Here is a 72,089-nt window from a genome sequence, read left to right on the forward strand (position 1 = left end):
CAGGACAATGCGGAAGTGACGTCCCGGTCATCATGACGACGGCTGGGACACGGGGGCAACATAGGAAGCGAGTCGTGGCGGTGCCCGGAGCCTCCGCGGTTCGTGACAGCACCATTATTATTGAAGAAATATTATTCTAAATTTCCCAAGAAACCTGGTCCTAGGTGATCGGTGACCACCTTTAAAGGGGGAGGTACTGTCAAGCGCCGCTCACCCATGGCTGCCACCCGGTAACCTGAGCAACATTCATTCCTCATACTCTGCTTCTTCACCGGCTGTCAGGCCGGCAACCGACTCTGCACATGCGCAGATAATCATCTCACCTGTGTTCACCTGTCCCGTTCATCCATTGGTTTCCTCTTTTTTAAAGGCTCCTCCCAGCTCCTCTTACTGCTGGTTCCTCTCGTCAGACTCCTGGCCTGGAAGCAGCTCATGCACTCTGCTGCAATCACCTACTACCTGCTCCTCTCATTAGTGGTAACTGCTGCAGATCATCGCTATCATCTCTCTAAGTGTATTGCTGCAACTCACATATTACCTGCTCCACTCATTAGTGGTAACTCCTGCAGATCATTGCTACCATCTCTCAAAGTGTGCTGCTGCAAATCACCTATTACCTGCTCCACTCGTTAGTGGTCACTACTGCAGATCATCGCTATCATCTCTCCAAGTGTGCTGCTGCAAATCATCTATTCGCGCTCTGTGAACTATCGCTGAGCATCACTCAGTACTCCTACTCATTTGTGGCTCTCTAGTGCCTACATTCTTCTCCGTACTCAGTTCTCGATCACTGCTCACTGGGAACTCCCCTAGAGGGCCGCAACCTGCAGGGTGGAAGCTGCCAAGCCCAAATTCCCTTGCGGGAACCTCTGGTGAAAACCTTCCACGTTGTTAGATTCCGTGCCTCTGTGTGAAGTACCGCCAATCCCAGGCAGAACAGAAGGATCCCACTCATCCTAGTGAATCCTGACATAAAGTGATACAAATCACAATAATGCTCCTGGCTGAAATTTGTTACACTTAAACATTAAATACACTTTTGAGAGCTAGTCAACTGTGTGCCATTTAAGGTAACACCATAATTTAGCAAACATGTAAGGTACAACCTGGACTATAACAAATATAAATTAGCTACAGCCCACAATTTACAGCTAAAGGAAACCTCTCCCAAACCATGTCCATGTTATAAACAAACTTAGGTTAGTGGCACACTAGGGTTTTCAGTGGACATCTCTAACAGAGCTTATAAGTGCTTGTGCGCCAAGAACCCAATGTTTACATGTAGAAGAAGGAATAGATAAATCCTGAGATCCTGTGGCTGATGGACGCCAGGTACAAAAAGTGTCAGTGTACCACTACTCTAATGTATATATCTTGTAAAAGTGGAAATATTAGTTTAGATCACATTAAACTGCAGGTGTGCTGATAGATTTTTTTTTTTTCATAAATCTGACCATACCTTTAGTCTGGACTTACTTTCCCTTTAGTAGAACAGATGATCACCGAGTCCATGTGAAGAGACAGACAATATGGGGGATCTGATGAGGCACCTAATGATGATAATACTGGGCCTGATTTATCAAGGAACGGATCTTATCTTTCCTCATTGTAAGTTGCGTTTAGTACTTTAAGTAAAAACGGGAACAGTTAAGATATTTGCAATTCAAAGAAGGAACGCAAAGTCAAAAAACACACCCACCTCCAGTCCTTTACGCAATGGAACATAATATGCAATGAAAATGTATACGTCACGCCAAATGTGGGAGGTCCGACGAGTTTGTTTACAAATGTTCAAACACAATCCAGTGGGTATTTATGCAGGAATGTTAAAAGCTCATTATTCCTTTTCACATTTTGCATGTTTTATAAGCTTTGAACAATAGTTTGGAGTGTTTTTAATGACCTAAATCCACAGACCTTCTGGCTCGGCTACATGAAAGAAAGATTGTATGATGGGTTTGTTTTTGTTTGCATTGAACGGAGCACATGTTGATGCAAATGTATGTAATTCGCTAGCACAAAGATATATGCATAATAAATCTTTCAAATTTTTGTTGCTTTATAATTATGTTCCAACCATTAAAAAATGCCTAGCGTACTCTTCCATAATTGATACATACAACCTCCGCACAGATAAAGGGTGTGAGTCAGGATTAGAACTCATGACTCCATTTTTGGAAGGAGGATTAGGTAACCACTAAGGCAACATTCTTTTTATTAAAAAAAAGTGAGAAGCTCAATAATACAGCATGCATGCAACAGATGAAAGTGCTATTTAATAGTACTCTTAATTATTAATCAAAAATACATGCCAATTACTAGTCTCATAGCTTAGTGGTTAGTACTTTGGTCTCACAAAAGTGGTGACATGAGTTTGAATACCAAGCATGGCTGTAACATCTGTGTGCAGCTTGTGGACTTTATTAATTAATGAAAAAAACACCACAAGAACTTTGCCCAAACCAGCTTGTTTCTTACTTTGTCCTTCAAAAGTCATCAACTACATGCTCGACCACAATGACAAATCGGCCCTCATATTTAACATGTATCTCCCACTCAAATGCAACTTTCTTATGGTAAGTTGCTTTTTTTATGGCTGACAATGTTAATATTTTAACTTTCCAAAAGGATGATGGCCCAGAGGTCACATGCACATTATTATGTGCATGCTGATATTTATTAGTAGGAAAGGCTTAAGAGGGGGGAGTGTTGATTTGGAGGGGACAGGCTCCTTGGAGTTAAATGCCACATTGTCTGGAAACCTTGTTTTTTCGCCAGCTACGGTTTATAGGTTATGTTATGTACTCAGCTTTACCCAAACAGAACGCTGATCACAGTCGAGAAGCATGATCGGTTTAGTCGCTTGCACTTCTGCCTTACAGCACTGAGGCCATGAGTTCAATTCCCAACCATAGACTTATGGAGTTTGTATGTTCTCTTCAATGTTTGCATGGATTTACTCTGATGTTAGAAGTTAACATTTGACTACCACTCCAATGCCACATGATTGTGTGAAGTTTTACATTTTGTACTGTATTTGGCATATACCTCTCTTAATGATTCTGGCCCCCAGGGCACATTATGTGTATGGCATTACTACGAATGGCCTACCTCTTGGAGGGTTGTTGTTTGAGGGCACAGGTTCCTTTTGGTGAAATGCAAATAGCAAATGCAAACCTTTTTTTCCTCATCTACTGCTTGTATGTTATTTACCCATCCTTGTATAGAAAAATACTATAACCAACACAGGGTCAACATGGTGGCTTAGTATCTAGCACCTCAGCCTCCCTGTGCTGGTGTCATGAGTTTGATTCCTGACCATTGCATTATGTGTATAGAGTTAGTGTTCTTCCCATGTTAGTGTGGATTTCCTTCAAAAATCCTACTCCATACTAGTGTATCTTCATTTGCTGCTAACAAATTGACCTGAATCTGTCTGTGTTCCAACTTTTACATTGTAAGCTCTTTTGGGACAGATTGCCTTCTCTGAACACTGAGGATGAATTAGTGGTGCTATATTAATGGTGCAATGATGATGTAGTATTAACAAAACAATCTAGCTTAAATGTTAGCATTGTTTAATTGAAATATCCATTCTTTCTTGTCCTTATACCCACATGTTGTGCAATTGTAATATATTAATAAAGACACACACACCAATGATTCTGTTTAACATCTTTTTAACATTTTCCAAAAAATAGAACTATATACATTAAATTTACAAAAAACACACAAAAAATATTCATACAGAATTTTCCACAAAGTGGTCTGTTTTTTTATTTATTTTTTCGTATATTTTTTTACTTTTTCTGATATTTTTTTTTGATAATTTTGATAATTTTCTATTTTCCCCCTAATTTGGGGCAACAATGGGTGGCGCTGGGCCACATAGAAGAGTCATCAACGTGAGCTGTAAAGGAAAAATTAAAAACAAATAAATCCATGGGCACCTAATTTTGAAAACAGACAGAAGTTAGAAGAGATGTGTACTGTTACATAAATTACTTTAAAATTAGAGCAATGTCTAATGGGATGCCAAATACAGTTGGAGCAAGAGGCCTAAGGCTTTTGTGTGGCAGTTTAATATATATACACAATTCTGTTTTCAAAAAATACTTTTCAGTCCCAGCATGATGGAAACCTGTGACATTTAGGTCAACTTTGATGGAACATATGTGACATCAGGGATTTATTACCAGTACAATGGACATCAATTTTTTTTTAAAATTAGGTAAATGCTATAATGTAAATACTTACTATGTCAGGGTCCGGAGACAGGATAGGAGCCCAGTGGCAGGGAGGAAGGCTGGCTAACAGGAGGTGAGATGATAAGCAAGGTTAAACAAGCTGGGTTCGGTACACAGAGAGGCGAAGAGGTCCAAAGGTTGAGGCAGAGGCGAAGTGGAGGGCAAGCCGAGGTCGGTACATGAGTAGTAGATGCTGGTAATCAGGAACAACAGCAGGAACAGGAGTTAGATCACAGGCACAGAGCACAATAATCAGGCACTGATGACAAGAACTGGCCAGGTTTTTATAGGAAGTCAAGGGTGGAGCTAAGGCATAACGGCAATGAACTGTCCAACAGCCAGAATAGCTCAGTCAGTAGAGCAGCAGTCCACAGAGGCAGAAGCACTGGGTTCGAATTCTGATAGTATTCCCCTCCTTCCAGTACATCCTCTGGACATCTCAGGAGCCGGTTTACTTGGATGTCTCTGGTGAAACAGTCTGGTTAATCTAGAGGCATGGAAATTTTCTGCAGACTCCCACTAATTTTCTTCCGGATCATATCCCCTCCATTTCACCAAGTACAGCAGCCTATTTCTGCGGATTCTGAAGTCCAGGATCTCTTCAACAACAAATTCCTCTTCTCCTTCCACCATGACTGGTGTGTTGTGGGGCCCAAATACGGCCAGGGAAGGGGTTGTCTTGAAAATGGCTTGAGCAGAGAGACATGGAATACCGGATCTTCATAGAGGCGGGGAGTTCTAAGCGGAATGCAACTTGACCAATCTGGGATAGGATTTTAAATGGGCCAATAAACTTTTGACCCAATTTTGGTGAGGGTATCTGCTGTTTAAGGTTCTTAGTGGATAGCCAGACTTTGTCTGCATTAAGAAAATTGGGTCCATCTCTACGGTGTCTGTTGGCAGCTTGCCTGTGATGTTCCTGGGCTTCTCTCAAATTTACAATAAGCCTTCTTTTGAACTTCTTGTAAACTTGTGATTCTATCAGTCACTGTTGGAATTGATGTGGAAACCCGAAGATTTGGAACGAACGTTGGATGTTCACAGTTGGCAAAGAAAGGCGTCTGGGAAATTGAACTGTGTTCAGAGTTATTGTAAGAGAATTCACCAGTCGGTAGAAAATTCATTCAATCATCTTGAAGGTAGCTAATAAAACATCTTAAATATTGTTCAAGTGTCTGATTAGTCCTTTCAGTCTGTCCATTAGACTGTGGGTGAAAAACCAAAGACAGATTCAGTTTTATTCCCAGCGCAGTGCAAAAACTCTTCCAGAGCTTAGAAGTGAACTGAACACCTCGATCGGAGTATGTCATCAGGGATGCCATGAAGCCTGAATATTTCCTGAATCAAAAGCTCTGCAGTCTGTTCCGCAGTGGGTACTCCTTTAACAGGGATAAAATGAGCCATCTTAGTTATATGGTCCACTACCACAAGAATTAATGTCATCCCTTTCGAAGGAGGTAGATCAACTATGAAATCCGTAGAGATAGAGCTCCAGGGACGAGATGGAATGGGAAAAGGTTGTAGCAAACCTAGTGGTGAGGTGCGAGGAGTCTTGTTTCGGGCACATGTCAGACATGATAAAACATATTTTTTAACATCGCTTTTAAAATTTGACCACCAAAAGGAAAGCACCAACAATTCTTGAGTCCTGTATACTCATAAATGTCCAGCGGCTTTGGAATCATGGACTAATTGCAATACTTCAACTCGTACCTACTTGGGTACATAAAGATGATGAAGCCATTATGAAAAGTTCAATTAACATCTGTAGAAGGACTTGTGAGGAAAGGGTCAGCATCATAACCTTTCTTCAAAAGAGAGAGTAAATCTGTAGAAACAGTTGCCCCTAAGAAGTTGTGCTCAGGTAGAATAGTCTTTCCAGAATTTTCTTCTAGATGAGGCTCAGAGAACATTCTTGATAGTGCATCTGCTTTGCCATTTCTGGATCCCAGTCGAAATTATAAAGTTAAAGCGAGAGAAGAATAAAGTCCATCTAGCCTGTCTTGGAGATAATTGTTTAGCAGTGCGTAAAAATTCAAGATTTCTGTGATCAGTAAGAACTGTCACGAGGTGAATAGAACCCTCAAGAAGGTATCTCCATTCTGAAAAAGCACACTTAATGGCCAGTAATTCCTTGTTCCCAATATCATAGTTTTTCTCAGCTGATGTCATCTGGCGAGAAAAATAAGAACATGGATGCAACAACATCTTCTCACTGACATGTTGGGAAAGAAATGCTCCCACTGCAGAATCAGAGGCATCAACTTCGATAATAAAGGGTAATTTAGGATTTGGATGTATCAGGATTGGTGCTGGTGTGAAAAGAGTCTTAAGTTCTGTAAAGGCTTCTTGAGCTTCAGGTGACCATTCAAAAGGAATGCTCTTCTTTGTAAGTTACGTAATAGGAGAAACGATTCCAGAAAAGTTCCTTATGAATTTCTGGTAGAAATTGGTAAAACAAATAAACCGTACTTGCTTTTTGTTCTTAGGTACAGGCCAGTTAATGACTGCATCAATCTTACTGGGATCCATGCTCAGACCATCAGCGGAAATTATGTATCCTAAGAATTGAATCTTGGCTTGTTCAAATTCACACTTTTCCAATTTGATGTACAATTGATTCCTCTGAAGTCTTTCGAGTACAGTACAGACCTGTTTGCGATGTTCCTCTAGATTATTGGAGAATATAAGACTGTCATCCAGATAGGCAAAAACAAATTGATCTAATAAGTCTCTTAAGACATCATTGATGAAATGCTGAAAGGTTGCAGGGGCATTACATAGGCCAAAAAGCATGACAAAAGACTCAAAATGTCCATATCTTGTCCTGAAGGCGGTTTTCCATTCATCCCCGGGTCGAATATGAACAAGATTGTAAGCCCCACGCAAATCAAGCTTTGTAAAGATCTTTGCCTTCTGTAGCCTCTCCAACAATTCAGGAATTAAGGGGAGTGGATAACGATTCTTGACTGTAATATTATTGAGTTCCCTATAATCAATACAGGGGCATAAGGTAGAATCTTTCTTTCAACTGCTGCACCAGCAGGAGAAGTAGAATGGCGAATGAAGCCTTTGTTTAAGTTTTCATCCAGAAATTCCCGAAGGAACTTTTAATCTGGTTCGGATAGAGAATTAAGTCATCCAAAAGGTATGGATGATCCTGGTAACAGCTCAATAGGACAGTCATAAGGGCGATGAGGAGATAATATATCTGCATTTTTTTATCACAGACATCTGAAAATTCAATGTATAGGCAATAGGCAATTTGAAATCTTTAGAAGGTGACCTGCTGGTTAACAGATACCACAGCTCTAGATAGGCAGTGTAGTTTGTAGTGCTCAGAAGGAAAGGATAAAGTGCGAGTATCCCAGTTGACAGAAGGATTATAGGTAGACAGCCAAGAGTTTCCCAATATTATGGGAAATTTAGGTGAAGAAAAACAAATGAAAGCTTATAGCCTCCTGATGCCCAGGTTCGATAGTCATTTGTAGCTGGATTGTTTTGTGAGTTACTGGCCCAGAAGACAAAGGGGATCCATCTATAGTCTCCAAATTTACTGGAGCTTGTTTACTCTTTGTTTCAATGCAGTTTTCCTGTGCAAAGGTGAAATCCATGAAATTGCCACCAGCACCCGAGTCAAGCATATTCAGACTGCAAATTACAAGAGACCCGGATGAAAGCGTTATTGGGAGAACAAAATGTAATTGTTGCGGCAAAGGATCTCCTTTTTCATGAGTCAAGGGATTTAGTGATTGCGAGATGGAAAAGGATTGACTACACTCCTCGGAATCCATTTGCTTAAAGTCAGTCATAGCGATGGTCTGGTGAATCTTATTTGGGCAAGCGACGGCATAATGTCCTTGAGCACCACAATATAAACAAAGATTCTCACCCCGACTTCTCTGTTTCTCATTAAAACTGAGTGGTTTCCTAATTACATCAATTTGCATTGATTCGGGTGAGACGCTAGGATTGTCTGATGGTGCAGCTTTGAACACTGTAGGTCTATTGAACTGATGCAAATTACTACCCACACCAAACGCTCTTAATCTTTAATTTTTTCTCTCACATAGTCTTTGATCAATCCGAATGCACAGTTGGATAAAATCATCCAGATCATCAGGGGTGTCTACTCTGGCCAGTTCATCCTTTACTTACTCAGAAAGGCCGCAAAGGAACTGGCAGACTCATTCCATGTGGTGTCTGCAACCAAGCATTGGAATTCGGCTGTATATTCAGCCACAGAGTGGCTTCCTTGTCGCAGTATATATAGTTTAGCTTCAGCGGTGGCATATCGATTAGGATCATCAAAGATCTGCCCCATAGTAGATGTAAAAGAATAGCACTTTTTTGCTCAATATAAGGAGAGACCCAGGTTAGGGCTTACCCTATCAGGAGATTAATTATGAAAAAGATCTTCATCTCATCACTATTGAATTGTGTAGGTTGCATCCGAAAATAAATGTTGCACTGGTTTAAGAATCCTCTGTATAGGCGACGATCTCCCCTGAATTTTGTAGGCAAAGGTGGACGCGAAATTTGTGCAGCAGTGGTGTCATAATTTTTTAATTCTTTCAGCAATTGAGTTATTTGTTCCTGCTGAGCTTTAACAAGGCTTTCTAGTTCTCTCATCTTGTTCTGAGAAATGCAGGCAAACTCTTGCAACTCCTTTACTTGGTTTTTCAGAGTATTTAGCGCAGCTACTCCCGCGGGATCCATTTTTGGGCCTGATTATTCTGTCATGTCCGGACGCAGGATAGGAGCCCAGTGGCAGGGAGGAAGGCTGGCTAACAGGAGGTGAAATGGTAAGAAAGGTCAAAGAAGCCATGTTCGGTACACAGAGGGGCGAAGAGGTTGAAGCAAAGTGGACGGCAAGCTGAGGTCGGTACACGAGTAGTAGATACTGGTAATCAGGAACAGCAGCAGGAACAGGAGCTAGATCACAGGCACAGAGCACAATAATCAGGCACCGGTGACAGGAACTAGCTATGTTTTTATAGGAAGTCAAGGGGTTGAGCTAAGGCATGCTGGAACATCAGGAGATCACAGGAACTGATCTGGAACACAGAATAACAACAAGGAACTGTCCAGCAGCCAGAATAGCTCACTCAGTAGAGCATCAGTCCACAGAGGCAGAAGCACTGGGTTCTAATCCTGACATACTATCTCCCAAGGCCTCCGCCTTTTGACTGGGTGCCGCCACCTCCACTTGCTCCACTGTCTCGGTGTGCTCCTCCTCATCCTCCACCTCTGCATCCACTGCCACCTCTTCCACCTCCTTGTGAGGCTCCCCATCTGCCTCCGTCTCTTTCCTCCTCCTCGGCTTGGCGTCGTTGCCGACGTCTACGGTCTGTTGGAATAAAACTAACATATAAGTGTATTGTTCAAAGACTAATCTGCTTAACAATTATATAGATGTAGTCCGATAATAATGTGATCAGACATTGTGAAACATTTTTTGGCCACCACAGATAAAGATTAACTTCTCCCAAAGGATATAAACATGACAGACACATAGCACTTCACGTGCTCTATAACAAATGTTTGCTTTTTGCTTAGTGATGTTGACTATCTAAGTTTAAGTCTGTAATTTGGAAATAGTCCTTTTTTGGGGCCGCATCATAATTCAAACAGCCAGATAATGAATGACTGATTAGGTAGTTATAATACAGTTGGTATTTTTGTTTGGCCGGCTAATATGTGAAAATCATCTAAGGGCAACTGTGAGTGGACATGGTTTTCAAAGATGGCCTTCAAATATTTTTTCATTACAAAAAAAATCTGCCACTGTAATAGTATAAATCTTTTTAAGCTAAGGTCACCAAGTTGCCTTAGTAGGTCGCAATTCTGCATTACAGCACTGGGGTCAAGAGTTGAAATCCAAAACCTGCTTTAATGTTCTGGAGTTTGACCCTCAACCCTCCATCATTAATGCAATTAAATGTTCAGCCACAAATTGTTACGGTGCTGGTAGTTACAGGTCTGATAGTCAGAGCAGGCCTGTACACGACCAGATGCTGAGTCTACTAGGTTCAGAATAAAGAGGCAAGACACGATGTAGTTCTTCAATACTTCAATGAAAAACATATATATATATATATAAATATGCAGATGATAAAATGCAGATGTCAATTAGCCACGACGGAGCGTGACAAGGTGGTAAACACAATAGCAGTCTATTCACAGCACAGATGATAATATGCAGGTGTCCAATAGCCACGGCGGAGCGTGACAAGGTGGTAAACACAATAGCAGTCTATTCACAGCACAGATGATAATATGCAGGTGTCCAATAGCCACGGCGGAGCGTGACAAGGTGATAACCACAATAGCAGTCTATTCACAGCACAGATGATAATATGCAGGTGTCCAATAGCCACGGCGGAGCGTGACAAGGATAAACACAATAACAGTCTTGTTATATGCACATGAACAGACTTGCAGCAGGCTGTGAATCAGTAGAGGCACAATAGAGAGAAAACAAAGTCTTGGTAATATGCACAAGATGATACTTGCAGCAGGGAAATCCCAGTAGAAGTGCTCCAGCACTAGGTAGAGAACTGAAACTCATACACAGGAAGACACAGGATACACAGGAGTCCAAGGAAACAGGCTAGCAACAAGTTGCACTGACAGTGAGCAGATGTCAGTGCTGAGTTTAAATAGAGCAGGTAAAGTGACCACGCCCTGAGGGTGAGTCATGTGATGCACAGAAAAACAGAGCAGACAAGGAAAGTAACAAAACCTGGACAGGATTGTTACACAAATATTATGAGGCAGGAGCAAAAGCAGGTGGCATTGGAGGGGGAGTTACCTTTCTAGTGTGAAGGAAGATTGATATGTAGTGGTAGGCCATGTCATGTGCTTTGGGTTAACGTTTTTTGAAGATTATACAAAATAAGTATGTTTATGCTCAAATTTATGCGACTAATAGATAACTCACATCTTCTTATCTCCCCACTGAGCTCACTCAGCAGCTGGGGTTGACGATGGCGGAGGTTGCTCCAGCGCCTCTGAAGCTGGACAACAGACCTGCACTTGTTAAAACGCAGGCACAGGTATCTGCGGATTCTTTCGTAGGCCCGAAATCTCACTTCATTTGAAATGTACCTGCCCGAGGACATGCTGTCCCTACCCTCGGTCAGAACCCGCAATTCTGTTCTGGACTGCAGACCTCATTTTGGAATCCAAAAAACTACTCTGCAATACTCTGCGCTCTGATTGGGTATCTGAGCACGTATGGGCAAACTCACATTGCACGTGGATCTTTCCTACACCTGTGATTAAAATAGCTGCCTGTCAAACCAAAAAGATGGAGAATGGAGCGATGAGACGAGTACTCTGTGCTTTGCAATGAGGATGACACTCATGTACACCTGGCCTAGTAATTAAATCTGGATTTAAACACACCTGGCCTATTCCTTCACTCCTGCTCATTTGCGATGTTTGTGATTTCTCAAACATTATTACAGTAAGTACTATTTTATGTGATATGTTTCAATAGATACAACATGTTTGCTTCAGAATAGGAACCAAACTTGTAAGGCATAAAGCAATGTTACTGTGCTAGCAACTTTCAAAAAGTGTGCTTTGGCTCTAAATGCACAGTAAAAGTGTCAAATATATAGCAACACTCTGCTACTGGGTTTCCCAAACAAAACCCAAGAGTATAGCATTGTTGGTCTGATTCATTGAAATGTATCTAGGCACTATTTTTGGTATCCAAAAAGCATGTATGTACAATATTGTCTACACTCTCAATTATCCTTATCTCTCTTCTCTCTTTCTCTCTCTCTTTTGTCCTCTCCTTAGATTTGAAACCAAATTGTTTTGGTAAAATCACTCTGCTCAGGAATCTGACTTTGAGATTGATGAGTTCTCTGTGCTTCAAACACTGCAGACTACTTAGTGATAAGAATGGAAACTGACCATTTTTAAAAGTATTTGCTTTCAAAACCTAGTGGGGGAACAGCAATGTAATCAAGTAAAACTGAGTACTGGAAGTATTTTGCAAATGATGATTCTGTGACTTTACATAACCCCCTTTTTAACCAGTTTTATAAGTTACAGGTGTATATTTAGAAAGCACAAGCATTTATATATTAAGGTGCATGTACTTGCAAACTATGTAGGAGTCTGGGGAATGCATTGTTTAGTTTAAGCATGCAATAAAGTCGATTAAGGGTGGGGTTTTAAAATTAGCAAAGTTTAACATGACTGATTTGTCAATGATCACACTCCATTTCGATTCTAGATAACAATGTCTGACGCAGGGCCAATCACGGCCCCCGGGACGGTAGAGAAAACTCGTCGAAGACTAAACTTTTCAGACCGCAAATTGAATATTCTAGTTGAAGAAGTGGTTCAACAACTGTATTCCACCAACAGATTGCTGTCCGCCGTCGATAAATATACAATATGGGAGGATATTACAAACAAAATCAATGCGATTGCTCCCTGTCGGCGTCTCATGCATGAAGTTCAGAAATGGTACAATGAAAATGCTTGTTATAAACCACAATTTCAGTTTGATGCCTCAAAACATAGTACAAGTCTGACGACTGTGAGCTAGACACATATTGTGTCCGTATAAGTTATTTGTCTGTGAAGGCCTTTTTTTAAACTAGGAAATGGCCATGGTTGCCTCCAAGTGTACTTATACAATTTTAAAGGTCACGTTTGGTCCTTTATACACCCTTGAAAAGCCACACACATTTTACAGTGTAGTTGTAGTGTGAATTTATGTGTAAATAGTAAATGGACACTATTATGTTGCATGTTTTTGACTATCAAACCATTTAAAGGCATATTTTTTCCCCACTTTCGACAGATGGGCAGACTATAAACAAAGGCTTAAAAAAAAATAGCAGATGCAAGGAGGCACGCTCAAGCAACTGGCGGGGGGCCTCCACAGGATCTCCAGCTAACCGCCCTAGAGGAGTGTGCAAGCGTTGCGATATCTGAGGTGTCTATTGTTGGAGTGAGCTGCATTGATACAGGCTGTGACCCACCCCTAACACGGGCGTTATCTCCCCTAGGTAAAACATTTATGTTGTGTTTAGGAACATGTGGCACCTCTATAAGTATGTGCCCTAATGCAACATTTCCAGTCATACTCTGTTTGTGCACCACATTATAGGGAATGAAATGTCCACATTGATTTTAAAATATGTAAATCTTTTGTGCCAATCCATTTCAAAACCTAAATATGTATCGTTGGTAATGTCCAAACCACATTTACTTAATAGGAATAATTAATTTAGGAATATCAAGTCATGTTTGTGGCTAAATTCCCTGTATTCATCCTCTTCAAAATGGATGCATCACACTTTGCAGAAATAATATTTGGTCAATGTTTTTTCTTTTAGGTTGCTTAGTTTAGAAGGTAAATTTTGTTATTTTCTTTTTCTTTATATACAGAACGTGAGAGGGAGGCAGGACATGAGGCAGAGGAGGGTGCTGTTGCCAGTCCAGAAGTGGGGGTGCCTGCCCATGATGTGGATGTCAGTCAGATGGAGGATGCCCGACTTTTGAGGCAGCAGTCACTGTCGCACATTAGGCAACATTTTGAGTCCGCCACTTAAGCACAAGATATACATGTGTTAAGAGCTTACCTGATCCCCGTTCCACTGTGCTGTCAGCGTGGTCTGACAGCGGTATCTGATCCGTGCAGCGCTTCTCCTGATGGCGCCGCCGCACTTCCGGGTTCTTCCTGCTGCCGATCATGTGACTCCTGGGCGGGGAATTCAAACTCCTATATCGTCTCTGCTCTGACACGCTGCCTGTGTCAGAGCAATGTGTTTCCTGTTCCTGGCTACAGTTTCTGTGTTCCTGACTCCTGTGAACCTGCTCCCTGTGTATCCCTCTATTCCTCCTACTCCTGTGTACCAACCTGGCTGTGACCTGACTATTCTTTGGCTTATCCCTGGCACCACGAACTGGACTATCTCCTGTGTACCGACTCGGCTGTGTTACCAACTATTCTCTGGATCTCCCTCTGGCACCGTATACCTGATACCTCCTGTGTACCGACTCGGCTGTGTTACCAACTTTTCTCTGGATCTCCCTCTGGCACCGTATATCTGATATCACCTGTGTACCGACCCGGTCGTGTCTCTGGACCCATATCCTGCCACGCACCCATTGGCTCCGTGCATCTACCGGTTACTGTTCCAGACCTACAACGCCTGGAATTAACGGTTAGTGCCTGTACTTGCACCGCTTTGTCTTATTGCTTGTCTGCCTGCCATCACTTAGAACTTTCTCCCTTACGTCAGTAGGCTAATCTGGGGGCCGCGACCTGCGGTTCTTCGGCAGCAAAGTCCACACTACCTTGCGGTGGTTCTTGGTGAAGACCGGAAGGCCGTTAGACTCCGCGCCCTAGGTAAGCCTGTGCTAATACTGACTAAGGCATCAAAATCGTAACAACATGTAGCAGAAATTTCAAACACCCTCACCCGTATGGAGCAAAAATTTGACCACCAACTTACCACTTTAAATAATACAATCACCAATTTTGGCACCCAACCGACAACTTTAAATACTACACTAACAAATATTGGCACCCTTTTGGAAAAAAAATTTCACGACCACTCCCAACACCCTCCACCAACTGTCACTTCTTCACACATTTCAACCCCACAGACCACCAGCTCGCTCATCATATTTCGCCTATTTCAACCTCTCCAGCTCCTGCCCCTTCTGTGTCTGCTGCCCCTTCTGTGTCTGCAGCCCCTGCCTATTCCCCTACCTATCCCCATGGCTGTCCCCCTGGCTATCCCCCTGGTCCTTCGTCATGCCGTCGGTCACAACCTGCTGACCAAAAGAGTTTGGATGCTTTCTCTGAGCCCTCCACATCACAGGTTACTCGAACCCAGGCACAAGTTTTAAGGTCACAGCGAGGCCCAAACGCAAAAAAAAATGTGTTTTATTTTGTTATTTGTAATTTTTAACAAATTTAAAAGTAGTGTAATGAAAAATAAATTACATTTACATTTATAACTGTTTGTTTGTTGGTATTGTAGACATATTAGTCTTTCTGGACAAATTTATACATATTTGCGATTGTCAGTACATTGTTACATCAGAACACTAAGTCTACATCCCTTAAAGCACTCATTTCAAAAATGTCTTACAATACATTTCAGTTCGAAATGGCCCTGCAAAGTGTTTGCAAACTCTAATCCTATGTCTTATTTGGGCAAAGTTTGGGTGGGGTGAAATAATACACATACCCAAGCATTCACCCACAACAAGACAATATCCCCAAACTCCAAGGTACCTAGTAAACTATGAGCCATATTTTAGGACACTCAAATAGTTTGATCCAGATAGACAAGTGTGTAACGTCAGAGTACACTACAACATTTAAAAGTGAGTATCATGGCTGCTTAATTTATGCATTTCAGACCTATCTCTAAACATTTAGAGCTATCTGTCCCTTATTGCGTGGTCCAGAGATGTGTGTACTTCTTAAATATAGTGCAAGTTAAGGTTTCATTTTCCTGTGCTCTGTGTTGCATATACATGTTTAGTTTCGACCCTTAGGTCCATAATTTAGTACTTTGAAAAATAATCCATTAGTCAATTAGGCCTAAAACGTTTGCCTTGTAGGGCCCGATTCATTAAGGAACTTAGACAAGAAATTTCTTACTTAAGTCTCCTGGACAAAACCATGTTAAGATGCAAAGGGTGAAAATTAGTTTTTTGTGGGCTACATGAAAAAACAGCCAGGATTTAACTTATGTGCAAAATAGAAAACTAGTTTTCACCCTTTGTATTTTAACATGGTTTTGTCCAGGAGACTTAAGAAATTTCTTGCCTAAGTTCCTTAATGAATCAGGCCCGTAGTGTGCTTTAATTGTAAATTGTGTTTTGTGATATCCAGAGAGTTTTAGTGGATTGTGGTTAAACTGTCATACTGTAACTTAGCTTCTAAATAGAGACATAATTTCCAGCAGTTGCAGTGTCTCATGGTTTGTGTGAGGGAACGGTGTCAGCCAAAGACTGAACAGCCTACAGTGTTTCTCGGGTACATGTGGAAATACTTTCACCATCCTACTTTCGCAATGGTATATTTATAATTAATGAAACCCCAACATGCTCAAAAACAACATATGGTTCAGGAATATCAATTCCAGGTATGCACAATGGACACGAGAGTCGTACCTACAATACAATGCTGGTCCTTTTATGGGCATCTTTGAAAATCCAAGTAAAGGCTTACACTTTCCTGGTAGTGCGAAGCCCCAGTGCCTGCAAGCAGGCCACTGTTCTGCCTTCACTTTCACCATGCTTTTTGCAAGCACACTGAATCACCAGACATGGGGTAATTTTAGCCCAAGGAATAGGAACAAGGGTCATCTTCTTCCAATCTTCATCCTCCGTCAGCTAGACAAAACCATTACCTCCTACAGCAGCCATATATTTCTGAGACGAGCCTCAGGCTGTAGGGGTGTATGGACTGTCTGCTGTGTCTCCGGATATTAAGGCCTAAGAATACAAGACACATTTCATAATTAAGATGATTACATCAGACACAGAACAACACCCTGTTGTGCTTGTAAATACACGCCAAAACATTATCTAGTTAGCCTAGTGATGTATGTCCAAGTACAATATTCAAACATAACTTGCCTAGCCTGTAATATGTTAATATTAAGCAATGTTAATAGCATGGATAAATTAACACAATCTATATAAATGGTTCAAGCATTATGTAATATTGACTATTCATTCCATTGTGTTTGAAACAGAACACTTGCATGACTAGATTTTAACAGAGGCCAGGTCATTAACCATAGCCTGATCTCCTGTTGTTTATGTAAACAAAGCTAGGTATTGTTAAGCCAAAATGATCCAAACACGAAAATAGAACGATTGTTGTATGTTTCTCCAGATTAAGAATACACATACACTTACCCATTTGCCATAAGTGAACAATAGGAAGCCTCATACTAACATGAATACATTACCGACAGTGTATTAGATAATGTTACTGTGTCATATCTGACCAATCTTAAGGCACATATCCAACCACAGTATGGTGCTGAGCACAGACATGCTCTAGCAATGAACACAGACATAATGAATTCCAAGGGCTAATGTGTGCTAGGGCAGACACTCTAAGGGGACATGGGGATACAAAAGGTATAGGGTCAGTTTGGCCCTTGAGTAAACTTGTATTAAAATATATGAGCCAAATCCTTAGGGAATGGGTTAAAGATTTATAGTAGGGTTAGGGTTTTTCCAAGTCTAACACATTTTGGTGGAGTGCTTTGGCTGGTCAATGTGGTTTTGTTTGTAATATTTGTTAAATTTTGAAATTACATTTTTTGAGGACTCCTTCGCTTTGTGACATAGTTGTGCACAGTTAACATTAGCCATATTTGTAGTGCTTTCCTTTCCTTTATAACACAGTCCATCTAGGTCCCAGGATGGCCATGCAGCCATGATATATTCCTTGCCTAGTAGCTACTTAGGCACACAAAACTATGCTTAGTGAATGAAGCTAATTTTACATGCAACTTGGTGTAAACTCCTATGTTTGGGGTGGGGTTATGGCAAAAAGGATCCCAACATATTAATTACACACATACTTACAGATCCTATTTGCAAAAATCCCCATCCTGATTCTGGCTTAAGGGTAATGTTTGTTTATTTCCGGAACCATTCACAATGTGAATGCTTTTGCTAATTAATGTTAAAATCAGACACCAAGATCCGATATGAACATTTGAGTTTAGATCAATACTGCTTGTCTCCCAGATTTTACATATATGCTAGGTGTGTGCAGGATCACCATCTGTGTCTTCACCAACAATTTAGCATGTTTAGAAGAGTGTATATGTGTGTGTGTGGCTGGAAAGGAACATTGCATGCTTGTACAAAAAACAATATAATTGCTGTGTAGCATGTCAAAACTAGCTTAGGGAGTCGAACAGAACTGAAAAGGGTGGATAGTGTCATTGTTTAACTGCTGGACAAAACAGAATTTAAAGGGAATGTTGATAAGGACTCCAACAGATGCTGAACTTGCGTATGGCACCAAGGCATTGGACTTGATTTTTTGGACTTTGTGTTTTGCATTTGTCTGTGGCCACGATTCCAAGTGGTGATTGTGTCTGGAGCTTATATTTGGCTTTGTGGTTTGAACATATCCTAGTCTAGGAAGTGTTGTTGGCAACAAATTTAACATGTAAGGACCCTGCTTGGACAACATTTACAACAGTTACCAAAAAATAACAAAAATTACGTTCACATAACATGTTGAACTTGACCAATACAAAATCATAACACAAGGACCAAGAAAAGAGAGCAGACATAGTAAACACACAAATATATCTAATCATATAAAGTTCAAAAGCACAAAATAGAGAGTGTGATTTAAGGGGAAGGGCTGTATGTGGCTAATGTGAAAATAAGCAAGGATTGCTACAATAGATGGTACATGTATACATGTACCTAAATGTGCCACAAAGGACTATAGAGTGAATGATGTGTATGACAAGAGGAAGAACAGCAGGGTAGTAAGCAGCAGATACTTCTTTATGACAGATTGCTGACACTATTGCAGGGTCAGATTTATTATTAACAGACATTATTAAATATTTGCAGCACAATACATAGCAAGTAAGACAGTGGTCTTTGAGAGAAAGTTCCTTGGATGAAGAGTAAACAATCAGGGCCATTTGAAGAAACACATAGACAGGGTTACAGCCAGGGGCAAGCTGGGCTGGGGGGCAGGGGGGCATCCTCCCCCCCGGGCCTGTTCCATAATGGGCTTTCTTGGGCTGGGTCACTGGGCCACCTGCATGTTTTTCCATTAAAATCGGCTGCTAAGTCGAGTCTTGCCCCCGGGCTGAAATTTGCCAGCCCTCCCCTGGTTGAAGCATTATTAAATGCATGTCATCTTTGGCTGTTTCACCAATTCCACAAATACATAGCAAGTAAGTCAGTGGTCTTTGAGAGAAAGTTCCTTGGATGAAGAGTAAACAATCAGGGCCAAGTGAAGAAACACATAGCCAGGGTTGTACCATTGGATAAATACTTCAACATGTAAGAAGACACGTAATTCAGAACTATTAAATGCATGTCATCTTTGTCTGTTGAAGGTAAATAAAAAAATTAATACACCAATATTAGCTCACATCTAACTTTAATGCATGTACTTAGTTTCTGCCTTGTTGCACAAGAAGGTGGCCACTGTAACCTAACATGCAAAGTGTCTTGTAAGGCTCAACACTGTACTCTCTGTAATAGTGGCTTGTGGGTTTAAGCTATATCTTGGATTTGAAGTGTGGTTTGTGGTGGTTTGGTATTGAAAGTACCCAAAAAAACATCAGCTATTAAAAATGTGGATTACCTAACGTGGCCTAGGCAGACACACAAATCTCCATCACAATTCCAGTTGTATTATAGCAATATTGTATGCAGCACACACACTTTAGAATAATATTGAATGTTATTTATCAGAACACTATAGATACTTACATTCTTCAACTGGCTAAGTGTTGTGGGCCCTTAGCCCTGGCAGCACCTAGATGGCGTGGCATGTTGGTGACACAGCCTGTGGTTACAAAAGGAAAAACATTAATTGTTGTAAAAATGTGGCATTTTCTTCAGTCTAATGCGGCGGTTCCCAAACTGTGCGCCGCGGCTCCCAGGGGTGCCGCGGCGCTGTCATTGGGGTGCCGCGGGCCAAGCATTGAAAAAAAGAAAAAGCACAGGAACTTACCAATCCGCCGGGCGCCGGGACCCAGAAGACTCCTCTCTCCCGCAGCTGTCACTGAATATCGACGTCAGTAACAAGCTGCTGCGGGAGAGAGGAGGCTGCTGGGTCCCGGCGCCCGGAGGATTGGTAAGTTTCTGTGCTTTTTCTTTTTTTTCTATGGCTGGCGCACGGCAGAGGAGAGAGGGAGCGTGACAGCTGGGGCAGAGAGGGTGACAGCTGGGGCAGAGAGGGTGACAGCGGGGAAGAGAGGGTGACAGCGGGGAAGAGAAGGTGACAGCTGAGGAAGAGAGGGTGACAGCTGGGCCAGAGAGGGTGACAGCTGGGGCAGAGAGGGTGACAGCGGGGAAGAGAGGGTGACAGCGGGGAAGAGAAGGTGACAGCTGGGGAAGAGAGGGTGACATCTGGGGCAGAGAGGGTGACAGCTGGGGCAGAGAGGGTGACAGCGGGGAAGAGAAGGTGACAGCTGGGGCAGAGAGGGTGACAGCTGGGGCAGAGTGGGTGACAGCGGGGAAGAGAGGGTGACAGCGGGGAAGAGAAGATGACAGCTGGGGAAGAGAGGGTGACAGCTGGGGCAGAGAGGGTGACAGCTGGGGCAGAGAGGGTGACGCTGGGGCAGAGAGCGTGACAGCTGGGGCAGAGAGTGTGACAGCGGGGAAGAGAGGGTGACAGCTGGGGCAGAGAGCGTGACAGCGGGGAAGAGAAGGTGACAGCTGGGGCAGAGAGGGTGACAGCGGGGAACAGAGGGTGACAGCTGGGGAAGAGAGGGTGACAGCTGGGGAAGAGAGGGTGACAGTTGGGGCAGAGAGGGTGACAGCGGGGAAGAGAGGGTGACAGCGGGGAAGAGAAGGTGACAGCTGGGGAAGAGAGGGTGACAGCTGGGGCAGAGATGGTGACAGCGGGGAAGAGAGGGTGACAGCTGGGGCAGAGAGGGTGACAGCGGGGAAGAGAGGGTGACAGCGGGGAAGAGAAGGTGACAGCTGGGGAAGAGAGGGTGACAGCTGGGGCAGAGAGGGTGACAGCGGGGAAGAGAAGGTGACAGCTGGGGAAGAGAGGGTGACAGCTGGGGCAGAGAGGGTGACAGCGGGGAAGAGAGAGTGACAGCTGGGGAAGAGAGGAGGCTGCTGGGTCCCGGCGCCCGGAAGATTGGTAAGTTTCTGTGCTTTTTCTTTTTTTTCTATGGCTGGCGCGCGGCAGAGGAGAGAGGGAGCGTGACAGCTGGGGCAGAGAGGGTGACAGCGGGGAAGAGAGGGTGACAGCGGGGAAGAGAGGGTAACAGCGGTGAAGAGAAGGGGACAGCTGGGGAATAGAGGGTGACAGCTGGGGCAGAGAGGGTGACAGCTGGGGCAGAGAGGGTGACAGCGGGGAAGAGAGGGTGACAGTGGGGAAGAGAAGGTGACAGCTGGGGAAGAGAGGGTGACAGCTGGGGCAGAGATGGTGACAGCAGGGAAGAGAGGGTGACAGCTGGGGCAGAGAGGGTGACAGCGGGGAAGAGAGGGTGACAGCGGGGAAGAGAAGGTGACATCTGGGGAAGAGAGGGTGACAGCTGGGGCAGAGAGGGTGACAGCTGGGGCAGAGAGGGTGACAGCGGGGAAGAGAGGGTGACAGCGGGGAAGAGAAGGTGACAGCTGGGGAAGAGAGGGTGACAGCTGGGGCAGAGATGGTGACAGCGGGGAAGAGAGGGTGACAGCTGGGGCAGAGAGGGTGACAGCGGGGAAGAGAGGGTGACAGCGGGGAAGAGAAGGTGACATCTGGGGAAGAGAGGGTGACAGCTGGGGCAGAGAGGGTGACAGCTGGGGCAGAGAGGGTGACAGCGGGGAAGAGAGGGTGACAGCTGGGGCAGAGAGGGTGACAGCGGGGAAGAGAAGGTGACAGCTGGGGCAGAGAGGGTGACAGCGGGGAAGAGAGGGTGACAGTGGGGAAGAGAAGGTGACAGCTGGGGAAGAGAGGGTGACAGCTGGGGCAGAGAGGGTGACAGCTGGGGCAGAGTGGGTGACAGCGGGGAAGAGAGGGTGACAGCGGGGAAGAGAAGATGACAGCTGGGGAAGAGAGGGTGACAGCTGGGGCAGAGAGGGTGACAGCTGGGGAAGAGAGGGTGACAGCTGGGGCAGAGAGGGTGACAGCGGGGAAGAGAAGGTGACAGCTGGGGCAGAGAGGGTGACAGCGGGGAAGAGAGGGTGACAGCGGGGAAGAGAGGGTGACAGCGGTGAAGAGAAGGGGACAGCTGGGGAATAGAGGGTGACAGCTGGGGCAGAGAGGGTGACAGCTGGGGCAGAGAGGGTGACAGCGGGGAAGAGAGGGTGACAGTGGGGAAGAGAAGGTGACAGCTGGGGAAGAGAGGGTGACAGCTGGGGCAGAGATGGTGACAGCGGGGAAGAGAGGGTGACAGCTGGGGCAGAGAGGGTGACAGCGGGGAAGAGAGGGTGACAGCGGGGAAGAGAAGGTGACATCTGGGGAAGAGAGGGTGACAGCTGGGGCAGAGAGGGTGACAGCTGGGGCAGAGAGGGTGACAGCGGGGAAGAGAGGGTGACAGCGGGGAAGAGAAGGTTACAGCTGGGGAAGAGAGGGTGACAGCTGGGGCAGAGATGGTGACAGCGGGGAAGAGAGGGTGACAGCTGGGGCAGAGAGGGTGACAGCGGGGAAGAGAGGGTGACAGCGGGGAAGAGAAGGTGACATCTGGGGAAGAGAGGGTGACAGCTGGGGCAGAGAGGGTGACAGCTGGGGCAGAGAGGGTGACAGCGGGGAAGAGAGGGTGACAGCGGGGAAGAGAAGGTGACATCTGGGGAAGAGAGGGTGACAGCTGGGGCAGAGAGGGTGACAGCTGGGGCAGAGAGGGTGACAGCGGGGAAGAGAGGGTGACAGCGGGGAAGAGAAGGTGACAGCTGAGGAAGAGAGGGTGACAGCTGGGGCAGAGAGGGTGACAGCTGGGGCAGAGAGGGTGACAGCTGGGGCAGAGAGGGTGACAGCGGGGAAGAGAGGGTGACAGCGGGGAAGAGAAGGTGACAGCTGGGGAAGAGAGGGTGACAGCTGGGGCAGAGAGGGTGACAGCGGGGAAGAGAAGGTAACAGCTGGGGAAGAGAGGGTGACAGCTGGGGCAGAGAGGGTGACAGCGGGGAAGAGAGAGTGACAGCTGGGGAAGAGAGGAGGCTGCTGGGTCCCGGCGCCCGGAAGATTGGTAAGTTTCTGTGCTTTTTCTTTTTTTTCTATGGCTGGCGCGCGGCAGAGGAGAGAGGGAGCGTGACAGCTGGGGCAGAGAGGGTGACAGCGGGGAAGAGAGGGTGACAGCGGTGAAGAGAAGGTGACAGCTGGGGAATAGAGGGTGACAGCTGGGGCAGAGAGGGTGACAGCTGGGGCAGAGAGGGTGACAGCGGGGAAGAGAGGGTGACAGTGGGGAAGAGAAGGTGACAGCTGGGGAAGAGAGGGTGACAGCTGGGGCAGAGATGGTGACAGCGGGGAAGAGAGGGTGACAGCTGGGGCAGAGAGGGTGACAACGGGGAAGAGAGGGTGACAGCGGGGAAGAGAAGGTGACATCTGGGGAAGAGAGGGTGACAGCTGGGGCAGAGAGGGTGACAGCGGGGAAGAGAAGGTGACAGCTGGGGAAGAGAGGGTGACAGCTGGGGCAGAGAGGGTGACAGCGGGGAAGAGAGGGTGACAGCGGGGAAGAGAGGGTGACAGCTGGGGAAGAAAGGGTGACAGCTGGGGCAGAGAGTGTGACAGCGGGGAAGAGAGGGTGACAGCTGGGGCAGAGAGGGTGACAGCTGGGGCAGAGAGGGTGACAGCAGGGAAGAGAGGGTGACAGCTGGGGAAGAGAGGGTGACAGCTGGGGCAGAGAGGGTGACAGCGGGGAAGAGAGGGTGACAGCAGGGAAGAGAGGGTGACAGCTGGGGCAGAGAGGGTGACAGCGGGGAAGAGAGGGTGACAGCTGGGGCAGAGAGGGTGACAGCTGGGGAAGAGAGGGTGACAGCTGGGGCAGAGAGGGTGACGCTGGGGCAGAGAGTGTGACAGCGGGGAAGAGAGGGTGACAGCTGGGGCAGAGAGTGTGACAGCGGGGAAGAGAAGGTGACAGCTGGGGCAGAGAGGGTGACAGCGGGGAAGAGAGGGTGACAGCTGGGGAAGAGAGGGTGACAGCTGGGGAAGAGAGGGTGACAGTTGGGGCAGAGAGGGTGACAGCGGGGAAGAGAGGGTGACAGCTGGGGCAGAGAGGGTGACAGCGGGGCAGAGAGGGTGACAGCGGGGCAGAGAGGGTGACAGCTGGGGCACAACGGGGCAGAAGAGTGTAACAGGGGCAGAGAGGGTGACAGCTGGGGCACAATGGGGCAGAGGAGTGTAACAGGGGCAGAGAGGGTGACAGCTGGGGCACAACGGGGCAGAGGAGTGTAACAGGGGCAGAGAGGGTGACAGCTGGGGCACAACGGGACAGAAGAGTGTCACAGGGGCAGAGGAGAGTAACAGGGGGCAGAGGAGGGTAACAGCTGGGGCACAACGGGGCAGAGGAGTGTAACAGGGGCAGAGGAGGGGGACAGTGTGAGAGAGGGCAGAGGAAGGGGACAGCGTGAGAGAGGGCAGAGGAGGGGGAACATCGTTAGAGAGGGCAGAGGAGGGGGGACATTGTGAGAGAGGGCAGAGGAGGGGGACATCGTGACAGAGGGCAGAGGGGGCAGTGTGAGAGAGGGCAGTGTGTCTGGATGCAGAGGGGGCAGTGTGTCTGGATGCAGAGGAGGCAGTGTATCTGGATGCAGAGGGGACAGAGTGCCTGAGGGCAGAGTGTCTGGATGTAGAGGGGGCATTTTTGCATACAACTAAATAAGTATTTCTGTCCTGACCTAAATACTTATTACAATTTTTTGACCCAACTACTTCTAAAACAGGACTGCTCAATAATTATTTTGGAGGGGTGCCTTGAAAAAATTTGGAGACTCTAAGGGTGCCGCGAACTGCAAAAGTTTGGGAACCACTGGTCTAATGCCTACAAATTAGATTATATACTTTAGATTACTTGATGAACACTGTTAATCTCGGTTTTTAATAACAATGTTAGGCAATCATATTTGAAAGGTAATTGACATTGCCTTACCAAACCATTAGGTCATTTAATCAATGATATTATTCAAATAGCATATGGGTCATATTAGGACAGTTCAAAGTTAACTCTTAATTTCAACCCAAGCACGTTGATGTTTGCACATTAGCCAGTAGTTTCACTCCAAAACATTTTGGGGAGTGGATGACAAATGATTGGTCCAAAACTTACATGTATTTAAGTAGAATTCCAAAAACTTTTTCAAGTACACTTAGAGGTTGGCCAAGATTTTAAAAGCAGGTCAAATGGAAAGCATTTCATTAGTACAACACCACATGTATATTTGGAAAGCAATTTCTTTGGTTCAAATGTAACTTTGCAGATAATTTTAGTTTGCTCATTATTAAATCAGATAGCACTGGTGTATTTGACATTGGACCTTAAAAGGAAACTGTACTGATAAATGTGATTTACCTAAAAGTATGTCTCAAGGACATACTGCCTGAAGTTGGCCCCCTCATCTGATTCCCGCTGTCTGGCTTCTGGCTCCCCCACCTCGTCCATCCCAGCAACCTCATCCACCACCCTTGGAGTCCCACTACTGATGACAATATTGTGAAACACCACACACAGAGCTATGATGTCATATACTTTACTCGGCCCATACATTAGAGACCCCCCCAGACCAATCCAGACACCTTAAGTGTGCCTTTAACAGGCCAAATGGTCTTTCAATGACTGCATGAACCAAGTTGTATGCAACCTCACGCTCTGTGTGTGGGCTCAAGATCGGAGTGAGGAGCCAAGGGCATAAGGGATAAGTACTGTCTCCTAAGTAAGATGAGAGGAAAGACATAAGAAGCAAACAATAATACACTTTAACACAAACAAATGACCAACGTCAAAATGCTACCAGTCTCAAATATGTCTAGTACATTATATCAAAGGCAAATTGACAGCTAAGTGAGGAATATTACCTTAAATAAACCAAACATTGTAAACTAATCACATTTTGGAAGACACAAACCATAGGAGCCTGAAGGATTTTTAAAATGTGTCTTTTGTAGGGATGCCAGGGCAAATATCTATCTTACATGTAGTGAATACTTTTAAACTAACCACCTCTTTAAAAATTTAAGCCAAGCAAATATCATGTACCATTTTCAAAATACACATTTCAAAACAACCTGACTTATGCATATGGCCTTGTAGAGTTTATTTACTTACACTTTCAAAACACCATGTAATCTGAAATGTTATGTCTGTTTAAGAAAGCTGCCTATATTGCCAGAAGCATTTAGGAACGTGGTCAATTTGAAAAAAAAATACATTTTGTAACAACTATAAAGAAATGGCACATGCACTATATGACACACTGTGGAAACATAACATCTGAGGACAAAGTAAACATTTAGAGTACAGTAACTTTGAAGTTTATGATTGTCGAAACAAGCATAGCAATACATTGAGTAAATACATTAGTCCAATTACCAAGAAGCCACGCGTCTCCATGTGGCCTGGCACCCCTTTGCCTCTATTCCAATCTGTGCCACATCCCTGATAGCCTAAACGCAAAGGAGTCATGGGGGATTTGGCAACCAGGATACGAATTTGGAGACACGGGTCACATATGGCCTGTACGCTTATCGAGTGAAATGCTTCCTGTTCAAATACACAGAAGCATGCCCACTTGACGGCACCAAGGCCACATGCGTCCCATCTACTACCCCTATGACGTGTGGAAAGCCAGCAATGGTGGCAAACTGCTGCTTAATCCGCACAAGGGACTCCTCATCGATTGGCAGATGTATAAACTGGGAGAGCCGCAACAGGAATGCAATGAGCACAACCTTCAGCACACGATTGGTGGCCTAGGACATACCTGCCGTGACCCCCACTGTGGTCTGGAATGATCCAGTCGCACAGAAGTGCAGTACCGCCAACAGTTTAGTCAAAGGCGGTACAGCTTGCCTCAAGGTCCCTCTGCAAAATGAGCAGGGTGTCCAAGTTAACATGAGGAGTAAGCCGATAGCGCCGGACAACATCCTAAAGAGGCTGACATGTGACTTGAAGACACGCTCCCTAGGACAGCGATGTTGTACCAGTTGCTGGTTTGGACGTTGTGGAGGATCAGCCTCCTCGAGAACCAGACTCTCGTCCAACTCCAGGCTCGCCTGTATGTGTGACAAAAGCCTGAGTTTACAAACTAAAACATTAGGTGAGGCCTTTACAACTTTGCATTTTCACTGCAAACATGAAAGTTATACTTACAACAAAATCACGATTCATCTTCTATCTTGGTACTTGCAAGTTCAGTCAGTAATTACTGAAATTTAAAAAAAAAAAATTGGCGTCAATACTCGAGCCCTATTGAATGAGCAAAGACACCACATCAGAGACCATCTCACTATAAAGATACAGAACTAGAAACCCAATAGACATAAGAGTGTGTGTCACTGGATACTTGCTACGCCAAAACACAAAAGGCACATTGTGCAAATCCATAACATTTCAATAAAGTTTGTAACAAAAAAACAGTTAGGAAGGGGGAGCAGGTAATAAAGAGAGACAAGAAAAGTGTGAATTAAAATTTTTACCAAAAGCAACTTGCATCAATACTCAAGTCATAGTGAAAGAGCAAAGATACCACATCACAGACCACCTCACCATAAAGAGACAAAAATAAACAATACAGACATAAGAGTGGGTGCCACTCGATACTTACCACATAAAAGCAGCCAAGGCAGCTTAGTCAAGGCAACAAAATATCCACTTTGTCTCCTTTAATCTGTTAGGGAGGGGGAGCTGGTAACAAATAAAAACCAGAAAAGGGGCCACCAAAGTAGAGAAGCTTATAGTTACCTTATCGTTGGGGTTTCAAACAATAAAACATATTGCAATGTTTTTTAAACTAATAAAACATACTTCAGTTTGTGAAAAGTACTGCTCTAAATACCTCTAAACAGCATTTTCCCGTCTGTCTTATACTCACCACAACCACTGAACTCCCATCCACACTTAAGTGTAGCAAATGTATTTTTTAAATGGAAGGCTAATTAAAGAATTATCTGCAGATGCATACGTTGTCGCTGTTCGGATGACATCAGACACAGGTGCATTTAGAAGCCACCATGCATATTTTTAAATTGATTTAAAAATAATGTCAGTGTATGTGTTTCATTTTATTACATATTTTGCACATATACTTAGGTGTTCCTTCCTAGGTGTTCCTTCGGTGTAAAAATTCTGATTTCTCGATTGAAGATATGTTGCCTGATCTTTTCAGTGTAATCTATACAACATATGGGGGCATATTCAATTAGCCACGATACTCGCAAAAGTAACGCAGCGTTAAAAGTATTACCATTATTGCGGTAATTATAACCTGGATTTCAGCTCGCAGTTCCCTAAGCTGCAAGCAGAAAGCCGGAGTTAAAGGTACCGGTAATAATGGTAAAACGGTAATTACACGCACTATTACCTTAATAATGGTAATAGTGCGTAAGCCACGTAACAGTAACGCGCCCAATTGACTATGCCCTGTACTGTTTAGTCTAGACGGTAGTGTGGTGGTTAGCCATTCCAGCTGGCAATAGTAAGGTCATGAGTTTGAAACCCCCAGTAGTCCTATATCTGTACTGACTTTGTATATCACCATATTTCTGAGCATTTTCTCCAATGTATCGCTTATAGAAGAGTACGCTAGTATATGAGTTTCTGTTTAATATGTTCATTGTCCTGTATCTTAATTAGTGCGAATTGTTAGCCGTTACATCCGTGTCCACGTTTATTTACATGTATAAATTTCCTATGACACTTTTTTCGTGTTTGAAAACTAGAAAATGTGTGTATATTACTTTATTACTTTATCCTTAAACCTTCATGTTGGCAGTAATGCATATTTTGTGCTGGGAGTTTCCATATCCAAACATTTAAACTGTGCATGTAACAAAGATTGAGGGCTAGAATATTTCAATGTTTGTTAAAAAAAAGTTGATGCTACACTTTTCCTTCTAGTCTATTTCATGCACATACTGTTTCAACTTGCACATTAGAGTAGTATTTAAAAATCCACTTTCCAGCAGTGGGTTCATGACTTTCATTCCTGCGACATTTTGTGTAATATGGCTAAATGGCATGTTGCAAATTGTGTGCTGCTACAACACAGAGAAGCAGATGTTCCAAATGACTTGATTGCAAAGACACAGGAAATATCCACAGATGAAAGGCCAAAAAACCTAAGTGCCCCAAAAAAAACAATAAAAAGACAATCTCTTTGAAGTACAAATCTTAATTGTAGCATTTTTATTATTATTAGTATACGTGACTGAATTTCCATATCCAAATATATTAACTGTGCATGTACCAATGCTTTCTGTCTATAATATTTCAAAATATTGACATTAAAAATAATAAAGGAAATACTGTTTTCACCACTTGCACATTGGCGTAGCAGTTAGACAATCCACCTTGGATCAATTGAAACCTGAGTTTGAATCCTCGCCAACATTTTTGTCTCTGTGGGATCAAGAATATCCTTCCGATATATGTGTTGAGGTCCAAAGTGTCCCTGTTGTAAAAGTATGTTTGGTTTAAGTTCGCACAAATCATCCGTTAAATACTCATAACTTATTTTTGAATATTAGTGTCATATTGTTTTTGTTACACACTAGCAATGAACTATTGATACATTAGCCAATTTACATTGCGATTTATTATAATGGTGGCTCTTATGATTAAAAAGATTTTTTTAAAAAAAAAAAACAACAACAAATGTTTATTGTTTGAGCTACACATAAAATATCTATTCTTTTAATCAGGCTGCTGGAATGGTTCTGCCAGTACCTTAGCCATCCATTCCAGCAGCCGGAATGGATGGGGAATGCACTCAGCGCTCCAATCCGGCAGCCGGAATGGATGGTTAGGGTATTCTAAACCCCATTCCAGCAGCTTGAATGGATGGTTAGGGTATTCTAAACCCCATTCCGGCTGTCGGAATGGATGGGGAATGCACTCAGCAATCCATTCCGGTTGCCGGAATGGATGGTTAGGGTATTCTAAGAACCATTCCGGCTGCCGGAATGGATGGTTAGGGTATTCTAAAACCCATTACGGCTGCCGGAATGGGTGGGAAATGCACTCAGCAATACATTCCAGCGGCTGAAATGGATGGAGAATGCAGTCAGCGCTCCATTCCACCATACATTAAGGCAGGTAGAACGGATATAGTTGTTCCACATATTCCAGAGAACATATCTGTGTAGCAGAACAAAATGTACTATACAGGCATAGAAAACACAGCACTAGCTTTACTCAAGACACCAAGCAGCAGAGGGAGCTATTGTAAGCTGACTCTTTCTAGCGTTCTAGCATTCAGGCAGTTCCGGGTTTAACCTAATCCCCAAATATTAACCTAACTGTTGACACATCAACCACTTTACATTGCAATTTATTACAATTATGGTTGTAATTAAAAAGAGGTTGTTTTTAAAAAAAATGTACACAATGTTTAATGTTTGATATAAATCTAAAATAAATTTACCAGCCAAAAAAAAAAAAAAATATGTGAAGTGTATTAAGATGTATGTTGAGCATATTTAGTTGTGAGTGTTTTAAACAAACAATGCTTTTCAAACAGTTTATTTTTTGTTGCTATTTAACTAGCTGCTTTGGATTTAAACATGACCCTTTGCTTTCTTAACTTTCAGCAATGATTTGAAATAAAATTCAACTTAACTATCCAACACGGACAGAGGTAACGCCTACTCTTCTCAACTTATTTAAGATCTCTGCCCATTCCACTCTTATTCCCCACCCTTTTTTTTCAAGTGGTCAGACAACTTCGTAAATGCAGTTGCGATGGAGTTTCACTTAAATTTGAGAGACTCGTCACTTACGCAACAGTTTATATCAGCTTGCGCAACGGATTGCAACGAGTTTCACTTCTTATCCCCCTTTCTGGGCATGCGCAGAGACGATTATCGTATTATCCGCAAAAATCAACAGGTCTGTTCCTTGATGAATCAGACCCACTATTATTAGTAAAGGTCAATCCCTGCATTATAGCTAGCGTGAAGTTATAAAGAGGGTACAGACATCTAAAATATTCCGCATGGAATATAACCTTTGGATTACAGAGTATAAATCCAATCAAAGTAAAAAAGTAAATAATATTTGACTTCAGGTAAAAAACATCTGCATAAAATAATAACATTAAACTCACTTCATGCTCAATTGGGTAAGTTTAATGTTAAGCTTTCAAACACGGGCCACAATCTCTACTAGAAAACATGTTGAAATGAAAAACCTTACAAAATCCCAAATATTATAAAAAAAATAATTGAAACTCCTATAGGCACAAAAGCAGAGAGTTATGAAATTTGGTTGCCATTACAAAATAGCAGATACCATCTAAGGTTTTTACAAATTGTATGTTATTATTAGTTCCAACAAATATTTGCTTGAATATGTATTGCTTTCTGAAAAATAAATACAAATTTAGATTAAAAAAACATGACCATATATATTGGAATACATGTTAATGCATTTTTAAAGAGATTATGGGACCTATTTACTAAACCTCATTTTCATGTCAATTCCCCGAAAACAGCCCTTTTCAGGGAACAGACGCCAATTAAAGTATTTCTGTAATCTATCAACAGTGCATCGCAGCAGATAGATATCTGCTGCTTTGTACTTTTCTTCGTAATACATAGCAGTCCCCATAGATGTCTATGAGGACTGCTATGTACCGCAATTTAGGAAAGAATGAAAATCCTTTTACACATACAGTGATGTACGCCAGCTCAGGCTGACGTACATTACCGTTTCTGCTATTTTTCAGCAATGTTCAGCTCTGCTCCGAAGAGCAGAGTTTTATAGCGCATGTGTGGAGGGATCACATGATCCCTCCCTGTCACACTGCGCTCTTTGCATCACTGAAGTGCAGAGAAGTTTTCAGAGGAAGCATGCGCAGAAGGCTTCTTCGGACCGGACCGCAGCTTCGGGAACGAAGAGGCGGTGAAAAGGTAAGTTTTTAACTTCATAGGAACAGCAGTTTTTATTCGTGACTGCTGTCTCTGTGGAGATTTTTTAATAAATTTGAGAAATAGTTCAATCCTTATCCATGTGATAAGGATTGATAACTATTTTTCATTTTTGATGAATAGGAGGGAATGTATGATACATGGTGTGATACATAGGACACTAGTTTTTGAATCAACAATAATAATCATTATCTTAAAAGCATTCAATTACATGTGGATTTAGCAATAGGAGCTCTCACAAAATCTTGACTGTAACATTCACAGAAGCTGGCATTGTTCTGATGAATTTATATCAGGCAGCTATTAGTCTATGATGCTTTGCTAATATATTGCAGTTAGTTCATTGTATATTTCAATGAAAAACATATAATCTGTATTATATTATGTATTGTGATGGATTTCTCTTCTATCCTCTACGGTATGAGCCAGTCCGCATATTATCCAGCCAGAAATCAATGTTTTGTTGCTATAAAAAAAAAAGAAAATGAATTGTTCCTTTATATTACGTAAACTGTAAAAACACTGTCACAGACTATCATCTATGTTCTTCAGAAAGAGAAACCTAAGTCTGTCCTGGTAGTGTGCAGTCAGTAGGTTACCCTATATTACTGTAGCATTACTGTGGTTTGGAAAGGTATTTTAGAAGCTCTGTGGCTGTTGGAGCTGATTTGCTAGGTCTAGCAGGGTTGGATCAATATACTGCCAGGGGAGAAGCTTTTACTCGACCACTGCGGTACTTGTTCCTCCATTGATCCGTCCACTCTGCTTCTATCTGAAATCCATCTCTTTTCTCGCGGGCTGTGGTTGCCAGGCAACAGCGGAGGGTGTGGGGAGGGGAAGAAGTAGGTGTAATGAATTGTGATTGGTTCCCATCTACTGTGTCCAGCCAAGTGGTCAGCTGGCTGGAGAGCGATGTGTCCTCGGACACCGGCTTTAGGGTCTCCTTCGCTTAAAACCAAGAAATCAATGTAATCTTTAGGTTGACCTTTATCAGAATATTGAGCTGCTTTCTTATCGTGCTTGGCCACTGCTCTCTCTCATGAGATTGGGAAGGGAATTGGAACATTTTGAACGCTGTGGAGAAAGGTTGCTGAAAATGAAAGCAGCGTAAATAGTGTGATGTAAAGACATTCAGCACGAACTGTCTGTTTCACAGACAGGAATATGCAAGGTCTGATCGTAATTTCAATGACAGAGCTTTGTACGCCAATAACATATACAGCTGCAGGCACAATGTAAATAGTGGCTGTACAATGTGCTGGGTCAGACGACCAGAGATAAGAGATCCCCTTCACGTTACTTAAAATCTGCAGTAAATCATTTTTTGACACAAACATTTTTGACAGTTATTAATTCAGTACTGCAAAAAAACCCCATAAATTTCAGGTCATTGCTGTATCACTGTGTTAAATCGCTGGAAAAGTTTAATTTGGCCAATTGTTTGTCGAAAATATTTCCTGTGTATTAAAGAAGTGTTTTCCATATTAAAAGACTCAAATTACAAATATTCCGCAAAGCTTCGGATAAAAATTATTAGAGTAAATCATCATTGTTTAATCCATGGGTCTGTTCCACAGGGTAAATTACATTTTTATTTATTGGCTGTGGATTTAATTGTAGAATGTAAGGTCCAAAGGGCAGGTTGGGAATGATTACATATTGTCTATACAGTAATACAATTGGCACTATATAAATAAACAATAAATTATATGTACATTTTGACTTCATATAACTATATTATGAAGCTGACATCATTCCTTATTAAAACCACTACAGATTGATCTAGTATTAACCTGCACTCCCATAGAGCTCAAAACAACTGATTTAAATTCAAAGCAAGTTATTTAAATTATGTTCATTACAAATAAATTGGTTGTATGGTATCACAAATCTGAAAAAGGAGCTTTGGTAAAATATTAGTACCATATCAGTGGACACATTTAGAGAAACAGAAATTGTTAAATGTAGTGCATTTACAGTTTCATGGGATCTTTACACTCAGAGATTGCAAATCCCAATTAATTAAAAAAATAACTTTTATTGCTCATTGTTAAAATATGCTCTTAATATCAGCAAAATAATAACAAGTTGTGAAGATAGTGAATTATTGGGATATTTTAAAATACTGAGCATACTGTAAATCCCTTTATTATTATTATTATTATATAGTTCCCACTATAAAAGGCAAAGGTTAGGTAGTAACTAGACCTACTTAGGCATTTATAGATTTATTATATTGCTTGCAGCGCTGTCTATGTTGTTTAGTAGCACTGATTCAATATTATCCTCTGGTTTTCATAATATTTATGAAAATGGATACAATTGTTGCTATCCATGAAGTTTGCTCTTTAAAACTGAGCAAAATATTTAGGGTGAATGCTGTCAGTTTTCTCCTGCTGTTTTATATTGGTTGTAGCAGGTGTTAGTTAACTATAGGTAGTTTAGCTATTGTTACTTTGTATGTATCACTGATATCTCCGTTTAGGATATTTATGGCATTTATGCATTCATTCATTCAAACTAATATGCAGTTTGTGAATTGCTATCTCCCTTTGGTAGCTCCACTTCATCTCAGAACTTTTGCCTTGACAAAGCTAACTCAGTGGATCTCGCGTTGGCGTTCGCTGAGCATACCAAATCCAAATTGATCAAATAAATCTAATTCTACCAAGATATCAAAATATCAAAATCGAGTTGACTATGAATATGGGATAAGGAGAGCTCTGATTAGCCCCGAGATGTAGTGGAGCTACCAAAGGCAGATAGCAATTAATCTGTTTCTGTGTTATCCTCGTGACTGCCTGCACGTGACACGTTCTATTACTAACATTAATTAGAATATAAGGAACACACCAATATGTTAGGATCTCAAAAAAAAAAATTCTCAGATGTTACAGACTGTGTTATGTGTTTTGCACCCATTTTTTAGTATGGGCCCCTTTATCATGTAATGGCCCCAGTACATTTATATGGAACTTTGATGTAATTTATCTGCTCCAACCTGTACATGCAATCGGATTTGGCTCCCTGGGAAGCTGCACATTTGCAAAAGCCCTTTTTGGTGACATTCATAAAATATTACTATTGCACATGCCAGCTGTTTTCACTTTACATCAGCTTGTGTTGTTGGGATGTTAACATTTGGGAATGCCCTCTTCCTGCCTGAAGTATTCTACCCTTTTCAGTCACACTTACATCTAGATATGCCAGTTGTGTAGCTAAAGCCCTCATCTCCCTCAGGGACGTAGGAACAAAAATTTTCATGGAGTGGGGGCAAAAGGGCAATGACTACTAAAGGGCTTGGAGCCCCTTTTTCTGACATTTGGCATCTTGTTTTATCAGTTGTAACAGTGACTGTAAATGTGCAAAGACTGCCAAATCCTATGTTCATTTTTGTTAGTGTTTCAGGGGATGGCCAATAATGTATTTATACATTATTAAATAAATATTATTAATATTAATTACAAATAATCTATATTCACTATCTCACTGGTTTTGATATGTGCTATAAATTTAAATTGCTATCTCTCATGTTTGTTACTGGACGCACTGCACGAAATTCAGGTAAAAGTAAAATAAATAGTTGTTCATCATCAATACAGGTTATTTTTTAAATGTTTATGAATGCAGTTTAATAAACAAATCAGTAAATCTGTATTAAATCTCTACTAAGGCAGTCTATATTAAAGAACATTTGGTAGTTATACTAAGACAATCTATCATTTAAAAGTTTCAGAACAGAGTTTAGAAGAGATACCATGGGGTAAATGTATCAAGGTCCGATATTTTCATAGTTGAAAAATAGCGGAAATTCACAGGTGATAACCCGTGATTTTAGTCCCCAAGTCTGCAGATATAATAAGCTGCGATTTGACTCTGATCTTCAAAATCGCTGGCCATCTCTAGTGATTTGCTGGGATTTCAAACACTCCCGTGTTTAGCTAACTCTCCCATGTTTAGCAAACTCTCCTGTGTTTCCTAGCTGCGTGATTAGTAAACACATCACTGTTACACTGCCTGTCAATAGAACTGGAGGTCCGGCGACTGTCAAAAGTGTAAAAATAGATAAATGTTAAAAAAAAAGCGTGGGGTCCCCCAATCGAACTGCTATTAACACTAGTGCTGCCAGACTACAGCTGGTTATGATAAAATTGGGAAAAAATTTGCGTGGGGTCCCCCCCCCCGATTTTCACACTACCAGCACTAGGTAAACCAGCCAGGGTGGTTGGCACTATAGCAGGGGGACATGTGACAGGGGTCCCCCTGCCATAATGACATACCAATACTAGGCTGTTCAGCGCTGCGCTGGATTCCCTATGAGTGGGGTCTGCAAAAAAAAACAAAAAACGTGCGGGCCCTCCTCTAGGAATCAGCCCAATGCTGAAAGCACTAGGGCTTTTCTTACACCCCTGGGTGGTGGGTGGGTAATATCGGCTATTTTAATGTAGCAAAAAACAAACTGATGCCACTTTGTCTTGCGGAACTACAAGTCCCAGCCATGCCAGGGTGCCATAAACAGTGTGGCTATAACTACAAGCACCAGCATACCCATGGCAGTTAGGTCATGTTGGCATTTGGAGAACAACAAGTACCAACATGGCCTAACACCCATGGCTGCCTGAGACCTGTAGTTCCACAAAACAAAATGTTTAAAAAAACACAACACCCTCATTAAAATCACATACTAGAAATAAAATAATTTAAAAAATACAATAAAAACATTACAGCTTCTTTTGTACCACATAAATTTAATAAAAATAATAAAACCCCAAATACTCATCAATCTGAATTCTTCCTCTTTTGTCAGCAGCTTTTAATCCAAAGGTGTTTAAAACCCATGTCCATGAATATTTATAGATCCAAATGTCCATGCTTGTAACCAAGTCCATAAATAATTGTAGATCCAAATGTCCATGCTTGTAAATATCTTCTGTTCTTCTGGTCATCAAGACCCCCTAGTTGCTTGCAGTCTTCTTATCTTCAGGCAACAAGGGCCCCCATATTTGTAAATCGAAATCCGGATCATGCTTGAATAAAAAAAGAAACCCAATTTACAAATGACGCTACTGAATAGAATCCAGTCGCAATGTCTATTTATACTCTATGGGGAATACCCATGACAGTGTGGGAAATCCCCATAGAGTGTAAATCAATTTTTGAAATATCGTTTTTGACAGAAACACATCTCTGGGGATTTTACAGGTTAATACATCAGCGAGTTTCAACTGTCCCGAGAAAATCGCAGGATTTTCAAAATCACAGCTTGATAAATTTACCCCATGACTTCAGAAAGTAGCATGAAGGCTTTTGTATATAAGTTCATGGGGGCAAAATATAGTCTTTGCCCACCCAACAGAAATCATGTGGGGACAACTGCCTTATCTACCCCCCTAGTTCCTACACCCCTGCTTACATTAGAAGTGTGCTTGTCTGTCTCTCCTCTCTGATTACTATTGCAAATTGGCTTTGCGCATGAGCGATCTAAGGTCACACCATTTTGCGATAGTAACTCAAGGGATGGGAGAGTAGGAAGGCTGCGGTGTGGGATCCGAAGATTCCTCTATCTCAATGCTCTCCCCATACGATAGAATGGATAATGCCAACTTCAGATGCTAGGCTTTTTGGAGCTTGTTCAATAGCCCCAAAACACAGTCCCCATTGAAAATCGGGCTTTTTTACATAGCACTGTAACTTAGAAATGCCTAAACCATGCGGAAAAATCAGTTTTTGTAGCATAATAAATAGGCCCCTATGAATGTCGACATTTTAAATGTGTAGATATCATGAACATGTAGACATTTTGTGGGTTAACATTATAACAGTGTAGACATTATGTCTGTCGACATTATGGTGTAAACATTTTGAATGTCAACATTATGAATGTAGACATTTCTATTACATTCCCTTTGAGCAACATATAATACAGCCTCCCAATTGTCCAGCATGTAATACAGCTAAATTGAACTGCATATATTGCAGCCAACTCGCCATTACACTGATACAGACTATTAATGCTTCCCAATTACCTAGCATATAATGATGTCCCACACTTGCCCAGTACATAAATGAATGCCAAGCAGGGCCGGCCCAACCATTAGGCAGCCTTAGACATCTGCCTGTCCCCCAGAGGCCGGGAACCCAGTACTAATTGCTAAATGAATGTGGGCAGTGTGATCGCCCGCCCGCAATAGTGCAGTGCTGCTACAGTGCAGCACCGCATTTTAAAATCTGCCCGGCTGGCAGCGTCATGACGTCACAATGTCACAACGCTGCCTGTGTAGAGGAGCCGACAGAGACACAAGAAAGAAACTAGAGGCGGGCAAGAAGAGAAAACAAAACAAAAATAAAAAAGCTAGTGAGTACTGGAAAGAGGAGGCTACAGAAAATGAGGGGGAAGGATGCTATACAAAGTGAGAGAATCGAGGTTGCAGAAAGGGGGAGAGAGCGGAGGTTACAGAAAGGGGGAGAGAACGGAGGTTACAGAAAGGATGGAGAATTGAGGCTACAGAAAGTGGGGAGAATGGAGGCTACAGAAAGTAGGGAGAATGGAGGTTACAGAAAGTGGGGAGAATGGAGGCAACAGAAAGGGGGGAGAATGGAGGTTATACAAAGGGGGGAGATTGGATGCTACAGAAAGGCGGGGATGAATGCTACAGAAAGGGGGGAGAATGGAGGCGATACAAGGAGGGGAAAATTGAGGCTATACAAAGGGGGGAGAATGGAGGCTATACAAAGGGGGGAGAATGGATGCTATAGAAAGGGGGGGGGAGAATGGATGGTACAGAAAGGGGGGAATTGATGCTATAGAAAGGGGGATGGATGCTATATAAAAGGGGGAGAATTGATTCTTTAGAAAGGGGGGAATGGATGCTATAGAAAGGGGGATGGAGAAAGGATGCTACAGAAAAGTTAGAGACTATGGGGTCTATGTACTATGAAAAGTGTGGTGACAAATTGCAGAGATGCACAGTGAAGCACCACTGTTATTCACCAAGCCGGGGCTACTCTAGGATAGTTGAGGAATCATTTATGTTTTTTACTATTTGCCCTCTATTTGGCTCTCCTTTGTTGCTTTCTATTAGTATAATTAACTTTACATCTACAGAATACATTAAGAAATGCAAATAATTATAGAACGGTCTTAATTATCTATATCATTTACATTACCTTTCTTTATTTATTTGCATGTGCTAGTAAATTTAATATTACATCTACAGAATACATTAATGGACAGCAACAGAGCCAAGCAGTGGGCAAATACTAAAAAAATAAATGGTTGCTCAACCATTAAGCATTAAGATGTTTATTAAATGTTTGTAGACAAGAGGGTTTGTGTAAAAAATCTGGATTGCAAGGGGGTATGTGAGATGAAAGCAGTGTGGCAAAGGAACATGTTTGGGAAAAGCAGGTGGACAAGGAGGGCATTTTAAAGAAAAGCTGGTGGGCAAAAAGCTTGCTATGGTGCTTAGGACAGTGGTGTATGTGAGAGGTAAGCTGGTGGGCAGGGGGCATGTGAGTGAAGCTAGTGTTATGTGGGTAGCAATAAAAGCTGTTATGAGCGTTTTGTCGCTATCCAATAACGATTGTCGAATCTCGATTTATGTTTCCAACGCACAAATATTTATTCTCAAAAAGTAGCAGAATATATTCAAGCGAAATAATAATAAGTACAGCCGTTACTTATCGCAGGCGCTCTGGATCCAGTGGTCTGAAGTCTGTGGTCAAGGTAACTGAACACTACATGAGAGCTACTGCTTATATGCAAACAGAGATATAGTGAAAAAATGCAGGTGGTATAGTTTGCTTCTATTGGTCCAGGCATCTGGAGGGTCCAGGGGGTTGGACATCATAGGCTGATTCGATCTAAGGAATCCAAAGGTGGGGGTCTCTCCAGGGGATGAGCTCTGTTCTTCCCGCCAAACTGCTCTGTTCTTCCCGCCACACTCCAATTACAATCAGTCTATTAGCATTTGACAGTTAATATCATATTAAAGGTTAATTCCCTGACATCAATAACTAGAGTATGTAATGTGCGATCTCTTCGCCGAATGCACCGAACAGCTGCTGATGTAAAGGGGATTACTATGATATTAGACATGACACATTTCTTTTAACCTGAACCATATGTATCACTAATATGCATATAACTTATAATATTACACATAAACACTGCCAGAACCTTCCTCTGTCCTCCATCCTCCTTCACAAAAATAGAATGTCCTAGAAAAAGTAAAAACAATGAAAATCCTGGAACAAAAGAAAAACAAAAACCGCCACTCCATCGCTGGAAAGATAGTTCTGATGCAACGTCTCTGGTTCAGGCTTTAGCTCTCCCGGAACAGATTTACGAGTGACAGGTCTGTGTCGTTGGTCTCAGTTCTCGCACTTTCTGCGGGTTACTGACTCTCCTGCAGTTGGTGGAATGGACCCAAGTGTCTCTCTCTGCAACCTTCAGTGATGTAGTACTGGTCAGCATCACTTGGTACGGGCCTTCCCAACGGTCTGTTAAACAACCTGAACGTAAGAAATTGCGGGTCATAACATAGTCCCCAGGTTCAACATCATCACAGTTTGTTTCTGGCATACCAGGTGACAGAATTTTTAGTTTTTGTTGTTGTTGCTTTAGCTGTCTACTCATTTTTATAAGATATTGTACAGTCACTTCATTATTACACTTCAAGTCGTCTTGTGGACTCACGATCAAATAAGGTTGTCGCCGAACAGTATTTCAAAGGGGGACAGATTAAGAGGAGGTCTAGGAGTGGTTCGAATGCTAAGGAGGACTAGTGGCAAAGCTTCAGGCCACGCCAACCCAGTTTCAGCCATTATCTTACCAAGCTTGTTCTTTATAGTACCATTTACTCTTTCCACCTTACCACTGGCTTGTGGTCGGTAAGGGGTGTGAAGTCTGCTACTGATTCCCATGAGCTTACACATATTTTGGAAGATATCACCAGTAAAGTGGGTACCCCTATCACTTTCAATGGTTCTAGGGATACCGAACCTACACACAAACTCTTGTACAATTTTCTTTGCAGTGAACACAGCAGTATTAGTGGCTGCTGGATATGCTTCTACCAAACCGGAAAACACATCAATACATACTAACACATACTTTAGATTGCAAGGTGGTAATTGGATATAGTCAATTTGTATTACCTGAAAAGGTCCGTCTGTAGGAGGGATGTGGGATGGCTCAGTTGGAATAGTTTTCCCGACATTTTTCCTCAAACAAGAAAGACATGACATTGCTTTTTTACCAGCCTGAGAGGAAAATCCAGGAGCACACCAGTATGCTCTCACCAGTTTGCACATACCTTCTTTACCCAAGTGAGTCAGACCGTGTGCTGCTTCAGCCAGGCTTGGATAATATGTTCGGGGAGCTACAGGCTTACCTTGTCCATCCCTCCAGAGTCCTGAGGACTCTTGACCACATCCCTTCGCCTTCCAGACCGCCTTTTCCTGCAGGGAACACAAATCTTGCATTTCAATTCATTTCTGCATGTCTAATGTCTGATAAACCATCATAGTCTCGGTCGATACAGTCATAGGTTACCCTGCTGCCCATTTAGCAGCTTCATCCGCCCTATTATTGCCCAATGACACCGGGTCTTCTTCAGAGGTATGGGATTTGCAGTTTATGATGGCTACCGTCTTGGGTAACTGTATCGCTGTCAAAAGTCCTTTTATGTGTTGTGAGTGTGCCACTGGCGTACCTGCTGCTGCTGTCATAAAGTTTCTAAGACGCCAAAGGGCTCCAAAATCATGCACTACCCCGAAGGCGTACCTAGAGTCAGTATATATATTAGCTGATTTACCTTCTGCCAACTCACACGCTCTCCTTAATGTTACTAGTTCCGCCACTTGGGCTGAGTGAGGTGGGCTAAGGGGTTCAGCTTCTACCACACCCCGATCGTCTACAACAGCGTAACCAGTACATAGTTCTCCCGTCTCTGTCTGTTTATGACAACTCCCGTCTGTATAAAACGTAAAATCAACATTTTCTAAGGGGGTGTCACGTATGTTGGGCCTTGCAGGAAAGGTGTGGTTCAGGTGTTCCATACAATCATGCATATCAGTACTCTTGCCTAACTCTTCATCAACCAGGGTCTCCTCACCTCCCACTCTTTGTGTCTCTAGAGACACATATGGAAGTTATGTAGCTGGATTTAAGGTGCTACATCGTTTGATGGTGATGTTTCAGGGTGCCATCAGAGCTAGTTCCCACTTTGTGAATCTAGCTGAAGAGACATGTCTGGTTTGAGCTGAATTTAACAGAGCTGATACAGCGTGGGGTGTATAGACAGTTGAATCATGTCCTAATACTACTTCTTCACTCTTACTTACCAGAAGAGCATTTGCTGCTACACTTCTGAGACATGTTGGGAGTGATCTTGCCACAGTGTCCAATTGTTCACTGTAGTATGCTACCGGTCTGCAAGCGTCACCATGTTTCTGTGTGAGGACACCTGCTGCACAACCATCAGCTTCCGTACAGTATAGTTCAAAAGGCTTTTCATAATCAGGTATTCCCGATGCAGGTGCTCTAGTCAGACTATCTTTGAGATTAAAGAACCCTTGCTCTGACTTTTCTGTGTGTACGACACATTCTGGTTTCGAGGAAGAGACTAACTCCTGCAATGGTAATGTCAGAATAGAAAAACCTGGGATCCAGGATCTACAGAATCCACACATCCCCAAGAAGGTATGAATTTGCTTCTGGCTCTGCGGCAGAGTCATGTGATGTATGGCCTCAATTCTGTCAGTCGTCAGATGTCTTAGCCCCTGGGTGAGACACTGCCCTAAGTATTTGACCTTAGTCTGACATGGCTGTAACTTGTCCTTTGCCACCTTGTGCCCTGTTTGTGAGAGATGGAGCAACAACAATTTAGTATCATGTAAACATGACATAAAAGAATCAGAGCACAGCAACAAATCGTCCACATATTGAATTAGAACATACCCATTGCAGGGTTGAAAGGATTGCAAACAGTCATGTAAGGCTTGGGAGAAAATACTGGGACTGACAATGAACCCCTGGGGCAGTCTGGTCCATGTGTATTGCACTCCCCGGTAGGAGAATGCAAATAGGTATTGGCAGTCAGGGTGAAGAGGGACTGAGAAGAAAGCAGAACATAGATCAATGACAGTAAAATGACTAGCAGATGGTGGAATCTGCATGAGGATGACAGCTGGATTCGGAACTACGGGGAATTGGCTCTCAACAACTTTATTAGTCCAGGACTAATCTATAGCCCCTCCCCCCACTCTTCTTCACAGGGAAAATGGGACTATTTACTGTGCTCGATGTACGAATTAAAATCCCTTGTTGCAACCGCCTTTCAGTAACAGGATATACCCCTAATTCCACCTCCGGTTTCAATGGGTACTGTGTGATTTTTGGAGCTTTCCTACCACTTTTTAGATTTACCATGACAGGGGCTACATTTGCCATCAATCCAGTGTCCTGTCCATCTCTGGTCCATAGTGAACCCGGTATTTCCAGCAACATCCCCTTTACTTGAGATGGACTTTGTTCTACAACGGTAGGAGTGCAACATTAACCTTTGAGGAGTGTCCAATATATCCTGTACCTCATGCGCGACCTTCTCTGGTATATCTAAGAACACACCATCTGAAGTACAGTATATGACACATCCCATTTTACATAACAAGTCTCTCCTTAGCAAGTTAGTAGGAGCCGCTGCAGCTAAGAGAAATGAATGCTTAGTATGCAGGGGCCCGATAGTAACCTCAGCGGGTTTAGTTAGAGGATAATGTAACACTCCTCCCGTTACCCCCATAGCTGGAATAGTTTTACTGGTCACCTGTAGATTAAAAGGAGAGGTTATCACAGATCTGGCCGCCCCTGTATCTACAAGAAAAGTTTGCTTCCTACCAGCTATGTCAACTATCATTGTTGGTTCTTCTCTCAGACTCTCAGTTAACCTCACTGGCTGTAGACTACAGGTATGACCTGACCCCTAGCGCTGACTATTGCTTTCCCGCGCAGCATTTGCTGCTGTAATATGCGTGGGCAGGTGTGAGTCTTCTAGTCTATGTGAATCCCTCCTTGGAGGATATCTATGCGACCCTTCATTAGGATTATATCTTCTTAGTACAATCTTTCCTCATATGTCCTTCTTCTTTGCAATTATAACATCTCAACATTCTGCGTTTCCTGTTATGTGGGTTATAGGCTGGTGGTCGTGTATGCATTCCCTCAAATGCTTGTATACTCACCGTCATCAACTTGTCACTCTTTTCTTCCTTTTTCCTAAAGATATTTTTAGATATTCCCTTATGGAGCAGACTCCATAAGGGAATCTACCGTGATGCCTCTCCAATTAGGTAATGAGGTTTGTACTCTGGTTTTTAAATTTTCCCTAAGACCATCCATTAGTACTCCTACAGCTACTTCCTTGTGATGTGGGTCCTCACCTATGTTCGATATCCCAGTGAAGTGTGTTATCGCTTCTATAGCTCTACTAAAGTAATCTGATGCTGTTTCACTATCTTTTTGTTTTATGGTGAAAATCTTACTCCAATTCGCTACTACTGGAAAATAGATGGCTAAATGTTTGACAATCTGTTCTATATTCTCTTGATTAATCTCATCTGTCTTCCTCCAACGAACAATCTTTAATGAATTGTTGTATGTTAGTATTGGGAGGAAGACACGCCCTCAACACTACACGCCAATCCTTATCGGTTGGTTCGTGTGCATTTCCCAAGTCTTTAACAAACTTCTGACACTTAGATAACTCTTTTCTAGGATCTGGGAAATCAGTCATAATGGAACGTAATTCTGATCTAGTCCAGGGAAAATGCATTGTAACATTTCTTAAAGGAACTACACCATCCTTATCCGCTTTCCCATTGGGAACTGATATTGTGCAGACTGGATACGTACCCACTGGTTCACTATATTCAGGGTTAGCTACTTCAGTACTTTGAATATTGTCTCTCCTAGTGGTCACACTACTCTTACCTATCTCAGCCATTGCCCCCTTTCCATACTTACGCTGAACCTCTAACATATTAACAGCATGGGCAATGGCTGAAATTACTGTGGGTTCATCATCTTCTTTAGAAACACTTGCTTTAAACTGACTTAAAACAGGATATAACTTAGCAATTTCCTTTTTTTCATTTTTAATAACGGCTGTACTTACTCCCCCCGCCACATAGGGTGGCGGGGGCGCGCTTGTGCTGAGTTCTCCACGCTTCTCAGCGGCTACTTCCGTTGTGCGCGCGCTTTTCGCCACGCCTACTTCCGCTGTGCATTCGCTGCTCTTCCACGTGTTGCCTTCCATTTGCCACAATTTTAAACAGTCATTATGTTTATTTCTCACTTTTGTTGACTTAATCAACCACACTTTATCTTTTACGTTATTTAGTACCAGTTGCGTATGCACCATATTTCTTACACATGAGAAATCTCGCTGAACCAATAGGCCCTTCCTTAGGCAGTACCTCGGCCATCTCTAGCGTCTGCTTAGCACCCATGTTGAACAATAGGGTCCCAGTAATATCACAATATCCTGCCTCAAAAATAGGGTTCCAGAAATATCACAATATCCTGCCACTAATTTCAACACTCTACTACCCGCAATCTACTGCTAGAGATATTTTACTGGCCCGTGAACGTATTTGCTACAAGCCGCGTCCACTCACTTCCTCTCGTATTGAACGAGGACCCCTAATACAGAAATATCAATGCGGACTAAAGGGTTATCAGCTCCTCGATTACCCCTGACTCTCCAACAAAATCTGTTGAGTTTATTACGCCTGGCAGCATCCAGTAAATTCAATTAACAGCCTTACCAACGTAATTCCTCCCCGTTACCCCCAAGTCGCAATCACGGCTTTCCTTGCCGTGCGGTGCAATCGCAACGCTTAAAGCTTATCAGTAAGCGATTCGATTACCCTAGGGTGCACGTCGCGAAAACTCGCTTAGTTTCCGCCCCCGGTATACCTGCCTTGTATACCGTACACCAGTTGGGCACCTGCCTCGTCAGACAGCAACTGACACTCTATTCAACAATAGATCAAACCTTAGTGTATTTAAAGTCAACAAATCACACGACATACACCTTTTCTGCGCAGAAAATCAAAGTTCCCAACAATAGTAATAATGTCCCAGAGGTTTTAAAAAGTAATTATACTATGCATGTATAACAACTATCAAAACGATTGTTTAACAACGTGGCAAATCTACCGGAAGTTTACGTATGCAAAGCAGGAAGTACACTTATGCTAAGCAATGCAATACAGTTAAAACGCACAATGGCAGTAAAAATAAAGAGAGCAGAATAATTCAAGCGAAATAATAATAAGTACAGCCTTTACTTATCGCAGGCGCTCTGGATCCAGTGTACAGTCATTCAGGTCTGAAGTCTGTGGTCAAGGTGACTGAACACTACATGAGAGCTACTGCTTATATGCAAACAGAGATACAGTGAAACAATGCAGGTGGTATAGCTTGCTTCTATTGGTCCAGGCATCAGGAGGGTCCAGGGGGTTACACATCATAGGCTGATTCAATCTAAGGAATCCAAAGGTGAGGGTCTCTCCAGGGGATGAGCTCTGTTCTTACCGCCAAACTGCTCTGTTCTTCCCGCCACACTCCAATTACAATTAGTCTATTAGCATTTGACAGTTAATATCATATTAAAGGTTTATTCCCTGACATCAATAACTAGAGTATGCAATGTGCGATCTCTTCGACGAATGCACCGAACAGCTGCTGATGTAAAGGGGATTACTATGATATTAGACATGACACATTTCTTTTAACCTGAACCATATGTATCACTAATATGCATATAACTTATAATATTACACATAAACACTACTATATTTCGACATAAATAACTATGTTTTGCAACTACGATTAATGTGTACTATTTACAAATGTGTGTGTTGGTGCGAATGTATACTAAAGTGTAAAAACTGTTATTGCCACGTGTTGCGGCTGGATAAGCCCTGCCACGCCGTAGCGTGCTCTGCGCATAATTTCAGACAAGGACAATCAAGTTTGCTCAATATCAATTGAAATGACTTTATCCAATTTGCTGACTTCGACAAAGCTGATGGGCAAGGGGTGGCATATGTGAGAATAGCTAGTCGGCAGATGGGCATGTGTGAGAAAAGTTGTGGGGCAGCTGGGGACATGTTAGTGTGTAACAGGTGAGTGATGTCAAGTTTTTTTTTGTTTTGTTCTGAAATCTGACATTTGGAGCCTCCCCTCTAGATATCCTGCTTACATCACTGTATCTGGACCACTGGAGGAGGTAAGGCTTACCTTTTTTTCTAAACACAAAAAGCACAAAGTTAAGGTGTGAGGTTCTGTGAAGTGGGTATTTGGTGTGTTAGTGGCAGGGGGAGAGGGGTTATTTTTAAATTTTGCCTACGGCGCCGAGAAACCTAACACCGGCCCTGATGCCAAGGCAAATTTGGCTAGACTGCTCCCTTTATTACTCCTATTGCTTATCACCAAGATTAATATAGTTTTATTATCGTGGCCATATCTAAAGGATATGGCCACTTGCAAACATGTGGCTTCCATTAAATAGGTTAGAGCCAAAGAGGGAGAAGTGAATGGACAGAAAAGGCCGGGGCCAAAATGATTTGATTCATTGCAAATAACATCATCCCACTTCACTAGGAAGTGGGAAGGATGCAGGAGAATGGCCTGCTCTCCCTGGAGTCTGGGAGACCTTCCTGGAATTCGGGAGTCTCTCAGACATTCCAGGAGAGTAAGTGTGAGATATAGCAATGCCTGGGCACCTGTGAAGTAATGCTGTCTAGTTTGGTTACATGGAATGTAAACAAGTAGCTGTACACAAATACATTAACATACAGTACATATTTTTGTCATATTAAAGAAAGGCAGCTCTGACAATTTTTAATTTAAGTGAGTTATAATATACCAGAAATAGGTTGAAATAAACAGTATTTTATTAGAAAAATTAGAAAGGTAAACATGAATTAGGGGGAAGATAGCACTCTTGTGCTCCAAATTTGTATTTGGTTTACCCAACAACTATGAAAATACTTTACTTTTTAGTTGCCTGATGGTTCCTTACAGTTAAAACATTCCCAGGAGTGCAGTATTATAAGATACTGCTAAGTAATAAAGCAAATAACATAAAAATAAAAAAAAATACACAAAAAAAAATTCTCAATGATTTGGATCCCCCTTGGGGTGCTAAGTTTGGGGGGACCTGATTCTTTTCTTACTTATCCCATTTCCTTGGCAGTTATTATATTGAGTTTTGAGTTACAAGGTCCAATCATTCCAGTGATCCTTTTTTTAGATGTAGTGAACAAATGTATAAACATTTTCTCTAAGTAGTGCATCAAAACGCCTTTCACTGCAGTCTTTCAGCCTCCACAGTGAAGAAGCTGCAGTACTGCAGTGAAACGTGTTTGTAATTTATTAAAGTCATTTTATCGCTTACCAATAAAACATTATCCAATACGATTATTGTGGTTTCAAAGCACAAAGATATTTAATTGCAAAATATAGCAGGATATACAGTAAGCCATTATTACGCATTAAAGATGTTACAATAAAGCAGGAAAGTATAAAAACACTGAATACTTAACATCTCCTTCATCCAGGATAAGTTAAATGCTTATATGCAGCTTGAATTAGCATTAATAGAGACACTGTCACAAATATACACAGATAACAACAAGAGAGGTCTTCATTGGTCCAGGGTTAAAGATGTTCCAGTTGTCTGCTGGTCATAGGTCAGTTCATTTGAGCTTTGCAAGGGTGGGGGACAACGTACTCCAAATGTTGCCTACATCTCTTCCCGCCGAATAACCAGTTTAAATTGACCCATAAATAAAGTACTATTGAGTATTAATATCATATTGCTCATAACTTTTGACTGCTAGATCCGATCGCTACTCTGACGAAACCGGGTTGATGCTGGTGAAATAAGCTTTAGACCAAACTCTTTACCTTTTAGAGGACCTGAACCATAAATACCGTAACTTTAATATTATCTATGTATAAACAATATCTAATACATTTTACTAACAAATAAATGTGGATTGGAACCTTAATAAATGCGTGTTATTTACGAGTGTAAGTGCGAATACAAATGTGTGTTATTTAATCCGTGCAATTGCATCATAACACGTGGTGTACTGATCGCAATTGCACGGTAAAACAATATTAATCAATTTGGTTTACTTCATCCAATTGTTTGACTTCCACAGGCCACCCTTTGAGACCTAACATTCTCACCCTAAAATTTTATTGCAGGATCTCAGTAGTGCGTTTCAATTTTCTGTAATGCATGTCCCCATTAGTATGACCACACTGTCTGTGGATATCAGTCAGGTTACCATAAAAGAGAGTCACAGTCCTAGAAATAATTTTCTTTTTCTATGGAACATATACCTTTGGAGTTTGGAGTTAACCTTGTGTATGCCCTCCACCCACATATGTAATACATTATCTCAAAGGATACAAGGTACAATAAAATATGTAACATCAATATAAAATATTCTACTAAAGTTTTTCATGCCTAGCATGTTTATCTGTCCGAAGCATGTCTCATAGCTTATATGACATCTAATTAATACATTTTTACCAATAACATCATCCTATGTCTGTTAACATAATCTTATTTATGATCTCCTCCAATCTTTGTAGTTAAATACACTCTAATAATGCCAACAGGTTTTTTTATCAACACTTATGGGGCGGGCTATTATCTGTTCATTTTGCTCAGTCTCCCATTACTCACGTGTCTTTATACGTGAAATGATGATCGGCCTGCCGAATATTGGAAGACTTCAAACTAAGGGACCTAGCTGTTTTACCTTTCCTCTACTGACCTCCCACCCCATAATTCAGGTACCTCAGAAATATTTAGTGGACAGAAAACTAGTCCTACTTAATAAAATCTCTGAGGCATGTGAGAGCACACCCAGCAATTAGTTTGGTCTAAAATCTTACCCACTCAAGAATGATAACCATTCTCAAGAATGCCCCGCTCAAGTCTGAATTATTACTGGACTGGCATCACTGGATGCACCTCTCTGCAACTATGGGGTCAAAGTACTTACAGACACAATACTCCTCAGACAATTGCTCCTCACACTGTCTCCGAGCTCCAAGGTTAGCAACTTTTCCTTTATACCCCTGAATTGAATAGCTTAATTGGCTGGACCGATTGCGCTAACAACTTTTCTTTCCAGTTTACCATTGAAAGAATTGACTGTCCTGAAAAAAAAAGAATGAGATGAGAGAAACACTGGACAGGAAACACAGGAAAAACGCTGCTCCATGCTGGATAACAGTCTTTTCAAAGTCCTTGGCTCAGGTATTGTTAACTGCTATCTTGGGTCTCCCGGCACAAACTTTCTCCGGGTGTTGACTCCTCTGCAATGGGTGGAGTATAAGTGTCTCTCTGCTACTAGAAGGAATGTGATGCTGGTCGTCAACACTTGGTACCTGTCTGTCAAACAACTTGAGCATAGGAAATTACAGTCCATAACAAACTCTCCCAGTTCAACTTCATAACAGTTAGTATGACGTATCAAGAGACAGTGTTTTGAATGTCTTTTGTTGCTGTCTCACTATTTGCTTTTCTTTACAAGATCTTGAACAGTTTCTCCATTTTAAACTCATCTCAGGGAAAGTCAAAAGTATTTTCAAAAGGTAACAGGTTTAAGAGGCAGCTTAGAAGTGATACTGATAGTGGGGAGGACTAGTGGCCAAAGCTACAGGTCACTCCAATCTAGTTTCAGCCATCACTCTATTCAATTCGTTCTAGCTAGTACGGTTTACTCTATTTTCCCACTGGCTTGTGGCTGATAAAGAGTATGTAACTTACTATCACTGCCCTTACGTTGTACTCATTATCTAAAAGCTTTTACCAGTAAAATGAATACCCCTATCACTTTCTGCATAACTCTAGGGATACCATATCTACTAACAAAAATCTTAAATATGACACAGCAATATTAGAAATGACTGATGCATACCAGTATGCTCTTACCAGCTTCCACATACCTTCTTTACCACGCTGAGTCAAACTATGTGCTGCTTCAGCAGGCCTGAAAGATACACTCTGGGAGCCACAGGCCTACCTTGTCCATCTCTCCAGGGTCCAGAGGACTCCTGACCACATCCCTTCACCTTCCAGACCGTTTTTCCTGCGGGTAACACAAATCTTAAATTTTAACAAATTCATGTGTGTTTACAATTTTAAAAAACAAAAACATTGATTTGCCGGTTATCATATTTAAACCTGCTGCCCACTTGACAGCTTGGTCCGCCCAGTTATAAAAGTCATGTGTGTAAGTTTTAACTTAAATAACAGCTACTTCAGTTGGTAACTGTGTCACTGTCACAAGTCCTTTATGTAATGTGAGTGTTCTACTCATGTACTGTTATTGTCATAAAAAGTTCCTCAGTCGCCTCAAAGAAAAGTACTCAAAAGCAATGCATATCAACTGAATTACCCTCTGTCAACTCACATGTCATTTTCAATCCCACAAGTTCAGCTACCTGGATAAATGAGGAGGGCAAAGTTGTCAATTTTTATAGCACCTTCGTCAATTATAACAATTTCCAGTGCATGTATATTTAACTATGAAAAATACAAACACATGAAAATTTTACATTTCTCTAAAGGGTTTCACTTATGTCAGGTCTCGTGGCAAAAATCTTAATCAAATGTTCCATGTTACAGAGATGCATATCTGTATATCTATCTAATTCACCTTCAGCTAGTCTCCTGTCTCCTTCCATCCTTTGTGCATCTAGAGGCACACTTAGTACACTTTGTTCAGGAGACAAAAGGCAGATACCACATGCAATCTATAAAGCATGAATCACATTTCCAAAGCAAAACTCCTGCTTAAAATCAACAGCTTCTATAAAAACCAAACCCTTAGCTACCCTCGTGATTATGTCAGTGTAGTGTGTGTACCACTAATTCTGTCCATTGTCAAAAAAGTCTTAGCCCCATGGGTGAGACAATATCTCCAGTATTGCACCTTTGTCTGGCGTGGCTGTGATCCGTCCCCTTGCAACTTCATGGCCTAAATTATTGAGGTTGCCTTTAACCCTTTGGGACAGTGTCTGTGTATTTTGTATCTCTTTATAAGAAAATAATGAGATACTGACAGTTAGAGATGTACAGAACAGGAAATAAGATAGCACAAAATAATAATAACGAAATGATTTGCAGGAAAAAAGACAGAAAAGCAGAAAAGGAGATTTACAGCAAGATGACAGCTGGATTGGGCACTACAAGGAATTGGCTCTCAACTATTCTACTAATCCCCTCGAATTTTAACTAATCTATGACCCCTCCCCCATTCTTATTACATTTAACAGGGAGTTACATCACCCATCCAATCCAGTGTCGTCCATCAGCTCGTAAGGAGCCCAGTATCCCTGATCACAATAACTATACAAACTTGCGATGGACTCGTGATTATAATAGAGAAGTGCAAAATTAACCCTTTGTGACACATACTCTGTATCTCCCATGTGTGTCATCCTGGAATACATAAAAACAATATTAGAAGCAGAGTATATACACACTTCATTTTAAATAATAAACCTCAACCAAATAAGTTATCATAGGCCACCGCACTTAGAAGAAAGTAGTGTTAGCTAGTGTAATTACCATTTGTCTCAAATGTCCATTGTTATGAGGGAGCAGCTTAGATTTGGTTTGTAATCAGAACAATGTCTGAGTTAACTAGCTGGCACCCCATGTTAATTAGCTAGGTCAACAGGTAACCTGAGAGGTAATGAGGTTAGAACTTCTAAATGATATGCAATGTGCCTCCACAGTAATATATTGGGTGAAATAGCATTGGGAAATGTATCAATATAAATATCCTTGTATCAAAATGTATCACAGATTCAGGTGGTGTAACACTGCTGATACAATGTGTCAAAAGTCATATTGCTGGTGAAATAAGCTTTGAGGACCTCAACCATAAATACCTTAACTTTAATATTATCTTTGTATAAAAAAAAAATATCTACTACATTTTATTAATAAATAAATGTGGATTGTAACCTTAATAAATGTGTGTTATTTAGGATTGTAAGTGTGAATGTAAATGTGTGTTATTTAATCAGTTTGATTGCATGATAACACGTGGCGTACTAATCGCAATCACACGGTAAAACTTTATTAATCAATTTGGTTTACTTCATCCAATTATTTGACTGCCACAAAACACTATCAGCCAAGGCAGTACAGTTAGAGAGTATGGTGGAAGTGTTGAATGTAATAGCATAAAGTACTGTGCCGTGATGTTTCCACTTCTCTTAGTCATGTAAAGGGAGAAATGCACTCCTTTTAACCTAACTTTGAAAGACACAAGCATATTGATGTGGTAAGGGGTATGCATCTATGTAAACCAGTAAATGTAATTACATAGTAATATAGTAACTTAGTTGTTGAGGTTGGAAAAAGACACCAGTCCATCAAGTTCAACCTATTTTGGATCTTCTGTGATCCGTCTCTTATATTTGAAATTGATCCAGATAAAGAGACCGCCAATCTGTTTCAATCAGGAGAAATCCTTGCTGACCCAATATTTTAGTCCTATTTCTCCCTGAATCCACTACTGTCCTTCAGTTTAATTATTGGTCGCAACCCTGATAGCCTTTTCTGCTAAAAATTTGTCTAACCCTTTCTTAATGTCACGGCTCTAGGATCAGAAGACCCTTTATACCAGCCTAGTTTGGCACTACCTGTTAGAGAGGTGCAGCGTCTAACAACTTGGAAGAAACTCACCAGTGGGATATGGGCATGACTGCTTCTGAGCTGCAGGTCACGGTCCTTCTAACTGGTATTAGGCGAGGTCTAGTGGGGAACAAAAACAGACCTGATGGACAAGAATACAAGTGCGGAAATCAGAGCGCTGATACTGGATCAGTATTAGCATAGCGGTTTGTGGCAGAACTTCCAAGTATTGCTGATAGTACTCATAGTACTGGAGAGTACAGGGAACTGTGGCAGGTGGTATACTTAGGCCCAGGGATGCTGGTGAGCACTGGTACTGGATCAGGATTAATATAGCGGAGTGCGGAAGAATTTTCAGTATTGCTGAGAGTACTGGAGCCAGAAGTAACACATCCACACAAGAGGAAAAGACTCAAAGACCTGGCAGTGAATAAATTAAACAGGTGTCCTTAAGTAGTGCAACCAATAGAGGGCGCCAGCCAATAGGAAATATTAGGAACAGTTAAAGAACCGATCTGCAAATGCGCAGACTGCAGGTAAGAGCGCCAGAGAGAGGGGCCCCAGCATCTCCCCGACAGAGATCCGAAATAGAAGACCCCCTAGGTAAGAAGCCCAGGACCTGGCCGAGCGATCTCTGAGCGTCTGGTATGTGATACATAAACATATCAATTGAATCTGCCATCCATTTCAGGGGATGACCGCATGTCCTGTGTACAGTCCTTGGTGTAAAAAGTTTCCATGAAAGTTCTCTGTATTAACCCTTAATGTATTTGTACATAGCAACCATAGACACCTCTTTTCTAAAATAAGCATGCCTAAACTGCCTAATCTTTTTTCATGACTTAATGGCTCCATAACCTTTATCAGTTTTGTCACTCTTCTCTGAACCCTTTCTAGTTCCAAAATGTCTTTTTTATAGAGTGGTGCCCAGAACTGTACTCTGTATTAAAGATGAGGCCTTACCATTAATTTATATAGTAACAAAATTACACTGTCTTCCTGTCAGGCGCCGCCCCCGCACACACACTAGGTGCTGGGACGGTCGCCCCCGTTTCTGCCCGGCTGTCCCGTTGCCTAACAACAGGAAGCTAATTCTGGGTCTAGTAGAAAGCAACGGAGACGCCAACCAGCATTTCCTGTTGGCGGTCAGAACAGCTGACCGCCGACCCCACGTCCACCAATGAATGAGACACAGTATGTATGTAAACCTGACTCTCTGGCACCTAGAGGTGCCAGAGTATCTAGGTGCCAGAGTATCTAGTTTCTAGGCTAGTTTCTAGGCTTCAGCACTGTGTTTCTTCTGACCCCAGTTCTGCGTGACCACTCTGTCAAATTCTCCTTTGGACCCATCCTGATTCTCTGGTTTTGACATTTGGCTTCCTGACGATTCTTTTGCCTTATCCTTCGGTACCTGTTTTGCCTGCTCGGTTTTGACCTTGGATTGTTCGACTCCGATAGTTCACTGATACCTCGCTGGTAGCTAAATGGGAGGGCCACGACCTGCACGTCTCTGCAGGTAAACCCAAATCTCCTTGCGGGAAACCTGGTGAAGACCTGAGGCATGTTTGGATTCTGCGCCTCCTAGTGTAGCAGCGCCAATACTGGCAGGAAAAGGCCATAAGAGCAACTCAGCTCGTGACAGTATACCCTGGCCATGACCTCTGAAGGTCAAGGTGATCCCTCCGCCCGGGATTTGCTGCTCCACTTGGCTCTAAAGGTTGAACAACAAGATACCGAGCAGGCCAGGCTTCTTCAATGTACTTAAGGTATTGCCTCCCATCTGGGCTCTCTTCAGGCCTCCTTACCGGCTGCTCAATCCTCTGTCGTCACCTCATTCAGAGCCTGTCCTCCTATTTCCTCCTTGCGGCTGCCGACACCAAAGAAATTTGATGGGGACCCTAAGAGATGTCGGGGATTTCTGAACCAATGTTCTATTCATTTCGAATGTAACTCTGGAGCCTTCTCTTCTGAATGTTCCAAGGTGGCTTTCATTATTTCTCTTCTCTCAGTACATGCCCCGGCATGGGCCTCACCTTTGTGGGAATGGGACAATCCCCTCCTACTGAATGTCTCTTCCTTTATAGCAGCTTTCCAGAAAATATTTGGCAAACCAGGTCGGGTTTTTGTCACTCACCGGACCGTGAGTGCCTCTACACTGGTGCGAGGTCCTCCATCTTTTCTACCTACACCTGTGTGGAATCATGGCCGCTCGCTATCCTGCCATCTGCGCATGCGCAGGACCCGCTATTAACTTCACCTGTCCATAGAGGTGATTGACAGATCAATCACCTCACCCTATTTGAGGCACCTGCAACCCTGGGTAGGGGCCTGATCTTGAAGTCTCATTCCCAGTGAACTTCTATAGGTGTGTGCAGATCCCAAACTGCTTCCAGCTTTACTCGTTTGTACAGTTTCCAAACTGTTTCCAGCTTTCTCATACTACAGCTTCCACGCTGCTCCCCTGCTCAACTCAGCGGCGGTTCCCATACCGCTACAACGCTATCACCCCACTGATCGTGTCACAGCTTCCACGCTGCTCCCGGCTCCACTCAGCAGCGGTTCTCTTACCGCTCCAACGCTGGCACTCTGCTGATCGTGTCACAGCTTCCACGCTGCTCCTCTGCTCAACTCAGCGGCGGTTCCCATACCGCTACAACGCTTCACTTCTCAGCTGATTCCGGATCTACACAACTGGGTATGCTCTACTAACTATTGACTATTGCCTATTTTGCTCACATACCAGTTGCATCCATTGTTGTTTGTTGCACAGGGTACAGGTACCCATATAGACTGTGTTTCCGCATTGCTTCAGTTAGGACAAGCTTTCACTCAAGCTCGATATCTCCTCACGCTACTGCTTGGCGTCATTGTGCATAAATCTGCTGTGATCAGCTTCTCCTCACTGCAAGGCACCTACTTTATACAGACTATTCATTGTGCCTTCCAGCCCTGCCTCTCAAGACATTGCTCTACTCGCGCTCTTCCCATACAGCCACAGTTTGCCTTTCAACTTCACTCTCCTGCATCTGGACAAGTCCTCACTCCTTCACACAGCAGTGGTACAACTTGCTGCACGCAGACCACTGACTTCCCTGCTACATACCCGCACCTGGACAAGTCCTCCTATCACAGCGGTGGTACAACTTGCTACTCGCAGACCACTGACTTTCCTAGTACCTACCTACACCTGGACCCAACTCCTCACCATAGCGGTGGTACAACTTGCTGCACGCAGACCACCGACTACCCTGCTACCTACCTGCACCAATTCTATTCTTCCCATCACAACAGTGGTACAACTTGCTGTACGCAGACCACTGACTCCTCCTCTACTAACCATCACCGATCCACGTTCACTCCTCGTGTCTACATTATCTTCAGTCTCCAGTTTACAGCTCCAAGTCGTTGACTTCCTCAGACTATCTCTACTCTCCTGCTGTTGTGTCGCTCCAATCATTCACCTGCCTGCTTTGAGGTGCGTGCCATATCCCCACCTCTCCAGCAGAGTTCCATCTGGTGAAACTCGGGTAGCAACTCCTAGTGCCCGTGACAGTTTCTTCTGCAGCCTCTTTCCTATTTTCCTCCTTACCCTATGTCAAGGTTCCCAAACTGTTTGTCAATATACGGTTCAATTTTGCACCCTGGGTTCCGAGTTTAATTGGAATGATGAGGCACTTGTGGCAACATTCTGGCAGGGTCTTTCGGATCACTTTAAGGATGAATTGGCATCCCGTGAATCTCCAGCAGATCTTGATTCCCTCCGGACGAGCCCATGCAGATAGGACGTTCTCGGTTGTCCCCTGAAGAGAGAGAAGGAAGACTAAAACAGAATTTGTTTCTACTGTGCAAGAGGCTGGTCATTTGCTAGTCTTTGTCTACTATGGAGAGACTGGTCATTTGCTAGTCTCCCGTCGTAAACGGTCGGGAAACACTCCCTATTCTACCTCTAAACAAAATTTTTTGATGACCATCTCGCTGGACACTCCTAGTGGCCCCCTAGTAACCTATGCCTTTGTGGAACCCGGCGCTGCCGGAAATTTAATCTCTGACACCTTGGCAACGCAACTCTATATCTCAACTCGAGACTTGCCTCAGCCATTATTCCTTACTGCCATGGACAGAAATCTTGTTATTAACTGTTTCATCTCCTGTTCGGTCGGCTGTAGGGGTCTTGCATTCAGAATAGATTGAAATTTTGGTTTTACCTCAGAGAATTAATTCTGTCATTCTGAATCTTCCAGGGTTCAGACTACATGCACCTCAATTCGATTGGAGTTCAGCAAAAGTCACTTCCTGGGCCCTCAATGTTACAAGAAATGTCTGCTCACAGTTAAACCCAAGAAACAGAACATTTATCCCAAATCTTGTCAAATGCTCTCCTCTCACCTGGAGCTCACAGCTCCCTATAACTCCTTTCAAGACGTTTTCTCGAAAGCAGCTTCTGAAATTCTTCCCTCGCATCGTCCATGGGACTGCCCAATTGACTTGCAGCCTGGTAAGCCCATTCCCAAGGGTAGGATCTATTCTCTTTCCCTTCCGGAGGATCAGGCTATGTCTTAGTACCTCACCGAAAATTTACAGTGTGGCTTCATCAGAAAATCCTCTTCTCCTGCAGGAGCAGGATTCTTCTTCATTAAAAATAAAGATGGAACCTTGCACCCTTGCATTGATTATCGGCAGTTAAACACCATTACGGTAAAGAACAGGTATCCTCTCCTCTTCATTTCTGAGCTATTTGATTGAATCAGTGGCTCGAGGATCTTCTATAAACTTGATCTATGAGGTGCTTACAATTTAATCCGGATTCCTGAGTGGGACAAATGGAAGACTGCCTTCGGTAATCGAAATGGGCACCATGAGTATCTCGTCATGCCCTTTGGGCTTGCAATGCTCCAGCTGTGTTCCATTTGTTTGTTAACAAGATCTTCCGAGACCTTCTCTACAAATCTGTGGTGGCATATCTGGACGATATAATGATTTTTTTCCCCTGATCTCGTCACCCACCGTTCTCATGTAAGAGATGTTCTTTCCCGCTTACGTCCAAACAAACTCTTTTGTAAGTTTGAAAATTTGTATTTTTGAGGTATCTCAAATTCCTTTCCTGGGCTACTTAGCCTCTGGCTCTGGTTTGCAGATGGATCCGGAGAAGGTTTCTGCTAACTCCAATTGGCCTCAAACAATAAGTCTAAAAGCTGTTCAATGTTTTATTGGTTTCACCAATTATTATAGACAATTCATTAATCAGTTCTCCACGCTTATTGCTCCCATCACAGCCTCACACGGAAAGCAGCGAATCCCCAGAGACCATCTCAGCATTTTCTTCCTTGAAAGAGGCCTTGTTGTCTACACCTGTCCTAACCCAACCCGGCCAAGTGAAACCATTTTTCTTAGAGGTGGACACCTCCTCAGTCGGGGTTGGAACTGTCCTTTCCCAAAAATCCTAACTGGGAGTGCCGCAACATGCACGTGTCTGCAGCTAAACCAACATCTCCTTGCGAAGATCCCTGGTGAAGACTAGAGGCGTATTTAGATTCCACGCCTCTCAGCGTAGCAGCGTCAATACTGGCAAGTAAGGCCATCAGAGCAACTCAGATCGTGATAATTCCCTTGCATCTGTGCTGCTTTTTATGCTTGCCCATACTTTATTGGCCTGTGCAGCAGCTGCTTAACATTGAGCGCTATTGTTAAGTCTACTGTCAATGAGCACTCTCAAATCCTTTTCCATTTTAGATTCCCCTAAATGTATCCCATTTCATTTATAGATTGCATGCTTGTTTTTGACCCCTAAATGCATAACCTTACCTTTATCTATGTTAAACTTCATCTTCCATTTTGCCGTCCAATCCTCCTGTTTATTCAAGTCCCTCTGCAGAGAAACTACGTCTTGCTCTGATTTTATTACCATACAAAGTTTGCTGTCATCTTGAGGTACACCACTTAAAACTTTTGACCAATTAGAAAATGTTCCATTTATCACAACTCTCTGTTCCCTTTTCTCCAACCAGTTTTCAACCCAAGTATAAATGTTGTTTCCTAGACCTAGTTCCTTTATTTTGTAAACCAACCTCTTCTGTGGCACGGTATCAAGGGCCTTTGCAAAATCCAAGTAAAACATATCTACAGTCATGGTTTGAGAATGACACAAGTATTGGTTTTCACAAAGTTTGCTGCTTCGTTTTTTTTAGACCTTATTGTTAGATGTTGCTATTTCATAAGTGTCAAAGGCTTTTATTGACAATTAAGTTTATGCAAAGAGTCAATATTTGCAGTGTCAAACCTTCTTATTGAAGACCTCTGCAATTCACCCTGGCATGCTGTCAATCAACTTCTGGGCCACATACTGACTGATGGACACCCATTCTTACCTAATTAGTGCTTGGAGTTTGTCAGAATTTGTGGGTTTTTGTTTGTCCACCTGCCTCTTTTTTTTTTTTTTTGTAAATAAGTTTTTATTGAGATTTAACAACATACACAGGTTATTTATAAGTATTTTCAACAGTATTCGTTTTGGATGGCAAATGAAAATGAAATTACAACATCATGGCGCCAGGCCCAAGAAGATAAGTGGACAAGAAGACTCAAAATTTCTATGTTTTGATTACCGAGCCGCATTGTTATCACTTTTGGCTTATGGAAAGGTGACATGCTAGAAAAAGGCATTGTTTGTCAACAAGCTGCTCTTGGATGGTCGAGAGAAGTTGCTCTTCTCCCAACCATGTTGTGTTTTGGTACCATTCTTTATTCATGGCTGTGTTTTTCAGCAAAATTGTGAGTGGCATCTGTGGCAGCCGGGCACTTGCACAAATAGGTTTTATTAATTAATCACCTCCTAGTGTACAAGAAGATCAAAACTCCTGAATGGCCAGTTCTTATATTTAAGGCAGGAGTAGCTTAGCCTCCCTGCCGGTTATAACAATCTGTGTGCTTCACAAATTGCTGACCTGCTTTTGCTCTGTTGGATACCCCGCTATCTTTGACCTGATTACCTGTTGTGACCTTTGGTTTCCTTTTTGGACTGTGCTTGAACTCTTGTTCCCTCGACCTCTGCTTGTTTGTTGGAATTCTAGTGCAACTTGCCCTTACCTTGCTACTGACCCACAAACTTTGGCCAGTCTCCGGTATCTGCCTATGATCTTCTGGTTACCCTCCACCTTGCACTACTGTTATCTCTGATAAGCATTTTACTACCTTATAGTTAAGTCCTGGGGGCATCCGAGTACATCCGAGCATAATCAATTCTTCGGGAATGGTGGCTGCTATAGGTGAAGACCTCTATCAGTCTGGTTCTAAAATCTTATCTAAATTGCCAGTAGTCTTAACATTATAAATGGCCAAATAAAAACACATTGGAGGACTCTGCCTAATGGATCCTAGTCAAAGCACTCCCGGTCCAGCTCAGGATTTGGAAGGCCAGAACCAGACTTTGTCGCAGGTAGTCCAAGAATTCTCTCATTGTCTATTTCTACAAGAAGAAGCTTCGAAATCCTCACCAGCCACTATGGTTCCATCTAAGGACCCTAAACTCAACCTTCCGGGTTGTTTCCAGGGGATCGTACCTTGTTCCAGAACTTCAAAGACAGTTGCAAATTGTATTTTTGCCTGAGGCCTCGCTACTCAGGTTCTGAGTTGGAATTGTGATCTCGCTGCTTCAGAGAGTCCTGAAAACCTGGGCCTTTGGGCTGGATCTGGGTAGTCTTATCCTGCATTCTGTTGATGCATTTTAAATGCTTTAGGGCTGCTCTATGATGATACAGATAGGGTAGCTTCGGTTGAGTCCCAATTCAGATCCTTGAAACAAGGTCGGCGATCTGCTCAAAAATATTGTGCTGAATTCAGGTGTTGGTTAGCTGACAATGAATGGAACGATCCTGCTCACCTCAGTCAGTATCTTCTCAGATTGTCTGAACAAATTAAGGATTCCCTGGTATAAAACCTTTCCCCAGCTTCCTTGGAAACTCTCATGCAGCTTGCAATTAAAATTGTCAGACGGACCAAGGAGAGAAAGACGGAGAAGGAAATGCCTTTTTCATTTGTGTCCTTCCATTCACCAATGGGAGGAGTAGAGCCTTTGCAGTTAGGGGCATATTGTCTTTCATCAGAGAAGAGAACCAGAAGATGACCCAAGGCCTTTGTCTTTACTGTTTCAACAAAGGTCATTTTCTTTGCTCTTGTCCCAGAAAGTCGAGAAAAAGATCAGGCCGAGAGAATAAAGAGGAGGTTATTCTAGGCCTGTACATCATTCCCTCCAAAAACAATCTTGGTCCTTGGACGCATTACCTATAGTTCACGCTCCATTGCAATCTCGGCTTACTTAGACACCAGTGCTGCTGACAACTTTCTGGACATCGGGTTTTCCAGATCCTTCAGGATTCCCTCTGTGAAAGTTAGAACTGTCATTACAGCCTGCAGCCTGGATGGAGGTCCGTTACCCGGCAGCAAGATTTTTTATGAAACACCCTTATTACAGTTAACAGTGGGGACCATGTCCTTTTATCTCATCAATTCCCCTTTTGTGCCACTAATCTTGGGTCATCCCTGGCTCTATCTTCATAACCCAGTAGTTGATTGGACTAAAAGGGAGATTGCCCACTGAAGCTCTTATTGCTGTCAGGCCTGCTTGACTTTATATCTCCAGCTTCTGCAGCCTGTTCCCAAACAGCTTCATCCACCTTACCATGAATTCCAGGATGTGTTCTCGAAAAAAGCGTCTGGCTCTCTGACTCCACATCATGACTATGATTGTGCCATTGAGCTAATTCCAGGATCTAAGTTGCCCAAAGGGAGATTGTATTCTCTCTCTGGTCCTGAGACCAAGGCAATACAAGAATATGTGGAGGAGAATCTGCAGAAAGGCTTTATTAGGCCTTCGAAGTCTCCAGTAGGAGCCGGATGTTTCTGTGTGTTTAAGAAGGACGGTGGGTTACGTCCTTGCATTGATTTTCGGGGGCCTTAACAAGATCATGATAAAGAACACCTATCCACTCCTCCTCATCTCAGTCTTGTTTGAGCAACTAAAAAATTCTACATCTTCACCAAGATCGTTCTTTCCGGGGCATATAATCTTGTCCGCATAGGAGATGCTGACTGGTGGAAAACGCAATTCTACACCCATTCTGGCTATTACAAATACTTGGTTATGCCTTTTGGTCTTTGTAATGCGCCTGCTGTCTTCCAAGACCTCATTAATGAAGTTGTCCGTGATAGTCATAGTCCTTGTCACAACATTTGCTCCTGTCAAACATGTCCTCCATAGACTTTGAGGCCATCACCTCTTCACCAGACTCGAAAACTGTGGATTTGAAGTCCAGAAGGTATCTCTCCTACAGTACATAATCTTCTCTTCTGGATTCTCTATGGATCCTAGCCATCCTGGATTGGGTGCAGCCCAACAATCTGAAGGCCATCCAGAGGTTCTTGGGCTTTGCAAATTACTACCGTGCCTTTTCAGATCAGGCAGCTACTATTGTTGCTCTTACCCGTAAAGGGGTGGATCCCAGTAATTGGTCCCCAGAGGATATAAACTCTTTTGAAGCTCTAAAAAGTGCATTTGTCTCTGCTCCTGCCCTGAGACATCACAATACTGACTTACTGGAGGTAGATGCCTCAAACATAGGCACCGGCACTGTTCTATCCCAGAAGGACCCTTGTAATCACCGTTTGCATCCCTGAGCCTACTTTTCCCATAAATTTTCTGCTGCTGAAGCTAATTATGATGTAGGCAATCGGGAACTTCTGCCCATAAAATGGGCCTGTGAAGAGTGGCATCACTGGGTAGAAGGAGCCATTCATACCGTCTGAGTCATCACCGTTCATAAAAACCTCCAGTACATTTAATCTTCTAAACAGTTTCATCCTAGGTCCAACTCCTTGTCCTCTCTCAACCCTTCTGTTCTCCCAGAGATACGCTCTACAGCTTCTAGGCTCAGGATCATCTCGAAAAAAGCTCACGTTGCTTTGTTGCGGATCTCATTTCACTCCACAGTGTTTGCAGATCATCACCATAGAGCTTGTTCCTTAAAGTGGATCAGAAAGTCTGGCTCTCCACCAGTAACATTAAGTTCAGAAGACCCTGTAAAAAACTTGGGCCTAGGTTTATTGGACTCTTCTTCATCATCAAACAAGTTATTCCTGTTGCCTTTAAAGTCTTTCTCGTTCCCTGAAGATTCCAAACACATTTCACTATTCTCTTCTCAAACCCGTTATCTATTAAAGCATGTTTAGACGTCATCAACCATAGGTAACACAATCGATCAACGTGGATGGACGTCAGGAATTTGTGTTAGAAGAAATTCCAAGAGTCCAAGGGCAAATCCATTTCCTTGTTTAGTGGAAGGGCCGTGGCCAGGAGGAGAGATTTTGGGTTCTGTGGAAGCGTCCACATGCTGACAAACTTATTAAGGAGTTCTTCAAGCAATTTCCCAGGGAACCAGGATGTAGGGGTTCCTTAACCCCTCCTCAATGGGGGAATACTGTTGGCTCGTTTCAATCAGTGCCGCGTCTCGACATCTGCACAAATAATTTAAATTAACTAATCACCTCCATGGGGGCCAATTAGTGTACAACAAGGCTCTAACTCCTGATTGGCCACTGAATGGCGACTTCTTGTATTTAAGGCAGTGAGAGCTTAGTGTCCGGTGTGTTGCACAAATTGCTGACGTGATTTTACCTGTTGTGATCCTTGGCTTGCTTTTTTGACAGTGCTTGAACTCTTGTGCCCGTGACCTCTCCCTGTTTGTTAGAATTCCTGTGTTTGCAACCAGCTCTGACCTTTGGCCTGCCCCCCAGCAATCCCGTTGACTACTGACCAACGATTTTTTGCCTGTCTCCAGTACCTGCCTCCAGTTTTCCCGTTACCCTCCAACTTGCACAATGGTGATCCCTGATAGCTTTTACTACCCTATAGTTAAGTCCTGGGGCATCCGAGTACCTCTGAACATTATTAGTTCTACGGGAAAGGCGGCTGCTATAGGTGAAGACCTCTATCAGTCTGGTTCTAAAAGCTTATATAAATTGCCATTATCCTTATCACATGCGTATGCATTTTTGGTGTGCATGCTTCATAGAAGACAAGCCCAGTCCCCTTGTGTAGAATAAGCAATGTTGTAGATTCCAGAGAGATTGTGGTAATCACTTGACATATTTTTTCCACTGAATCTTCTTCATCAGTGCCAAGCACACATTATGCAACGCATGCGTGGGTGGGTCTTGTTATGACAAATTTACATTTTCTTTATTACATATGTCACTATCATACATTTGAATGTTTTATTACACTGGTATTGTGCATCTAATCATGTGCTTTTCAACAAAAGTGTGCCTGCTTGGTGTAACAAACATCTTATTTATAGAGGGCCTGATTCATTACTGATCTTAACTGTCGTTTTTGAGGATCTTAAGAAAATCTTCTCTGAGCATGCCCAGAAATGGGAGATAAGAAGAAAAATTCACTGTGTAAGTTAAGAATTTCTTAAGTTAAGATGAAAGTCCTTCTTAACTGCACTTAAGAAGTTCTCCCAACACTTAAGAAAAAAGGGTTGCGAAAGGGATGGGAATGGGTGGATATTGGATGAAGATTGTACTTACTTAAGAAGAGTAGGCGTTATTTGTACTGACTTAAGAAGAGTAGGCGTTTACCTCCGGATCCATCGGATAGTTAAGAAGAAATGCTGTGAGTTTTATCTTAACTTCTTGCTTAAACATAAGGAAGCTTAGGGTCATGTTTAAGTCCAAAGCAGCTATATCAGCAGCACTGATTAACAACACCAAACTTTTCAAAAAGCATTGTTTGTTTAAAACACTCACAACTAGATATGCACAACATACTTTTTAATACAGTTCACTCCCCCCCAAAAAAAAAAATCATTTTATTTTATATTAATATCAAACATTAAACAATGTACTCTTTTTTTAAAAACAACCATGGTGGATGCACAGTTGTAATAAATTGCAATATAAAGTGGTTGATGTGTAATATCTAATAGTTAGCCTATACCTTTTTTGATAAAAAAAACAAAAACAAATGGCTAATAATACGCTAATAACAATATGAAAGACAATTTTTTTCAAATTGTACAAACTTAAACTCAGCGTACACTTGCATAAAGGACACATAGGAAATACATACAAACATGTGAAGGATATATAAACTCCACACAGATAAGGCTGTGAGTGAGTGAGTATATTCGAACTCAGGTCCCCACTGTTAAAGAGTGGATTATCTAACCACTAAGCCAACTTCCAAGTGGAAACAATATGTGTGTCATGAATCAATGCAGGAATACAGCTAAGGAACCACGAGTAAGGTGAAAAACATTCAATGTTTATTTGCTGAAGAGTATGAACAGAAGATGTAATAATGAGCTTTGCAGTAATTACCAGGTATACGGCAGTTGCAGGTAAACAGGAGGTATGGAAAGATTCCAGGCAGCAAGTGCAGGGAAATGCAGAGGTAAATACTAGGTTCACAGAAGATACAGGTAAGCAGAATGTATGTAGAGATCCCAAGCAGCATAAACACAGGAGCACAGCAGGAGGAAGTAACAACAATGAATAACAGGATGTGACCACAGAGTGTAACATCAATAACCAGCAATGAATGCTGGGAGAGACAGGTATACATAGTGAACACCCAGGGGCCAGGGATAATTAGTGCAGCAGGGTTAACTCCTAAGGGACTAGAAGCAGACACAATAGCAGCACCTCTGGTTATCAGAGGTACTGCTGCTAACACATAAAATGAACACAAATACTACACAGTTCAAAACAAACAGGGGCTGCAGGATGCAAGCAGCATTCAAAAGGGAGATGTTGCAAAGCAGACGGAGGCAGATCGTGACAATGTGAATGATATAGACTAGAATGAAAAGCTGAGCATTTTTATTAAGGTCAATAATTATACATTGAAATATTCTAGATCTAAATCCTTGGTACATGCACAGTTTAAATCATTTTCTATGGAAATTCATTCATGTATAATATAACAATAATAATAATAATAATAATAATAATTGGACTTAAAATTGTAATTTTTTGACCTTTTAGTACTTAGGTTTTTTTTTATCTGTGGATATTTTCTATTTGTTTGGATTAAATTTATTTGGAACAGCTGCTTGTCTGTGTTGTAGTCCAACACAAATTTCAACATGCAATATAGGCATATTCCACATAATGGGTCAGGAATCGAATTCATGACCCCACTGATGAAAAGTGAATTTTCTAACCACTAAGGTAACGTGCTGATTCAGCATTACATACATTATATAGACTTGAATGAGAAACACCATGTTTGAAAGTCATATTAGGTAAAAATAAATGTGAGTACATAAACCATAAACTATAAACAAGCTTAGAGTGCTCCTAAAAAAACACACAACACATCGCATGTGCTACTGCCAACATGAAGGTTTAAGGATAAACACTAAAGACTTACTCACACACATTCTCTTGTTGTCCGACATGAAAAATATGTCATGTGTAATTTTGAATTGTAAATAACTGTGGATGCGATTATAACGGCTAATAATCCGCAAACATAAATATCCATGCACGATACAATGCTATAGACAGAGCAAACGCCAAAACATATAATAGCGTACTCTTCTATAAGTGACACATTGGAGTAAACCTACAGAAACATGGGGATATACAAAGTCCACACAGCTACAGGCATGCTTATGGATTCCAACTCATGGCCCTACTGTTAGCATTTGTCTAGCCAGTAAAGCATACTTCAGATTGAAACAAACATACAACAGAACACAGGCACTAGTGGCAACCTAAAGTGTTAATGAGCATAATTAAATGAACAATTGCACACACACACACACACACACATGAAGAATCATGTTTTGTTTAATAAAAATGATAATATGAAAGTCTATGCTAATGTATCTCAGAATAATTCGCAATCAGAAATAAATGCAAACATTTTTAATCAGTATAAAAATGTGAGGGACTTACCTGGATGCGATGCGCCCAGAGGGTACCTCGCCGTTTTCCTGCGGAGTCCAGGGGCGCCCATGGAAGTGACCAGGAGGGGGAACCAATCAGGGTTCCCAGCTTGGTCATCAGAATTTTGGTGCCGTGACGAACCAATCAGGGCTCACTGCGACATTCCATTGGGCAGCACAGTGGCCTAGTGGTTAGCACTTCTGCCTCGCAGCACTGGGGTCATGAGTTCGATTCCCGACCATGGCCTTATCTGTGTGGAGTTTGTATGTTCTCCCTGTGTTTGCGTGGGTTTCCTCCGGGTGCTCCAGTTTCCTCCCACACTCCAAAAACATACTGGTAGGTTAATTGGCTGCTATCAAAATTGACCCTAGTCTGTGTGTCTGTCTGTCTATGTCTATATCTGTGTGTGAGTATGTGTCTATATTAGGGAATTTAGACTGTAAGCCCCAAAGGGGCAGTGACTGATGTGAATGAGTTCTCTGTACAGCGCTGTGTAATTAATGGCGCTATATAAATAAATGATGATGATGATGACATCCCGCAGGCACACGGTGACATAATTTGGCATCGACATGCAAACATCTATTTAAGGCACCGGTGCAGGTACCATTTTGTTCAGTCGGCGAGAGATTAGTACAGACATCTTGAGACCAGCGGAGAAGACAGAGAAGAAGACGTTGTGTGCAACAGGACCCGCGAGAAGCAAGAAGAAGAAGGAAGCTGGCGGCGAACAAGTGAAGACAGAGATCTCTGGTCAGGGCTAAGAGCGACTTTTCCTCCTGAGGATTCAACGGAATCAAACACTGAAGACTGTGGCAGAGCGTTGAGGATGGCGGCAGGGGGACCCCTGGAGAAGTCCCCTGAAGACACCAGCGGAAAGTAAGGCCCTATTGGGCAACCCCTATCCCTCGCCAGCACCACTACACATATCCCTTTTATAAGTCTGGTTGGTTTTCTTCCTTTCATCAGGCACTAGGCCTGCGGCACCCCTGTTGTAGTTTTGGGCACCAGGCCTGTGGCACTAGTAGTGGGCACAAGGCCCGGGCACAATTAGGACCTAAGTAGGGTTGTTTTGGGCACAAGACCCGGGGGAAATTCGGGCACTAGGCCCATGGCACCAGTAGGGGGCATAAGGCCCGGGCACAGTAGGGCCTAGGTAGGGTTGTCTTGGGTACCAGGTCCCATCGTTGAAGCAGTGGGGCACTAGGCTCTGTAGGTAGAAAGAGTGAGGTACCAGGCCCCAGCAGCAGTATTTGGGCAGAGGCCCTTGAGCGTAGCACGGTGATTTCTAGGATGTGTGGGGAGTAGAAGGTCTGCAAGTAATTTATTAAGAAAGCGGGAATAGCCAAAGAAGGAATTGACATGTGTTAATGGAGAAACAAGGGTGTTGCAAGTGGTAATGTGACAAGAACAAAGGGGTATTGAGCCCAAACCCCAAGAGATAGTTTGAGGTGGCAAAGGAAAGTTAAGAGAACTGGAAAGTCACAAGATATGTGGATAGGCTAAATGTATCACAAGCTAAATGATATAATGACTAAAATAATGAATCAAGTAGGTTGTCTACTAAAAATGTATTTTTGATGCTACGCAGCTGAAGAGTGAAATGTGCCCCTCCCTTATTCTGGATAAAAGATTTCAGTGTGTTGAGATAAGAAGGACTGTATTTTGTTATCTGGCAATGTATGTAACATTGATAAAAAGGTTCTTCAATAATACTTCAATATTTCAAGAGAAAAAATATGTCCGGAGTGCTGATTGATAGTAACATGTTGAAGCTAATGTATATTTAGTCTAATGCTGGGACTTGTAGTTCCACAGCAGTAGGCGGAAAAGATATCAGCTAATTTTTCTCTCTGTGTATGCTCCGTCTTACTGCGTGTGAGGGAGATCTGTGATAAGTTCACGCTGTTTGTTCTCTGTCTTATAGTGCTCTGTAAGGGAGAGGTGTGATTTAGTTTAAATCACAATGTTTGTCTGTCTTGTTCGTTTTTTAAAACAGACATGTTTCAAGGTTGAAAAAGTTGTACATTCATTGCTTAATGATAAGCTTTTGAAGAGATATTCAAAAGAAGTTTTAAAATCTTTGGTCCCTCACAAGACTGTAAATAATGTACATTATCATTATTATTACTAGTGTCAGAACAAAGCTGGCTGGGATCCAACAAGCCGTTTCTGTATTTAAACAAAGTAATTTTGTTTCTGAAGTTGAGAGAAATAGCTTTCTCTTTAATGAAGTTGAGAATTATGGGAGTGAGCTTTTACATGCAGAGATATTAAAAGCTGTTTTTATCTGTGTTAAAATGGCACTGATAAATGTTCTCAGAAATCAGGGTGGTTTGTTATGCCTTTAAAGAAATGTTACGAGATAAAATGCCGTCAGAGTGAGACTTGCTTAAATATATATATTTTTACTTTCAACCTGGAAATCACAGAATCTGGAAATATGTGTGAATATTTGGTCACGGGAGATGTTGTTGAGAAAATGTTGAGTGATTTACAGACACAATGTGAGGTGTCTAACGGTACTCTGATTTATAAGAGAAGCAATGTTGCTTTTAAAATGGCTGAATGCTTATAAAGTTTTCCAAGTTTGGTGATGAATGATTGTTTCTTCCTGGATTTCAATGGAGTCATTCAAGGGGGCTGTACTAGGTGATGAAAGGAGTGGCTTTGAACACTCGCCCAGGTCTCGTCACTTTGACATTCCCTGTTTGTGAGATTAGGGACTGTCCCTTTGAGGAAATCAAGTCATGGAACACATAGAGTCTTATTAACAGCTGTTCAATGCACAAAAATGTTTACTGGTTACCTGATAACGGTGTACACGCATGTTACAGCTACAGTAATTCCTAGTGAATAAATGTTAATCTTTATGCAAAAGTTTTCATTTTTTCTTCACAGAAGGTGCAGCTAAAGAGCCTTTAGGCAATCCAGATTGCATTGATCCAACTTCCAATGAATAGAAGTTTGCAATATGTTTTGGTCTATAGCCACAACAAACATAAATATAAACTAATGAAGGATTTAAAGAACGTAGATTCTGCTGAGTAATGATTACCTTGTTTTAAAAAGAGATATTAGAGTTTATGGGCTATTCGCATAGCAAATGCATGAACTAGGTGGTTTTTCTGTATGTCGTAGAAGGTGAGAAGATGTTTTTAAAGAAAAAAGGAGAAATTGACTAACATAGTTGAATATGAAATATTGTTTAGGTTTATATTTGGGGTTTTTTTAACCAAATTATATATCAGATGGTTTGAAAGAAAGTAATGCAATGTAATGTGAAATTATGATAGATAACAAAGGTTTTTATTTTTTATCCTCATAATAGTTTTGAGTCAATCAGTGTTGTAAAGACATTCACTGCCCTTATTTACTGTGCTATAAACATCATATACTGTAAATACCTCTTTGTATCATGGGTATGGTAATGCATTGATGGGAATTCAATGTTTGTACATAAATGAAAAAGCCTAAAGACTTTAAGAACTATTATCTGTGCTCCTGCAATAGCACTGGATGATATCAAGCCATTTATACTCTCCTCTGAGCAGAGCCAAATGTTTAACCAATTTTAAGTTGAAGTAACTTTAGCGCCAGCACTGACTTTGCCAGATTATGACAAGCCTTTCACATTATTTTGTTATAAAGTAAGTGCACATGCACAAGGCGTACTGACATAGATACATGGTCGCAAGCTAAGGTCACTTGCATTCTACTCTGCATAATTAGACCCAGTCATATGAGCAATGGCTGCAGCGGCCATAGTGTTTGGAAAAAGTACAGATATTGTGCTAGGGCACCCAGTAACCCTAATGGTGCCACATGCGGGAAAAGAAATTTTAAATCAAGCACAAACAAAACACTTCTCAGCAGCCAGACTAAGTAGCACTGCTAACTCCCTGTAACGTTACACTTAAGTGGTGCACAATGTTGAATCCTGCTGCCTTATTGCAGCAAGTTTCAAAAGATGGGAGAAGTACCTGTATATATCAGGGTTCCCCTAGGAAATTGGGGAATTCCCATCCCAGCTTGAACAGGAAGAAAATAATGCAAACACAACATTTTTCTGATTATGATTGTGTAGAACTAATGAGACAAGGATCTTTGGTTTTATCTGACATTAAAGATACACCTCTACCAAATGCAGACATCTTATGATACCACATAAATGGTGTTTCTTATACAGGCTGTGCTGTAACCACACACACAGAAATAGTGATTCAACAGACTGTACCGAGTCACATCAGCAAAAGAAGCTGAACTAAAGGCCCTGACACTTGCATGCATATATGCAAAAGGACAAAGAGTAAATATTTACACTAATTCAAGTTATGCATTTGTAATTGC

This window comes from Mixophyes fleayi, chromosome 1, assembly GCF_038048845.1.
Source record: "Mixophyes fleayi isolate aMixFle1 chromosome 1, aMixFle1.hap1, whole genome shotgun sequence".
Classification (NCBI taxonomy): domain Eukaryota; kingdom Metazoa; phylum Chordata; class Amphibia; order Anura; family Limnodynastidae; genus Mixophyes; species Mixophyes fleayi.